Below are 53,645 nucleotides of genomic sequence, written 5' to 3' on the forward strand. Positions count from 1 at the left end.
CAACCAACAGGACTGATCACTTTTTATTTGTTGTAAGCTCAGATCAAGCAAGGTGCTGAGGAAAGTCCTTGGTACCTGCCTAGACCATAGAACTTACAGTCTATTCAGGAAAAGAAGACTCGTGCATGCATGTGGAGACTTAGACTGTTCATGGTGATAACTCATCTTACAGGTGGAGAAACTGAGGTTTCAGGACAGTTGGACAATTTGCCCCAGTAAATGGGGGAGCCAGGATTGGAATTGGGCCTCCTCTTTCCCAATTAAAAGCCATCTGCAGCATAATGCATAGGCTCCAGGTATGAAAGGATGTGGGCCTGAGAGTAAGGGCTGGTGAAATTTAGAGGAAAAAAGAACAATCCATTCATTCAGCAAACATTTGGTCTTGGGACAAAAAAGATTAAAACCTGGTCTGTCTCTCAAAAACCTGGTCTGGCAGAGGATTCAACCCTGCACAGAAAGGAAGAGGTGACAAGGCTGCTAAGGGAGCATAGAGGAGGGGTCCTGCCTGTCAGGGGGCTCAAAGAAGGCTCCTCAGAGGAGGGGTCAGAGCCGAGGCCTTGCCCAGCAGTGGCCAGCAAGACTAGCTTGTGTCGCTCCCCAGCTGCTTGGAGGTCATCAGTGGCTCCCAGCACCCTCAAGATGGAGCTCAACTCCTTCATTAGGTATGCAAGTCCTTTCTGCATCGCCCCTTGACCCCTTCTCTGCCTGCTTCTCGTCTCGGGTTGGGTGGTGGTACTTTTTGGGAAGCCTGGCATGCCCTCAAGTCTTGAGGTGCTCCTCCTCTGCACTGCCACACCTCCTTGCTCACCGTGTGACAGTTGGCACTCTGTATTGGCACCGCCTATGTAGTCTTCCTTCTCCAGTACAGGGAAAGGAACTTGAGTGCCGACCGAGATCCCTGGTGCCCAGCATGAGGCCTGACAATAGACGTTGTTTGGTGATTGTTAAATTAATAGAGCTCTCTGGTGCTTACCTGAGATCCTCTCCCTGCACTCAGTCACTCAAAGCCTGTCTAGCCTGTCCCATGAGAAGCCTTCTCAAACGAACAATTCAGCCTCTTCAACACACCCAAGCATCTACCCGATACTTACGATCTTCCATTTATTCATTTTAAAAACTGTGCTTGCTGATGCTTGCCCTGTGCCCAGCCTGCATGTTCTGGGCACACAGAGCACCCTCAGGAGGCTGGGAATCTGTTTGGGGAGGCAGATGTGTGCAGGGACAGTGAAGGTGGTGTGACGAGTGTTGTTGGACAAAGGTTTGCCAGGTTGCTGAGTGTGTCCAGGGAAGACTAAGCCTGTGAGGCGGGCAGGGGAAGGCTCCACCAACAGGATATTTACGACTCTATAAGCTTAAACAAAAGGGATGGGCGGTAGCGGGGAGGGCGGGGCGGTGGCGAGGGTAGCTTCTTGGCAAAGGAAATTGCAAAAAGGAAAGCACAATGAGGAGGCTGGATCCCACGGAGAGAGGGGCACCTGGAGGCAGAGCCGGCAGGGAGGTCACCGTTGTGATAGCTGGTGTGATCTTGCATTGCCACTGTGACTGGGCAGTAATATTTATTTAGTAAGGGGGTGTAGGAGGGTGTCTTGCTCAGATGTGGGTTGCGAGTGGAGGGTGGGCTCAAGGGGAGAGGCTGAAGAAAAGGAAATCAGCCATGAGTCTGGTAAGGAGAATGAGGTGAGCGAGCCGGAACGGCAGACTAGACTCTGGGGCTGCTCCTGAAAGGAGCGGGGAGGGTTGCGTGTGACTCGGGGCTTTCTAGGGAAAGGCAAGGGCGATGGTGTGAGTTCTGTGCCCAGGAACCCAGCAGCATTGGTGCGAGAACGCTCCGAGTGACACTTCCCCGCGGGCAGGCAGTGAACCACGGGCACAGCCACTTGTGTGAGAAACGACCTGCCTCCCCGCAGCCACCTGACTCCACCCGCTCCCCTAGAGGCCAACAGCCCAACAGAGAACCGGCCTCGGTCCAAGCTGAAGACATGTGTGCTCCTCCTCGTCCCTCCCCCTCCGCTATTCCTCGCGCCCTGCGGGATGGCAGCAACGGCGAAGATGCCCAGGTGAAGTGAAAAGATGGACGAGACCAAGCCGAGGCTGGGCGCCAACACCTCGGGACAGCTCTTTCCCCACTCCCCCCGCCCCCCCGCCCTGATCACTGACAGCACGTGGAGGAGGCACATGCTCCTGCGGATGCTTACCTGGGGACCAGACATTCTTAGATGGGGTGGGGGCCCACGCTACTCCCCCACTTCCTGTGCGGTGGAGGGGCCAGCCAAGGCGAGCGGGAGTTGCCGACCTAAGCCTCTCACCCCTGGCTCTTAGCTCACAATCCCCAGGAGGCAGGGGAGGGGCAACAGGGCTTTAGTTGGCAGGAAGAGGGGCCTCATTTTGCAGGGGAGCCCGAGGTCTTGAAGCGGTGGCACGGGTTGGGGGGTGGCGGAATGGAGGCACCTGGGAGTTGTGGACTAGTGTAACACGACGAATGCGCAAAGGCTCAGCAGGTGAAGAGACCAGCGTATGCACGGTGCATGGGAGGTAGGCGGGGAGTTGGGGGCAGGTAAAGCTGTAAAGGGCCCCTGGAATATAAGGCCCCTCCTCGTGGGCAGGGCTTCGGCTCTGCTCGGATCACTGCTGTATCTTCTGAGTCCGTATGAATGCTAGGCACACAGTACCCTCCCGCCCCCAGCCTCAGTATTTGCTGGATCAATGAAAAGCTGAGTAATTTACATACACTCCGTCCTGAAAACTAGTACATTTTAAGTAGGGAAATGACAAGGTCAAGTTGGTTTAGAAAGATTATCCTGGCAGCCATTGTGGAGGAAGGCTCTCTTAAACACCCCATGAGCTGGGGGGTGTGGTGCTGGAGCAAAGACATCTTATTGGACAGCAGCAGACAGGACCAAGAAGTAGCCTGACCAGGAGCTCCTGAGAGGGAATGCCAAGACAGCAGAAGGGTGAGAGGGCGGAGGAAAGAGCCCCTCTGAGGTATCCAGGTTCCGTAACTGGACGAGTATGTGCCACAGACACCGGTTAGTATTCCGGAGGATCCCAAGCACCACTTCTAATACCTGACCCACATTCTCTGACCTACCCTGCTGCTAAGTCACTGCAGCAAGAGCTTCCAGGGCCGCACAGGAAAATATGCAAGAGAAGGGGTGGAGTCAGGTCAGGTGACCCTTTGCCTCACCTGGCAGCCTGGAGAGGGAAGAGAATAGGATCTAGCCTGTCCTGAGTGGCTGCTGGCCACGGGGCACTGTGCTCAATGCTTTACAGACATTACAGTCATCTTACTGGATTTTCTCAAATGCCCCTAATGTTAGTATTAGCATTCCCATTCTCCAGAAGAGGAAATGGGCATTAGTCAATTTTACCATTACTAATTAGTCGTTCTAAGAACTGAACAGTTTGACACTAAAGTCATACCTAAGGCATTTGAGAAACTAAACTGGAGATCCAGGATGGAGGCAAGTAAAGCTGTGCGACAAGTCTAAGCCCAAGTGTCAGGTCAGCTTCTTTATGTCATTTGTATTTCTCTTCATTTTCCCAGGCAACATGAATCACTGAAGCGGCAAAATAAAAACTGTCACATAATGATTATAATACTGGCCTTAACTTTCAACCAGATTTACATTCCAGCTCTAGCATTAACAGAGGTGTACATCTAAACACGTTACTTTGGTTTCCTGAACCTATTTCCTAATCTGTAAAATGGGATTGCTGTGACAATAAGCTTATAATTTATATTAAATAAAAAATACAAATAATAAATATATTAAATAATGCTCCGCACAGGACAGAAGCTCAACCATCATCATTATTCTAAGGACATGATCATGCATCTGTTACCCTGGACAACCCCAAGGCTTCCTTCAGAAGGGGGAGAGGAAGTAGGGAGATCTAATAAGAACCCTCCTTTCGAACTGGCAGAAGTTTCTAGCTTCCTCTCATTCTGGATCTCACAAAAGTGGAGAACAGGAATAGGGGAACATGTGCTTCTGGCTAGTCCAAATTGAGGCGGCAAGAGTCTGGACTTTATTCTAAGTATAGAGAGAAACCTGGGGGTCGTTTTTATAGGATTATAACCTGATATACTTTTAAAAGATATGATGACAAGTCTCTGTAGAAATAGACTGAAGGAGGCTGAGAACAGAGGCACGAAGGCACATGAGGTTACTGCACCCATCCAGGCCAGAGATGCTGGTGGCATGGACTAAGAGGGTAGGGGTGGAGGCGCTGAGCAGCAGTCAGAGTGGGATATATTTTGAAGACAGAGCTGAGACTTGCTGATTGGTGCGGGAAAAACAGGATGGCTTAGATTTGGGGTCTCAACAGCAGTGTGACGCAGGTGCTGATGCAAACAGGACCGGTGCAAAACAGCCTTGGGGTATAACTCAAGACTTCCATTTTGGACACATTAGGTTTGTAATGACATCAAGTGAGACTGTTGGATAAATTAAGTCTGCATGAAACTCAGGGAGAGATCAGGAGACACACATGTGAGTCAGCAGGATGTGGGTGGCATTTAAAGCCAAGGGAAATGATTAGATCACCTAGCAGAGAAAGAAGAGAGGACCAAGGACTCAGCCTCACAGAGTCCAAACTATTAGTGTCATGAGACAAAAAAGATGCAGGCGGTAAAGCGGAAGATGGTAATATTCCAAATCAAAATGAAGAACAAAGCTTTTAAGAAGGGAGTAGTCCATGAATCGAATGCTGCTTGGACTACAGAGGTCGTTACTCCAAGCACTCGGTCTCCTTCCTCCCAAGCTCCAGGTTTAGGGAAGATGCACCTCATCTTGTGTGTGTGTGTGTGGGGGGGGGTTCTGCACATGGGCTTTCATGCTAGAAGTGTGGGCTCAATTATTCTTAAGTTGTGTGACCTTAGGTAAGTTACTCAATTTCCTCAGACTTTGATATACACCATCTGCATGTTCATCACTAAATACTCACGTGAACTACTTCCACAGTATCCCCTACACACGTTACTCTGTCTCTTTTGTATTTATTTCTTCACACTTCCATGAGGAGATCTTCTAGGATTGTCCTAATCAGCCAGAACAGCTTATGGATATGAACTAAACAGGAATGTCTGAACCTGACCTCTAGCACTTTGTACCTATATAATCACAGGTCAGGTGCTTAAATCTCCGAGATGATCCAGCTCTGTAAAACAGGAATACTATATAATACCTTATAGATGGTGATTATATAAAATTAAATCAGACAATGGCTATGCCTGGCAGAAAAAGAGCTCACTAAACACTATTTATCATCTCTCAATCTATACCACCAGTGATCTCAGTGCTTGTGGACTGATGACTCAGAAGCCAAGGACACAATCAGGCCTCCTTTCCCTCCTTCTAGAGCCCTCATAGGAGAATGGGAGGTACAGTCAGTTGTTACTCATACTCAATGAACCTAGGCAGGGCCAACCAGACTGCTAATTATTTTGGAAAATTATCAGGGATGTCTTACTTTTGTGTTATTTTGTTAGTGCATTCCTACCATCCACACACTCAAGCTAGAGATTCAAGCATTACCTAAGATTCTTTCCTTCCATTCTTTCTGCCACATGGTACCAGTTAACAAGATGATGATCTACTGTACTTTTTAAATGCCACACTTCATCAAGCCTAAGATGGCATCCATTATTAAGACACACGATTATTTCATGTAGCTATAAGAAAGAAAAAAAAATGCTGCCACTTAAACAATGACCTACCACTGACTTCTAGAAGCATCCAGGTCTCAAGAGATTAAATGTGGAGGAAGAAAAGTATATCTTAAGATCAATAAAATACAACACCTCTAATTCAGACCTCCAATATCTCTTGCCTGGACTGGGATGCTCATAGAGGTTTTGCCTCCACTTATCCTCTGTTGTCAAAATGAGGTTTCTAAAAGGTCAATTTTATCAACTCCCTACCCCAATCCTTCAGTTAGCTCTTTTCTCACACTCCCTGGCCAATACTCTTCACTTTAAACTAGCTTCAATTCCCCAAATGTTATATTAATTCTTGGCAATGTCCCTCACGTGCAATTTTTTTTGTCCAGAATTATCATCCTATTCATCTACCTATCTCCTAGCTGTTAGAAGACTGTTCTGGTCAGGAGATATCTCAATCCACTCTTTGTGACCGGCAGGATTATTTTGGTTGATGTGGCTTGTTAAGTGGATATTCCTTTGTTCATTCACAAATAAATTTTATCCAAAAACGAACCCTCCCCCTACCCCGAAAGACACCCTTCCCATAGAGAGGACAGTTGGTACCCTCCAGATAAGCTCTAACTCATGTTTTTCAGTTCCCAAGCAGGTGTCAGCTCCTCCAAGTCTTCTTAAGTTCTCTAAGCTGAGTTAGGTAGCTCTCCTCGGTGTGCCATGATATTCCATGTGTACTTCCATCATAGCCTTTTTATACTATGCTGTAATGGCTGACTTACTTTCTCCCCAACTAGATTGTGAGCTTCCTGGAAACAGGGGCCTGTCTTACTCAGCTGTGTCATTCTCTAGAATCTGGAAGCTAGAAGGCACTTAATACTTAGTAACTAAGTATTATTTACTTATGGATGGGTGGATGGATGGGTAAATGAAAAATGTATATAATCACTGGGTATTAGTCACTCTAGGAGATGCTACCTCCAAAATAACTTCACAATGCTCCTTTCTCTGAACTTGGTAACTGGCTTAACCAGGAAATCACAATGGCACCACCTAGTGGTCAACGTAGGGACTACAGCGAAGTAAGCCAGACCTTATCAATTGTGTAGAAGTAACAGTCCATAGGGCGGCAGAGTCAGACAGGACTGTAGCAACTTAGTGCACACGCACACACACACACGCACACACCGGAATTACACACTATCGCTAGCCAAGCCAGGCTGTTTATCATCCTCCAGTACCCAGCAGTCTGCTTCCCAAATGAATCTGAAGCTAGAGTTACACAAACTATTAAATAGCCTCAACCCCAATCTTAAACACTTCTAGTTACAAAAGACTGTTAACAGTGTTTCTGGAAAATGACTCGCCAGCCTGTTTTGCAGGAAGAAGAAAACTTTCCTTCTTTAACGCTCTAACTCATGAGCGAACAGATGGAGATGAAGGAGAAGGAAAGTACACTGGCTGGTCCTCTGAAACTGACTGGTTGGGTACATGTGACCCAGAGAGGATCCCAGGAGAGACTGATATGATTCTACCATCCCACATAAAAGTAATAACAACAGCATTTCCATTCACACAGGCTCGCCTTCAAAGAAGTTCATGATTCACCCACACGCCTTCGTCTCTCTTGCTACCTCCCACCAGGGCAGAGGTTGGGGCAACAAGGAGGTGACAGGTCCATGTCCTGATGGCCTTTGTCAGAGTCCACTCTCAGTGGACCTGAACCCCTGGAAATTGGGTTCAGTGCTTGGAGGCAGAGCCACTGGCTGGTTTAGCAACTTGTTCACGACACTGATTTTAGCATCCTGCTTCTCAATGTCCTCATACGGAGTCCAGGACAGGTCGTGCTGTAGCTTGTAGGCACCAAGGAAGTCATGTGGACGACTCGTCCCCCATTCCTAGAGAAGGCAAAGGAGTCAGTTCTGATCAGGGCAGGAGGTAAGGAAGTTGAGTCCATTTTCTAATTATACCACAATTTTCTTTTTTTGGCTTTTCACTTCAGACCAGTCAGAATCATCCTTGGAAAGCACTGCATTACACATCAGGTACCTCCCTGAACAGAGATAATGATTGTGAAATAATTTAAGCGCATATATTTTTCAGAAGCATCTCTGCTCATGCCACCTCTAGTTTTCTAGAAAATCACTTACCAACCCCTACACCTACATTTTCTCACACATAACACATACACACACACTACACCAAGAATTTCTTAAAGACAAGAGTAGGTTTTTGTAGCAACAATTAAATGTTCTTACCTCTGGAGAAATAATGGAAAAATATTGCTGACCACTCTCCCGTTTATAAAGGTAGTAAATGTTGCCAGGTTTTTTCACCATGTTACAGGCTACATGGTGCAAGTCAGCATCTCTGCGAGCGTCCTCCAAAACCTAAAATCCACAGAGACGTAACCAATTGGGTTTAAGAGGAAACAGCACTCATACTCAATGATCATCCCACTCGAACGCTGGAACCTGTTCAATGCTTAGGGTCTTGCTCCCTCACATCAATGAATCATGACTGAGATCCAGATGACACTGAAGAGAAAAACTAGACTACATTATGCAACTATGTAATAAAAATGCCTTTGGAAAACTTATATTTCAAAATGTAGAGTACTACTGGCTTTGGGTGGTTTTTAAATTTCTTCCCAATTTTTCAGTGGTAAGTACATTTCTTTTATAACTGAAAACAAAAATTTTCCCCTTAAGATGCTTTACCTCACTGAGCTTTCTCCCAGTGAAAAACCTTATACTTAACCTCTTGGGCTTATTCTATTTTGCTCAACACTTCTATATTTCTAGGAGGTACCGAAACAAGTAAGTTACAGTGATTATAAGCAAGTTCAGTCAATCCTGTGAACTAAATGAAGAAAATTAAAGCTTACCAAAAAGCTACTACTTACTTTCCTGGCTTGTTCTTGCAAATGTTCGATTTGCTCAGCTATGACTGTCAGTTTGTTGGTGGCATTTGCTCTGATGAATTCATTAGCCTAAGGGTGAGAAAAACGCAACTGTGGGTCAGAAAAGGGTGAGACTTCACGATGCTCTTATTTAGATCCCAATGTGAAATTATGTCAACATGTTGGCTTATGCCTTTCATACCCTTCCCATTTTCACCATTCTCCCATGAACACCACTCATCCCAAGGCCTAGCTCAGAAGGCACTGCCTAGGAGAAGTCAATGCTGCCATGACCCCATGAATCCATACCACGGAAATAAGTGCTCTTTTTCTATCACCCAAAGCATCTATCTTGTTCACTCTAGATTCTGGTCACACTAAAATTTTCAGTCTTCCAACATGCCCCAATCTCTTGCTTCCAAGTAATTTTGCATATGGCCTCTCCTCCATCCAATACATTTCCCCTCTTGCCTGCCTACCCCCACTTATTCCTCAGGTCTCCATCTGTTTTCTCACATTTAAACATTTCTGAAATCAGGGATGGATCTTACAATGAAAATCCGAAGACACTTGGGGTATGTCTCTTATGGCCTGCGATATAGAAACCTGACTATATACAGAAGGTATCTTTTTTCTTTAACTTTATTTCAATTGGAGGCTAAATACTTTACAATATTGTAGTGGTTTTTGCCATACATTGACATGAATCAGTCATGGGCATACATGTGTTCCCCATCCTGAACCCCCCTCCCACCTCCCTCCCCGTCCCATCCCTCACGGTCACCCCAGCGCACCAGCCCTGAGCACCTTGTCTCATGCATCAAACCTGGACTGGCGATCTGTTTCACATATGATAATATACATGTTTCAATGCTATTAGAAGGTATCTGTTAAACTGACCATTATTCAGTTGAATATTTATATCACACTTAATTATATTTAACTTATATTTGCATTCCTGTTACTTAAAATGTATTTTTAAAAGATTGTAAGGTCAGTGGGTAAAGAATCTGCCTGAAAGGCAGGAGACCCGGATTCGATTTCTGGGTCAGAAAGATACCCTGGAGAAGGAAATGGCAATCCACTCCAGTATTCTCGCCTGGAGAATCCCATGGACACAGGAGCCTGGCAGGCTACAGTCCATGGGGTCGCAAGGGTTGGACACGACTTAGCGACTAAACCACCACCACTATGATATAGACCTGGAACAATTATAATATACACAGAAGATTGTCATGTCCTAGGAAATTCAACTGAAGGCACTGGAAATTGCTTAAAAAAAAAAAAAAACTTTCAAAGCTAGGAGACACATATGTAACCAATTCATGTACTGGGAAGGATTATCATCCACACATCAGAAATCTGTCAAAAAACTTCCAGATTTCTTTTCACAAAAAGCTGATTAACTTTTTTTTTTTTTTGGCTCTGTCCAACCAGAGACTGAATCAAGGCCCCAGCAATGAAAGCACCGAGTCCTAACCACTGGACCACCAGAAGAGTTTCAAAAAAAACAACAACACTGATTAACTTTTAGTGGTATACAGCTGTTAAGGAAAAGAAAGCAAGAGGTTAAACTTGAACTAAGAAATATTAAGAGAATTTGCTGGTTAGTTGAGGAAGCTTATGATAAAGGTCAGGTATAAGTCGTGTTCTGAGTGAAGAGAAAACAACTGAGTAGGCTGAGTCAAGCCTTTATCTGTTTCACAGACACACACTGAGCAACTACCATGGGTCAGACACCACGCTAGGCACTGCGCTGGACACACTGGCAAACATGAGAAAGAGGTCACGGCCTTCATTAAGATTAGAGTCTAATGCAACTATCCTTGAGGACAGAAACAAGTCACATATGAAACTGTAAATTTTCTAGTAGCTGTGTTAAAAGTAAAAATAAATAAGTAAAATTAATTGTAATAATATAGTGAATTATCTGGAAGTCCAGTAGTTAGGACTTGGCACTTTCACTGTGGTGACCTGGGTTCAATCCCTGGTTGGGGAACTAAGATTCCATAAGCCACATGGCACAGCCAAAAAAACCCCAAAAAACAAAAAACTACTAATATAGTTTATTTAACCCAATATATCAAAAAATTGAGCACTGAGGAATTGATGCTTTTGAACTGTGGTGTTGGAGAAGACTCTTGAGAGTCCGTTGGACTGCAAGGGGATCAAACCAGTCAATCCTAAAGGAAATCAGTCCTGAATATTCATTGAAAGGACTGATGCTGAAGCTGAAACTCCAATACTTTGGCCACCTGATGCAAAGAACTGACTCACTGGAACAAAGACCCTGATGCTGGGAAAGATTGAAGGCAGGAAGAGAAGGGGATGACAGGATGAGATGGTTGGATGGCATCACCGACTAGATGGACATGAGTTTGAACAAGCTCCAGGAGTTGGTGATGGACAGGGAAGCCTGGCATGCTTCAGTTCATCGGTCGTAAAGAGTCTGACATGACTGAGTGAACTGAACTGAACTGATCAGAAAATTTATCATTTCAACATGTAATCAAATAAAAATTGTTGAGATATTTTACATTTCATATTAAGTGTATATTTTATATTCACAGCACCTATCAATTTGGATGCTATATTTTCATTGGAAAAAATCTGTATTGAGACTTCATAAAATTTATAGTTGGAAGAGCCAATTTACATACTCAAATTGTTCCAAATATACTTAAAAGTTTCCAGTCATTAACTCAATTACCAGGTTTTAAAATTTAAATTAAGATCACATTAAAACTTTTTTTTTAAGATCACATTAAAATTTAACATAGTTTCTCAACTGCACTATTAGATAAGAAAGTCTCACTGAGGTTGTGACATTTGACTTGGGTCTGAAGGAAAGGACTAGCCATGCAAAAAAATCAGAGAAGCAGCTTCCAGGCATTTCTGAGGCCAGTGCAGCTTGAGCAGTTAGTGAGGGGAAATGTAAAAAAGAGTGCAGGCATCAAATCACGTAAGGCTTTATGACCCCTGATACAAGAACTTGCACTTTATTCCAGGGACAGTGAGGTACCTCATGGCCAAGCAGAGAGTAGGTGGTTCCTGAGCTAGGATAGTTCTGGTTAGGAGTGGCCTTGAAATAAATCTTTTTTCTTAAGGTGGCAACAAATCTGTTCTTTGTACACAAAAGAACCTAATTAAAACAGAAATAAGAGAAAGACTACCTCTAACAACTAAGCACAAACTCTGGCCCTAATCACTGAGGCTCTTTGCATAATATCTCATTTAATTCTCATAATACCTTATGAAGTTGGAGATGATAACTTCACTTTCTCATTTTAGGATTAGACTCAGACAGGTGAAGTAGCCTGTCCAAGGTTTCAAGGCTTCCCTGATGGCTCAGCGGTATAGAATCCGCCCGCCAATGCAGGAGATGGCGGAGAGGCTCCCTGGGTTGCGAAGATGTCCTGGAGAAGGAAATGGCCAAATATGACACTATTCTTGCCAGGATAATCTCATGGAGAGGAGCCTGGCAGGCTACAATCCAAAAGGTCACAAAAACAACTGAGCACGCACACACATCCACAAATCTCAACACAGATCAGTCTGATTCTAAATTTCGTGCCTTAATACCAGGCTTCTTGCACTTTCCAATACACATGAATACCTAAATTGCATGTAAGAAGTCAGTCCTGCTACAAAGTACATTTCAGTTCACAAACTGAAATACTCTTGATTCTGTTTCTTTCAGAGTGCTTTTTCTTCAGTTTCTCAAAGAAAATGGAAAAACGAAGGCAGCACAATGATGCATACTCTGTATTTCACTAGATTACAGACTGACTGAGGGACAAAACCTGTCTTCCTTCTTTCTTTTCCACGTCACTGTAATAAACATGTCACTCAGTAACCCACCAAAAATGTCTGCCTATGATGTGACTCTGGGAGCCTTCCTGCCAATAAGTGATTTGATTCAACAGACACATAGTGAAAGTAAAAGTCACTCAGTCCTGCCCAACTCTTTGTGACCCCAGGGACTATACAGTCCACGGAATTCTCCAGGCTGGAATACTGCAGTGGGTAGCCTTTCCCTTCTCCAGGGGATCTTCCCAACCCAGGAATCGAACCAGAGTCTCCTGCATTGCAGGCAGATTCTTTACCAACTGAGCTATCAGGGAAGCCCACATAATGTTTCCATAATTCACAAAAGTCATATTTTACTTTTCACCTCTCTAGGAAAGAGAAAGCACACAGTATATCAAAGGAGATTTCCTAAGCATTTGAAAACAAAACTGAGGTACCGAGACATACATGTAACAGAATTTGAGCACATTATTAAATTTTTTTGAGCAAAATGAAGGCCTTTGAATATAACCAAGGCCAAATGTGATCATATACACCAGGATGAGGGGATATCATAAATTTTAAAGTAGCAATGCCCTCTAACAACTCAAAGAGGGTTCTACAACTGGAAGTCTTGGGAAGAAAGATTAAAGGAAACCTGGATTTTCAAGAATTTCAGACCTAACAGTTCTCTTAGTTCACACCCTGCATTTTACAGATAAAGAAGCTGAGGTCCAGAGAAAAGTAATTTACCTCAAGTCACAGTGCAAGTTAATATTAAAACTAGGATTAAAAATTCAGTGACCCTGGGAGAACTGTTTCGAGGAAGCAAGGGGAGGAGCCAGGTTATACATAAGTTTTGTAACAAAGGGCAGGTAGTCTGAACATCAAAAGACTATTACTAATTAAAGAAAACCAAGTAATCCAAATTAAAGAATTAAGCGCTTTTCTATATATGTGAAGATACAAGAGTCTGGACTCACTGAAATCATTCCTTTGACATGCACCTCAGCTATCTGAGGCAGCATGCTGTTTTCATCCTGAGCTTCCTCAGTGCTCACTATAAGCAGTGGCTGATAGATGACTGCTAGATCGGAGATATTCTCGCCTTCCTGAGTTCCCTCAGGGCTCACTACCTGTGAAGGCAGCAACTGCTAAGGGCTGTGACATCCTCATTTACTCATACAGCACGAAATATTCCATTTCTCAGAGATTATGGGCACTCAAGCTGCAGCTGAAGGGGTGTTTGGTCTCAGAAGATCAGCTGGAGTCAGGCCACCAACTGGCCACGAACATGTATTCCCCGCGTGTAAAATGGAGTCAAGAAAAAAACACTACTCCACACTAAGTGGCTGGGAGGACCAAATATGCAAGAAGATAGTCATTCACTATCCCAGCCCCGCCTCCTCACCTTCTGCACCTGCTCTGCGAGCGCCACGAGGTCTAAAGGGTCCCCGGCCCGGTGGGTGTGGTAGGGGCTCACCAGGGCCAGGCCGCCGGGATTCGGGGTGAGCTCCACCAGGGCTCCTGCGACACATACCCAGGAACATAGGCCGTGAGCGCCCGCCCTCGGCCTCCCGTGGAGCCCGGCAGACTAGCTGCTCCGGAAGGGCTTCTTTTCCCCATCTGACTCCCGCCTACCTCCCCGACCTGCCGCCGACAGAACTCCTTGGTTTTCTGTGACTCCCTGGGTTCCCCCGGGCGATGCTGCATCTTCCATGACAGGACTTCGCTCTCCTCACTACCCAGGCGGCGCGAGACTGCAGAGCATGCGCAAAAAAGCCCGTGGGCGGAGCTTCCGCGTCTTCTGCCCACTAGGCGTTCTGAACTGCCAGGAGTCCGGAGGCGGGGCTCCTGCTGACACTCAGGGTTCCGCTGAGGGGCGGAGTCAAGGCTGGGGGAAGGCAGAAGAGGTGGGTGCCTCCTGGGAGACTCCGCAGGGTCTGGGAGGCGGGGCTTCGTCTCGGGAGGGGCTTCCCTCGAGGGCGGGGCTTCCCGGCGGTGGGCCTCCAACCTCCCTGGCCGGTGACCCGTGGTCCCGTTAGGTCTGAGCGGTCATGGCGGCACGCGCGTTAAAGCTGCTGACCACATTGCTAGCCGTCGCCGCCACTGCCTCCCGGGCTGAGGCCGAGTCCGAGGCGGGATGGGACCTGACGGCGCCTGATCTGCTGTTCGCGGAGGGGACGGCGGCCTATGCTCGCGGGGACTGGGCCGGTGTGGTTCTGAGCATGGAGCGGGCGCTGCGCTCGCGGGCCGCCCTGCGCGCCCTCCGCCTGCGCTGCCGCACCCGGTGTGCCGCCGACCTCCCATGGGAAGTGGACCCAGACTCGCCCCCCAGCCTGGCGCAGGCTTCAGGTGCCTCCGCCCTGCACGACCTGCGGTTCTTCGGGGGCTTGCTGCGCCGCGCGGCTTGCCTGCGCCGCTGCCTCGGGCCGTCGACCGCCCACTCGCTCAGCGAGGAACTGGAGTTGGAGTTCCGCAAGCGGAGCCCCTATAACTACCTGCAGGTCGCCTACTTCAAGGTGCAGACCTGCCCGAGCCCCGGGCGGCTGGGGGTCCTTCTGGGCGTGGTTGGTTCGGGGAATTTGGGGGGCGCGGGACGTGTCCGCGGAGAGGGAAAGTGGCCTCTTGGAGGAGAAACTTTTCCCGGATCCAGGGAGAGTAGGGACCCTGCCAGGAGACCAGCCTCTCCGGGTTCGCATAGGCAGATGGTGACCCCAAAAGTCCAGCCTGGGGTTAAGGCACATGCCAAGCAAAACTTGGTCTTGTGTTACTCAGGAAGCTGCTTATAGGGAACTACAGCGGCAGCTGTAAATCCTGATTTCATTGTAAGTTACCCAGTGAGAAGCTAAGACCTTTCTGCAATATCTTCCGGTTTGCTTTTCAGTGATGCTCTTCCTGCCGCCTGAGTGCAGCAGCCTTCTTTCAGGACGTGAGGTTGCCACGTCGCCAGTAGGGGCTGTCTGGCCCCTCCCTGTGAGGGACCCTCTGGCTAGTGTGTCAGGTTTCCAAAGAAAATGAGCATTTTTAGGAATTCCAGAGTGCCTTAACTCCAAGTGTACACCCAGATTTGGAGCGTTGCTGATTTATGATGATAATAATAGCCAAAACAGACTTCCAGGCATTATTAAGTACTTTGTGTTTGTTAGTTCATTTACCCAGATCCTGGCAATATCCTGTAAAGTAGATGCTATTAATAGCCCCATTTTGTTTGGGGGAAATGGAAGGAGGAGCTGTGCAGGCTTATCTATTATATCGATAGTTTAACAGACCTTCAGTTCAACTTAGAGACTTAACAAAGTCTTGGGGACCTCAGAGTTCCACCCTCTGCACAAGCATTCTGCTTACACAGTTCTGCTCCATTCCTCCTAGTTTCCCAGAGGAATACCAGATTTGACACCAAAATAATTGGGCTGTGTCTTTGGTTATGTCACTTAACAACACTTAAAAATTGTTTGACAAACATTTACTAAACACTTACCACATTCCAGTTTTTGAACAGGTAATGTGCTTGACTTTGTATGTTTTTGTTTTACCTCTCTTTGCAGTTTAAGATTCATTTTAGTAGTAAGGGCTCCTGAAAGAGTATCTATATCCTGCTGTGGAAACACAACAGAGGAAGAATCTAACTGTGTGTCAGAGAAGTTTGACTTGAAAGAAGAGGTGACATTCGAAGCTGATCCCAACTATTGCCGGAGGAGAGGAAGGATAGCCATTTCCGACAGAGTAGGGCCAGAGTGGGAAGAGACCCATGGACCCATCATCAGAACTGGGTTGTAGGATGTTGATTCTGGAAACCATGTGGGATAAGCCTTGGGAGAAGGAGAAAGTGGTGGCAGAGTGAACCATTAGGAGATGACTGCAGTTGTCCACACGAGAGGGAGAAGTCAGGTACCTTGCGCTCAGAGGGTAAAAAAGAGCTGGAGGTGGAGTGAAGAGTATAGAGATGGAGGAAAGTGGAGAAAGGCAAGAGTAGTGCTGAAAGATACAAGAGAGTCAGTCCATAAAAGGGACAGACTTGAGAGAATTTCTGGAGAAGGAAATGGCAACCCACTCCAGTACTCTTGCCTGGATAATCCCATGGATGGAGAATCCTGGTGCAGGCTACAGTCCATGAGGTCACAAAGAGTTGGACATGACTGAGCGACTTCACTTTCACTTTGAGAGAATTTCTGATTTTACAGTTAGGGATACTGAGGGACAGAGATGGGGATTGTTGACCTTGGGTCACCTAGCTATTTGGGGGTCACAGCCAGGGCTGACTCCTTGTCTAGTGTGCATTTACTAGTGCTAAAGTCAGAAAAGAAAAAATGTTTTCTTGGCATATTAGTCATGTGCTGGGAAGAACTGACACAGTGGAAAAGACCCTGATGCTGGGAAAGGTTGAAGGCAGGAGGAGAAGGGGACAACAGAGGATGAAATGGTTGGATGGCATCACCGATTCAATGGACATGAATTTGAGCAAGCTCCAGGAGTTGGTCATGGACAGGGAAGCCTGGCATGCTACAGTCCATGAGGTCGCAAAGAGCTGGACACGACTGAGCGACTGAACTGAACTGAGGATTTACATTCATTGAACTGACATTTATTAAGCATTTAATATGTGCCCAGTGCCATGTGTTAAAAGCTGCATATATATCCTTTCATTTAACTTTCCCTGCAATCCTGTGAGATTAGGGGATGTATTTATATATTTATTTATTCATTTTTGGCTGTGCTGGGTCTTCATTGCTGTTCGGGGGCTTTTCTCTAGTTACGATGAGTCGGGGGCTCCTCCCCTAGTTGTGGTGCTCAGGCTTCTCACTGTGGTGACTGCTCTTGTTGCAGAGCACAGGCTCTAGGGCACACAGGCTTCAGTAGTTGTGGTGCACAAGTTTAATTACCTGCAGCATGTGGAATCTTCCCAGACCAGGGATTGAACCCCTGTCCCCTGCATCACCAGGTGGATTCTTAACCACTGGACCGCTAGCAGAGTCCTGGGAATGAGTTTAGAGAATAAACTTTAACTCCTCTAAAGCCCCAGCAAGAAAATAATTAAACCTACCATTGTTACCAGTCTGATACCACAACCCATATTGTTAATCATTATATCATCAGTGATTTCTTCTGGGTTCTATATATGAAGCTGTGTAATTTTGGTGTGCTGGAGTCCATTGCTGTCAGCATTACTGTGGCCTGTAGCACATTTCTTTCCCTCTCATATTTCTGTAAAGTCACCAGTTTTAACCTCATGAGCCCTGGGCTTTGAAAAGTCAGAAGATGTCATATCTGGATTTTGTATAGGACCTTAAGACTTTTCGCCACCCACCTTTTCCTTGAATGAGTCAAAAACATATATGCAAAAAAAAAAAAAAAGCATTTTTTTTTTCTAGGCAAATTCTTAGGCATGGTCTAATTGTTAACTGCGCTTTCCCCCCTACCCCTAAATCCTTGAGTTCTTGGACTTTTTCAGCTCAGTCCCTACATCTAAATCTCGAGACTGTATTATCTCAGGCAGTCCGTCTTCCATAGCATTCCCCCTACAATAACACCTTTGTTTTAGAATAGAATGTTTATACTTTTGAAGCATGACCTCCTGTAATTTGAGGAATCCCTAATCCTGATTTGAGAAATAGCTGAAAATCTGTTCAGGGCCCCGTGCTTCTAATCTCTGGTATGTAGTTTCTTGCAATAGGTGTGTTTTCTGGGCTTGGGAGGGGCTCGGACACACTGAGTGGAAGGCTCAGGAAGGCAGGGATTTCCTCTTTACTGTGAACTGCATATTTGGACACCAGACTTCAGAGTTTGCATGTGACAACTATGTTTTTATTCTTCATCCTTAGATAAACAAGTTGGAGAAAGCCGTAGCAGCAGCCCATACCTTCTTCGTGGGCAACCCTGAGCACATGGAGATGCGACAGAACCTGGACTATTACCAGACCATGTCTGGGGTGAAGGAGGCTGACTTCAAGGATCTTGAGGCCAAACCCCATATGGTGAAAAAAAAAACAAAAAATGTTATCCTCTTCTCTCACTCTTTTTTTTTTTTTTTAATTTTAATTGAAGGCTAATTACTTTACAGTATTGTGTTGGTTTTGCCATACATTCACATGAATCAGCCATGGGTGTACATGTGTTCCCCATCCTGACCCTCCCTCCCACCTCCCTCCCCATCTCACTCTTTATTATAGTGACAGTCACTAGGGTTGTTTTCAGATTACAAAAGTAATGTATGTTCATTATACAACATTAGAAAAATGCAAATACATAAAAAAACAGGAATTAATTATCTCTAACAGTGCTACATTCAGAAAACCAGTGGTTGATATTTTGGTCTATTTTTTAAGTCTTCAGTACCTAATTTTTATGGGCTTCCCTGATGGCTCAGTGGTAAAGAATCCAACTACCAGTGTAGGAGACAAAGGGTTCGATCACTGGGTCAGGAAAATTCCTGGAGAAGGAAATGGCGATCCACTCCAGTATTCTTGCCTGGGAAATCTCATGGGCAGAGAAGCCTGGTGGGCTACAGGCCATGGGGTAGCAAAAGAGTTGGACAAAACTTAGTGACTAAACAACAGCAACAAATCTAATTTTTAAACCTAATTTGGTGTCATATTATGATGTACTTTTAATCATCCTTTTGAATTAACATTTTTTCATGTACTTTTTCTCATGTCTTCAAATTTTCTTTGAAAACACAATTTTTAATAGCTGAATGGTAATCCATCTTATTCATCAATTGTATTCATTTACTTATCGAATATTTTTGGTTCTGTAGATTTTTGCTTTTCACAACAGTGGGTGGTACCATATTCCTCAGTGTTCTTATTCTGTTTGTTTAGCAGCTGGTGGCTCAGACGGTAGAGAATCCTCATATAATGTAGAACCCAATCCTGGGTTTGATCCCTGGGTTGGGAAGATCCCCTAAAGAAGGGAATGGCTACTCACTCCAGTATTCTGGCCTAAAGAATTCCATGGACCAAGGAGCCTGGCAGGCTACTGTCCAGTGGCATAGTATTTTTATAAAGGGCTTATGTTCTAGTACATTAATAGAAATAGGCATATTAGAGACAGTATCAAAATAGCTTTGAAAGTAAAATGTGTACTTTATACAACTCTACACAGTTTAGGTTTTGTGTTTGTTTGTTTTTAGTGATTCTGTGACAAATGAAAATGGTTACTGTCTACAAGAAGGGAGCTGTGTCCCACAGAGAGCAGCAGCAGAGACTGTAATCAGCAGTCCTTACTGCCAGAAAGATTGCTTTCATCACCTCAAACCACATTCTAACCTCTAAGAGTTCAATTTTTTAAATTAAATTTTATTTTGAAAACTTTCAGCCCTACCAAGAAAAAGTGCAGGAAACGACAATGAGGGACTTCCCTGGTGGTCCAGTGACTGACTCTGAGCTCCCAATGCAGGGGCCCCAGGTCTGCTCCCTGGTCGGGGAACTAGATCCCACACGCTGCAGCTAAGTTTGCCTGCTGCAACTTAAAGATTCCACGTGCAGCAAATAAGACCCCCGCACAGCCAAATAATTTTTTTTTAAGAAAATGACAGTGAATTCCCATATAGCTTTCATCTAGATTAAGTTAAATGCTTTTAAATTTCAAAAGAAACAAGGAAAGACCGTTTCTAGGAGGCCTTCATTATACAGCAGCCACCCTTTCCGTCGGTAGCCTGCGTGGGCCAGGGGGACGCTCGCCGAGGTGGCCGCGGGATAGAAGGGAGAGCCGTCTGCCGCCTACCCGGCATCTGAGTACCCCTTCCTCCCAGTAGCACGAATTTCGGCTGGGAGTGCGCCTCTACTCCGAGGAGCAGCCGCTGGAAGCCGTGCCCCATCTGGAGGCGGCACTGCGCGAGTACTTCGTGGCGGACGAGGAGTGCCGCGCGCTCTGTGAAGGGCCCTATGACTACGACGGCTACAACTACCTGGAGTACAACGCCGACCTCTTCCAGGCCATCACAGGTGCGGGCCGGAACCTCGCTCCTGATCCGGCCTGCTGGGCTCTCGGGGCGGCAACGTGGTTCTGTGGACAGGGCCTCTTAGGCCTCATTCCTGAATCTCCTAGAGCTGGGGATCTGACTGAAAACTGCTTCCTCTTGATTTGTTCATCTTAAGCAGAACTGGAATCCTGGAAGCTGACCTTATGGTTCTCCCTCTCTTCGATTCCTTTCAGATCATTACCTCCAGGTCCTCAGCTGTAAGCAGAACTGTGTCACTGAGCTTGCTTCCCACCCAAGTCGAGAGAAGCCCTTTGAAGACTTCCTGCCATCTCATTATAATTATCTGCAGTTTGCCTACTATAACAGTAAGGTCTACTTCCCTCTTTCTCAGCTGCTTTTAACTAAGCCTAAAGCAAGGAAGGCAGGGATTGTGGCCACTGTGCTTCTTTGGCCTGTTTGGCTTCTCTCTGTGGCTCTGGGAGGCACTGTGCCAGGTGGTCCCTGGGTGCCTTGTTACAGGCCACCTCCTGGGAAGTCTCCTGAGCAGCCTGAGAAGCTGGGAGAGGGAAACTCTAGGACCTCACTGGTCCCCTCTATAACATTTATAATCTGATTTTGCACTTGAGTTATAGTAAGGGCTTCCCTGTGGTTCAGATGGTAAAGAATCTGCCTGCAATGCAGGAGACCCAGGTTCAATCCCTGGGTTGGGAATATTCCCTGGAGAAGGGATGGCTACCCACTCCAGTATTCTTGCCTGGGGAATTCCATGGACAGAGGAGCCTGGTGGGTTACAGTCCATGGGGTTGAAAATAGTTGAACATAACTGAGTGACTAACGCTTTCACTTTTTTCACTTTAAGTTATAGTAAAGGCAAGGATGTATTTCCATTTAAACCAACTCACAGGACATTTCCCAGCCCTTCTCCTTCATAACAGCACTGATGCGCTTGAGTAGAGAGAGGGGCATGTCAGTATCCAGAAAAACAAGTCAGCGGGTATTTACTGAGTTCCTACTATGTGCTAAAGTAAGCCTTAGAGCATGTTTAAGAATATATGCTTCTATAGTTGAGGAAACAAACACTTATCAACAAAAGAGGCAATCTGCTATTATAATCTTCCCTTCTCTTCTGAAAGTCCATAGGGGAAAAAAAAATAGGAAGATGGGAATATTCCTGATATTGGTCTAATGAGTGGGACTATTAAGGCCAATGTTTGAATTACCTGAGGACACTGAGCACCTTAAAATCAGTTACATATTCTATGTGGATTCCATCCTGGCCGTGTGATCACCTTGAGCTGTGCTGAGACTGAACTCTAGGTGGTTTGTGGTACCCAAAATGAGATGCTTTCTTTTCAGCCATTTTTTCCCCTTTGCAGTTGGGAATTACACACAGGCCATTGAATGTGCCAAGACCTATCTCCTCTTCTTCCCCAATGATGAGGTGATGAGCCAGAATCTGGCCTACTATACAGCCATGCTTGGAGAAGAGCAAGCCACATCCATTGGCCCCCGTGAGGTGAGAGACTTGCATTACTTAGGGCAGCTGCCAGCTGAACCCAGACCAGAGAGCAGAGTGGGATAGAGAAGGGGGAGCCAGCTGCTGCTTGGGCAGGGTGAGGCAGGGTTCCCAGGCAGGCGTGAATGCAGGGGAAGTGTAAGGACTAAGCCGGAGCCTTCATTAGCACAATCTGGGCCCAGAAGTCTGTTCTCTGAGTTGGCAAAGAAAAGCAGAACTGCAAAGCAGCCACGTTCTTTGCCTTTTTTAGCATCCCTGCTTTAAGACTTGATACTGTTTGGCCAAGATTAATCATTTTCTACTTCATGCTAACTTTTTTTCACTCACTACTTTTCTGCCTCCATTTTCCTTCCTATCCCCTCTTCTTTCTGCCATTGTCTGATCTGTCCCTGTTTCAGCATTAATCCCATATCCTTCCAAAACTAGGAAGGAAAATCTATGTGATGCAAAGACTAAAATGAAAAGTACTGAAGTGAAAGCACCCCCCCATCCCTGCACTGTTGGGAGGACTGTACATTGTGCTGTTCATTTAACAATGGCTATTTCAGGAATTACAGGTGACTCTTTTTTATTTTGCTCATTTGTATTTTCTAAATTCCCTGCAGTGAATGAGTATTATTTTTGTATTAAAAACATGAAAAGAGAGGACTTTCCTAGATGTCTAGTGGTTAAGACTCCACGCTTCCACTGAAGCAGATGCAGGTTTGATCCCTGGTCAGGGAACTAAGATCACATGCCTTAGAACATGACCAAAAAAATTAATAATAAAATAGCCTAAAACACACACACACACACACGAAGAGTTCTCTGTTTTAACTTAATGAAGTTTGGCACTGTGAACCTTCTTATTTGTGCATATACCATGCACAGGCCCTAGATCCTCTCCTTCTTAAGCCCAGAACAATGATGTGGATTTGAAGTCACTAATATGGGCTCAAGTCCTGACTCCTCCACTTACTGGCCATGTGATTTTGGCACATCGTGTGGGATCTTAGTCATACTGCTTTGCCCTTCTGAGTCTGATCTCTTCTGCTATAAAATAGGACTGTGGTTCTTGCTCTGGCTTCAACACAGGATGAGTGTGAAGGTCAAATGAGATAATGAGCTGGGACTTCCCTGACGATCCAGTGGTTAAGACTCAGCACTTTCAGTGCTGTGGGCCAGGGTTCAATCCCTGGTCAGGGAACCAAGATCCCACAAGCCTCGGGGTGCAGTCAAAAAAAGAGAGAGAGTAAGCCAACAGGCACTGTACAACATGTTGTGTGGACAGGTAGCATCACAGGGGTCTGGACGATGGTACATGAGTAGCAGTTGGAGGGTTTTCTCACCTCTAACTAAAGTTACCTCCTGAAACTAGGGGGCTTATCACTGTGGCCCTCAATCACTTGTATCCTGCTGGCCTCACCCAAACCCCAGCCTGTAAAATTGGCTATAACTTTGGACTAACCTTTCACTTTGTCAACAACAACAACAAAGATAAATAGCTACGATTGTTCTAGAAGCCCCTCAGTTGTTAATGCATCACATCTCTTGGACAAATGAAAGGGATGAGAAAACAGGTCCGCCCCTGGGCTGTTTAACCAATGATTCAGCAGCCAGGGATTCACCCCGCAGCTGTACTGCACATTTTTGCAAAGGTAATGTGCACAGCTGTGCATCAGAACACTGCTGCTGAAAGCAAAATAACTAGAAACAAGCTCAGTGCCATCAATTTGGAGACTGGTTGAATCAATTTTGGTACATTCATTCAGTGGCATACAAGATAACTCGTAAATTGCATGAGTAGATTACTATGCACCAATATGATATTGTCTCCATGATAATAATTTTAGGTAAAGAAAAAATTTTAACGTAACTGTTCATGGAGATTATTTCCCCACCCCCAACCCCCAGACATGGGCCTATAGGTCAGGGGTTGGAGGAAAGACCTGAACATTTCTGTCTGTCAGCTCTCTGTGGGTTTAGCTGTGTATGTTTTACCTTCGTGTCTTTCTGAGTGCCATCTGAAACCACCTTGGAAAGGTATACAATATGACATTTGCAGGATACTGCAGTAAATAGAATAAAAGAGGTGCCAGCAAGCTAGAGTGGACGCATGGGAGAAAAGGGAGTGCCTGGAGAGTCAGGGAGGGCTTTGCAAGAGGCAGTGGTGGTGACATTTGGTTTTTAAAGCCTACAGTAGGTGAATGAGTCAGAGAAGGGCCGTTTAGATGGAGAGCAGCATGTACAACACCTACAGGACTATCCCACGCAAATGGAGGAGGGTGCCAGGGAGTTGCAGGCAGTGGGGCCCGGAGGATCAGATTCTGAAGGTTTTTGAGTGCCTCTCCAGGACCTTGGACTCTATGCGGCAGGGAGTGGTGAGTCCTGGAAGGGTCTGAAGCAGCCTGATGAGCTATGATGGTGGAGGGTTCCGAATGGGAGGTGCTGGGGGCCATGTGGCACTGAGAGAGCTGCCAAGGCCTGAGCGAGGCAGGGCTGCCAACCAGGTGGAGGAGGGAGGTGGAACTGGCAGCCTGGATTGGGGGTGGTTTTCACTCCTCCCTTCTCTCCATGTCTAATTAAGTACCCTGTTCCAGTCTGGGACCCACTCCAGTATTCTTGCCTGGAAAATTCCATGGGCAGAGGAGCCTGGCAGGCTAAAACCTATGGGTTGCAAAGAGTACGACATGACTTACAGACTGAGCGATAGAGCACACACCCAAAATTCCCAGGCTGGGAGACCTGTGTGTGTTGCTGGCCACAGGGCTCCAGAGTGTACAGGTGGCAGGGTGGAAGGGATGCACAGCCTCCCTTCCTGCCCGCACTCCAGCCCAGGGTGGCTAACTTTTCCTCTGTTCACTGGGAGAAGCAGGTCCATGAGGTGGTAGTAACAGACTTCCCCTTCTGGTTGCTGTGGCACTTTCCTGTTGAAAATAAGCACCCTCTAAATGTGTGTGGCACTTTATAGTTTACAAAAATCTTTCATAGCTTTTCTTTCATTTGATTCTCATAACAGTCCAGTGAGGTGGCATCACCAACCTACCCTGAAGTTAAAAACCAAGGTTCTTCCTTCCTAGATCTGGCGTCCTGAGAGTCTCCAGTAAAAGGAGTCCTCCTCTTGCCATCCCCTGCCGTGTGGAGACTGTTTACCCTTATCATTGTCCTCTTTGGCTGCTAGATGGTGACCACCTGGCTTTGAGATGGCACTTCTCCTGGCCTCTGTGCTCAGTTAAGATCCCCCTCACCCTTACCCTTGATGGCCATATTAGTGAGTCTTGGGCAGAAAGAGAAAATGAGTGGTCAGTCTACCATTTCTAACTAGAACCACCCTTCTGGTAAGAAGGTAACTCACGTCTGTTGAGCCCCATCCCAGGCCAAGAATTGAGCCAGATCTTTACACCCATCATCTCGTTGAGCTGGGTGTTAACACACATCATCTCATTCTGTCATCACAGGTGCCCTGTGAGGTAGGCACTGTTCTTTCTTTTTTAGAGATGAGGACATTTAGACTCCAAGAAATGAGTTAACCTGCATGGTGGCCTGTCACTGCCTATGGTGATGAGAATCTCTGCTCCCCTGCTTTTTCCCAGTGCCAGCATAGTTCTGATACAAAGCTGCCACTTGGGAAATCATTGTTTAAAGAGTAAGTGGTAGAAGTGGGGCTTGAGCCTCATAGGGCTGCTGCAGAGGGTTAAAGGAGTTAACACATATCTAGCTTTGTGTCCAGCACTTGGTGAGGGAGGCCAATCATTTCAGCTCCTCAGGAGGGACTTCCCTGGTGATTCAGTGGTTAAGACTCCACATAATGCAGGGGGCCCAGGTTCCATCCCTGCTCAGGAAACTAGATCCCACATGCCATGACTAAGAGTTCACATGCTGCAACTAAAGATCTTCCATAAAAAAAAACAAAAAAAACTCGCATGCACAGCGAAGATCCTGAGTGTCACAACTAAGACCCAACACTAAGATCCACATATATAAATATTTTAAAAAATAATTTTATCCCTTAAAATTTTTTAAAAATGAACTCCCTTGAAAATTTCCATCTTCCTCTTATAGGTAGGCCTCATTGACACCTTTAAAGTTTTCCTTATTGCCCTCATCTTTTGTTTCAACTGACACCGTCTTCTTTTTCTTTTCCTTCCTTCTGCTGCTGCTAGGAGACTAGCAGGGCACCTAGGGAAAGGTGGGATCCAGAAGGCACTTAGTTTGCCTACCCCGGGGAAGCCCACCAGTGGGAAGGGCCGGGTGCTGGACCCCAGTGCTCTTTCTGCAGCTGCCTGGCTCCGGGGAGGGATACCCTCTGCTCCAAGTCTGAGGGGAGGCACGTGACGCAGGATAAAGCACACGGACTTTAGGGTTAGAGAGACCCAGCCTTGGACATGGGTCCCTGCTCTGCTGTTTCCTATGTGTCATGCCACAAGAGGACACAGTATTGTCCCTGTGTACCTCAGTGTCCCTGTCTGTAAAATGGGGATAGTCGGATCACCCTCAAGGTGGCAGTAAAGATTGAAAGAATAATACAGGAGTCACCTAACACCCAGTTTTTAGGTTGTTTGTTTGTTTTTCCCTGAGTACCAAACTCCTGTAAAAGTACCAGACTCCTTCTTTGAAGACTAATTGTTCCTGAGAATCCTCAGGTTTTCTGTCTCAGAGAGTAATGGCAGAGGAAGGAAGGGGGCGTTTCCTCTTCAAGGGAAGCCTGGCTACGCCACCCTCAGACACGCTGCTTGTGACAGGCAAGAGGAACCCTCGAGCACAAAAGTGAGGCTTTTGCCCCAAACTGGGGGACGGACACGTGAATGGTGGTGGGAGAGGAAGCCTCGGATCACACTGGGAGCAGAAGTGTAGATGTGGGGTGGAGGGCAGGGGTGTGGGGGGCTGAGAGCTAGCGGCAGGGCTGAGTTCCAGAGCGTTCCTCCTGCTGTGTGTCCTCAGAGTGCCCAGGAGTACCGCCAGCGGAGCCTGCTGGAGAAGGAACTGCTCTTCTTCGCCTATGATGTTTTTGGAATTCCCTTTGTTGATCCGGTGAGCCAGGGTGCGGGGGTGAGGGGTGGGCAAGGGATGGGGTGAGCTGTACCCCAGGTGACTCCGGGGAGAAGACCGGTGGACAAGAGACAAGGGGGAATTCTGGCTGGCTAGCTATAGGTGACTTGGTCCCCAGAACATCTCCCTTTGTCTCCTGGAAGGGGTCTGGGGAGGAGGTGGGCTTCCTGTAGGCCCTGGTCCGCGCATCAAGACCTAAAGGGTCCACCAGGCCCTCTGGCACTGTTGATTTCCTCCTGCTCTGCTTTTAGGATTCATGGACTCCAGTGGAGGTGATTCCTAAGAGACTGCAAGAGAAACAGAAGTGAGGCCCTTGAAGAAACTGCATGAGTGGATCGGTGTGATGAAGCACTTGAGGCTTCCCGAGCCCAGGCAGATGTGAACTCCTGGCAAGGGGTGGGCAGGTCCAGTCTGGGGAGCCGGGGTGGAAACCTGGGTTGGCCCCAGGATGCAGCGCTCAGAGTGGCTGTGCTCACAGGTCAGAACGGGAAACAGCCGCCCGCATCTCCCAGGAGATCGGGAACCTTATGAAGGAGATCGAGACCCTAGTGGAGGAGAAGACCAAGGAGTCACTGGACGTGAGCAGGCTGACCCGGGAAGGTGAGAGGATGGGCTCGGGGCCACCTTGGCCACCGTGGGGGCAGCAGGGCCAGGGTCCCCATGTCCGCTGGGCAGCTCCCATGAGAGGGCAGCCTCAGGAGCTGAGCCGGCACAGGTCACAGTCAGGGTCACCCTTCCTTACTCACCCACGGGACTTCTGCCTGCAAAGAACTGAGAATTGGCCTTTGGTTAAGAAATAAGACGCCTGTGTCACGGGGACAGTAGTTTAGTTCACTTCGGTAAGTATTTAGAGGAGAAAACTCGTCTCTTTGCCCCCAAACCGTTTCCTCCCAGCTGCCGTCATCCGTTCTGTCACCAGGCCTCAGAAGCTTCAGGTGTCCCCTCCAGTCCACTGGCGAGGCCTACCGAGTGGGACTCCGCTCTCTTTCTATCTCCCCAACCCTTTTCATGTCCCGTTGCCTCAGGCCAATGACAGGCTCCCAGGGCCCCCATCTGCACCCTTCTTTCCTCTCCAGTCTGTCCTTGCCCCTTCCCATCGGGGGGCAAGACCAGTCTCTGAACACCGGGACTCTGACACCATCCTCCTTGTCTCCCCTTTAACCGTAGGCTCCACTCTTGCCTTGTTTACACCTTTTCCTCATCCTTGAGCCTCTCTCTGCCCACAAGTCCTTGTTGAGGTCTGTCTATCCTCCTACACACTTCCTACCATCCCTGCCCATGCGGCATCTCAGATACACCCCCACAGAGTCTTTCTTAAACTCCAGGCCAGTCAGGAGCCCCTGCCTATTATTTATTTGTTTGCGCCGGGTCTTAGTTGCGGCATGCAGGATCTTTAGTTGCAACAAATGGGATCTAGTTCCCTGACCAGGGACCGAACCCAGGCCCCCCTGCATTAGGAGCACAGAGTCTCAGTCACTGGACCACCAGGGAATTCCCTCCCCTCCCTCTTTCTGTTGAATTTTCAAGGCACTCTGTGCTTTCACAAGGCCTGCTTTGTGCTGCTTATTGTGTGATTATTGAAACAGGTTCTGTCTTCAGGTGTTAATCCCTCACCTCTTCTAGCACAGTGCCTGGCACATGCTGGGCTGGAGTAAATAGAATTGATTTGGTCTCTGGTATGTCCCCAGCACAAAGAGATACCAGGGGGAACTGAAGAGAGAAACACCGGCCTTTATGGTTGCTTCAATGAACAGTGGTTAATTTAAAAAGATTAGCACATTAAAGAATTTGTCCATCATTCGTTTGTTTTCAGAGAGCTTTCACTCTACTCTGTTATTTCTCTTGATTCTCATAACTGCCTGAGAGGTGAGTTTGGGCAGATTGTAAGATCCTCATTTTTAAATAGATGATATGATGATGGCTAAACTTTTTCTTTTTTAATTGGAGGATAATCACTTTACAGTGTGGTGTTGGTGATAGGCAAACTTTTAAGCATATACTCCATACCAAGTATTGTGCTAAACTTTTAAAGTTGTCTTATTATTCTTTATATTAAGCTTATGATATACCAGGAGAAATTGAAGAGAGAAGGACTGGCCTTTAAGATATTATTTTGCAGATGAGATAAGGCTCAGGGAGGTTAAGTAACTTGCCAAGGTCAGACAGCTGGTAAGTGGAGGATCCAGGAGTCAAACCCAGTTCTTTCTGGTCTTGAGCTCACGTTATAGGAATGTGTATGATGTTTCCCCAACAATGTGTGAAGGCCCAGGAGCCAGCAGCTGTGGAACAGTGCTTGGACCTCCTGTCCTAAGTTCCGTCCTCTGGTTCAGCCCACCTTTGGAAGTGACCAAATGGAAGGTTTCTCTGGTAAACAGGAATCAACTGGAATTTCTATTCCTTACAGGAAGGTAGTATCTGATGGAGAGTGTCTGAACCGCTGCTGGATTTAGCCAGTCTTGTCATTGCTTTGCAGGTGGCCCCCTGCTGTATGACGGCATCAGACTCACCATGAACTCCAAAGTCCTGAATGGTTCCCAGCGGGTGGTGATAGATGGCGTCATCTCCGATGCGGAGTGCCTGGAGCTGCAGAGACTGACCAATGTGAGGGAGCCCAGTGACCACACTGCCTCCCTAAGGGCCCAGCATCCCCCGACTGGGTGCCTCTTAGGTCTGGACAGTTGCCTGCCCCTTGCTCTGGGCAGTCGACCGCCTCTTCCCGGGCTCTCAGCTGCCTGGCTAACTCTATCTGTTCTGGGGGCCTCCTAGGCAGCAGCAACTTCAGGAGATGGCTACCGGGGTCAGACCTCCCCACACACCCCCAGCGAGAAGTTCTACGGTGTCACCGTCTTCAAGGCCCTCAAGGTAGGGTCAGTTCTCTGTTCTAAGTGTGGAGAGGAGGGAGGGGGTGCCCAGGCTTTGAGGGGGAGCTGGAGATGGTGGCGGGAAGGGGAAAAGTATCCGCCTGTCAGCATTCCGGCTGCCCCGGAGGCAGGATAAACCACACTGGGTGAGGCTGACCTTTGGACCATGGCTCTTAGTGTAATAAAATTGAGGCAAGCAAGTAAGACTGATACCCCAAGTTTGAGAGTACTTTCTGAAGAACAGCTATACTTAAAAAAAAATATTTGTTTTTATTTATTTGGTGGCACTGGGCCTTAGTTGCAGCCTGCGAGATCTTTAGCTGTGGCACCTGAGCTCTTAGTTGCAGCCTGTGGGCTCTAGTTCCCTGACCAGAGATCAAACCTGGGCCCCCTGCATTGGGAGCACAGAGTTTTAGCCACTGGACCACCAGGCAAGTCCCATAATGGCTCTACTGAGCAGGATGCATGAGTTATTTATAAAGAGAAGTGTGAAGGGGAGGGGAGCGGGCGATGGCAGAGGGTCACGTGTGGGAAGCAGAGGGACTGCGCCTTCAGGAGCTCGAGGAGTGGGGCCAGGTGCCTCCCTGGTCTCTGTCGGCCTCCAGAGAGGGGCGCCCAGGGCCTCTGACCCAGGCTGACCCCTGCTTTCCTCGGCAGCTGGGGCAGGAAGGGAAGGTTCCTCTGCAGAGCGCCCACCTGTACTACAACGTGACTGAGAAGGTGCGCCGCGTCATGGAGTCGTACTTCCGCCTGGACACCCCGCTCTACTTCTCCTACTCCCACCTGGTGTGCCGCACCGCCATCGAAGGTGGGCCTCCCTCACCCTGCAGCCCCACCCGGCAGACCCCTGGCACTGGTCGGGCGCCGGGGACGGGGAGAAGAGCAGGCACGGGCCCCTTCATCCTGCCGGGGAACCAGCGTAAAGGAGCGCAGTCCGCGCTGCGGAGGAAGTTAGAGTCAGTCTCCCTGGGCAGTCAGGAGGGCTTCCCAGAGGCGGTGACGGCGGTTACACAGGATGAATGGGGGTTGTGGAGTACATGGGGCGATGGAGGATGTTTAAGCCAGAGGGAACCAGAGCCAGGTACAAAGGAGTGGCAGCACTGGTCCGCCAGCAGTTGGGGGAACTAAGAAAGTTGCCATTTCTGGAGAGGAAGGTCAGGAAGGTAGGGAGACGGGGCAGCCAGGTGAGGCTGGCAGGGCCTCAGAGGCCGAATCACAGAGTGCTTCTAGTTGGAGATAACTTAGAGGCTAAACAACAACCTTCAAGAGCCTTTTTCATCCTCTAAGTCAGTGGTTCTCAGCATCAGGGTTGGGCATACAAGTGTCTTTAGATGAACCATGAGCTGTGTTTTAAGTTCCTGTCACTAATTTTTAAATGCCACATTTGTGAGAGAACCCCTTACTTCATAAGTTAGGGCAGACTGGAGGCCACTCATCGTTCACTCTGCGTTACATTCCCTTTTGCGTCCCTGCGGAGGGGTGAGGTACGGCTGGTGTCCAGGACTCACATACGACCCACGGCCGGGTCTGTCCTGCCAGAGCCTTCAGTGGCCCCGGTGCTGACGTTCCACTGATGGTGGCAGAGGTTAGGGCTTTACTGTCCCTCAGAATGTCTGGAATCCTACTGTAATCTGGGCACACGGGAGGAATATGCCAGGCTTGCAATATGCATGGTCTCCAGGTGGGGGCGCTCTGGGGGCCTGGCCAGCAGGAGGCCAGTGGTCAGGCAGGGGAGGGCTGGATGAGGCCTTGTCTTTATTCCACCAGCGGTGAGGATTTAAGGTTGGTCTTGCTGCTGTGTCAAAAGACTCAAAGGTGTGGATCAAACCAGAGGAAGGGAGGCTGGTTGGCAGTGACCCCAACGCACCCCCAGGCCAGCAGGAGAGCTGCACGGCCGTCCCCTGAGAGCCGCAGTGCTAATGTGTGTCTCCTTGGCCGCAGAGGCACAGGCTGAGAGGAAGGACGGTAGCCACCCCGTCCACGTGGACAACTGTATCCTGAACGCCGAGGCCCTCGTGTGCATCAAGGAGCCCCCTGCCTACACCTTCCGGGACTTCAGGTGCCAGTGGTCCTCAGGTCCCCAGGGCCCTGTGCCTTGCTCCCTCCTCCAACACATGCATGCTTGGGACCAGCTCTTGCCAGAGTCCAGGACCCTCTGGGTTGGGAATCAAACAATATGGGAATGGTTACAGTGTAGTGGGAGAACAGAATGGAGAGAGGAGGACGTGGTTCAGAGACGGGCATGCTGGGTGCTCAGGGCTGAGGGTCAGGAGGCAGGAAGGTCAGGAGTCCTGTTCGTGAGGCTTCAGAGAAGGTTCTGGTTTCTTCCTATGAAAGGCCCCCCTCCAGCTGCTGGCTGGGAGCACTTGGAGGTGAAGGCACTGGAGCTGCGGGTTTTCTCAGGGGCGGGAGGAGGAAGTTGGTGTCGAGATGCTCTCTGCCTTTCCCAGTGCCATTCTTTATCTGAACGGAGACTTCGATGGAGGAAACTTCTATTTCACTGAACTAGATGCCAAGACCGTGACGGTGAGTGCGCCCATCCGTGGGAGACAGAAACCCTCAAGGTGCAGTGGGCAGAATGGCCGCTGGCCTTCCTGGTAGCCAGCACTCCCCTCCCCACACCAGGAGGCCTCCGACCCGTCACCTCTTCTCTTTAGCGCTGGGCTTTGGGCAGCCAGGCAGAGGAGCCACCCCCCAGCCCGACCTGAGTGACCCCATGTGCCTTCTGAAGGCAGGTTCCAGTCTCTGACCTGCGCACCCGCCTCGCTGTCCCCTTTAGGCAGAGGTGCAGCCCCAGTGCGGAAGGGCCGTGGGATTCTCTTCCGGCACGGAAAACCCGCATGGAGTAAAGGCTGTCACCAGGGGGCAGCGCTGTGCCATCGCCCTCTGGTTCACTTTGGATGCTCGACACAGTGAGAGGGTGAGAGCAGCTGGGGCCACCATGGCCTGTTCCTGGCGGGGCCCCTGTTCTGCTTCCTCCTTCCCCAGTCCCACTGCCGACGCTTAGACGGGAAAGAAACGCTGGGCTTGGGGGTCCAGAGACTCTTGGCTCTGGCACTGTGTCACCGTGGTCCCTGGCCCTTCCTTCCTTGTCAGTCGGGCTCCAGGTAGGGACCTGGGGGGGGACAGGACGGGGGTGACCCTAGTTCTCGGTCCCTCACTGAGTACCGTCTCTGCTACCTCTGCCCACGGCCTGCTAGGAAGACGATGAGCTCAGAGGCCGCAGAGGAAGCACCTTCTTGTTCTCCAGGAAGTGGCACCTGGGTGATGGTGAGTGCCTGGTCCAGAGGCCCTCTCTGAACAGCCAAGGGTTTGTCCTTGCAGGACCGAGTGCAGGCGGATGACCTGGTAAAGATGCTCTTTAGCCCAGAAGAGATGGACCTCCCCCCCGAGCAGCCCCAAGAAGCCCAGGAGGGGACCCCGAAGCCCCTACAGGAGCCCGTCTCCAGCAGTGAGTCGGGGCACAAGGATGAGCTCTGACAGCTCCTGTGGATGGTGATCAGACCCACATGAGGGACTCCGTCCTGCACCCTGGACTGGCCAGCCCCGGGTGAGGAGCAGTGGGAACCTAGGCCTGCCGCCCAACTGAGGGGGCTCTGCTCACGGCCATCCGCATGGTGCTACTGCTCTTGGAGTGGACATGGCGGGATGACCCTCTCCCCTCTGGGCCTGACTGAGGGCTCAGGACGCAGGCCACGAGCCACTCGGGGGGCCCGCACAGGCAGCCACGCGACAGCAATCCAGTATTTAAGTGCCTGTGTAGACGACCAAAGAATAAATGATTCGTGGTTTTTTTACCTGGTGGTTTGTTCAGAGTGGAAATATGCCCATTGGCCCCAGAGGTCTCACTTGATGAAAATTGTTCTGGGCAGGACACAGTGGCAGGCCCGGTGTGAGGAGGCCTGGTGCCACACCTGGCATGGCCGCTTTCTGTGCAGCCTCAGGCCAGACACTTAACCTCGGGGACCTCGGGGTTGTCATATGTACGAGGGAGACCATAATCCCTGGTCTGCCCACCTCCTGGGCAGTTGTGTGGCCCAGAGGCGGTATCGGATGTGACAGCATTTTGTAAACTGGAATGCTCTGGGTGGATGGCAAGGATTATCTTTAATCCTTCTCTGGCAGCCAACATCGGTCAGCAGTGCGCTGGCGTGGTGCCCCCGTGTCGGCCACATGCATCCTGCTCTGCTGTCTGGCCTCTGGGTCCTCAGACCTCAGGGTCTCCATGTGCAGGACAACACACACCTCTAGGAGGCAGAGTGAGAGACCTATAGCTTCAGCTTCTCTGGCCTCAAGCTCATCTCCCATCCTGGGCTTGAGAGGCAGGAGGGTCGTGAGTTGGGAACCTGCGGTCTGAGAGCGCATTTATTCATTTAACCCGTGTTTATTTATTGAGCACCAGCTAAGTGTCTGGTGCTGGGAATATGGAACCAAACAAAACAAGTCCCTGCCCTTGTAGAGCTTATAGTTTAGTAAGGGAGACAGGTAACAAACACATAAATGTGTGTGTGTGTGTGTGTGTGATCCTTTGAGGTAGATAAGAGAGCAGGTTAGGCCCTAAGTGGGGAGCAGCAACAAGGAGGCCAGCCTGGTGGCACAGAGCGGGCAAGGAGGGCAGCCAGAGAGGTCAGCGTCCTGGGGGCCCCGGGGGCCATAGGGAGCACCTGGGCTTTGACTCAGTGGGACAGGAGCCCTTGGAGGATTTTGAGCAGGGATTGGGGGCATCTGACTTATAAAGGCCTTGGTGAAGAATGTACATGGAAAATGGGCTACAGGAGCAAGTATGGAGACAAGGACAGCATAGCAAAGGCTGCTGCATGGACCCTGTGGAGAGATGGAGGCGGTGTGGATCGGGCGTTGGCAGTGGAGAAGGTCAGGTTCTGGATCTCTTCAAAGTAGAACCAAAAGGGACTTCCCTGGTGGTCCAGTGGCTAAGACCCCACATTCCCGACTTTGTAGGGGCCAGAGTTTGATCCCTGAACAGGGAACTAAGATCCACGTGCCACAGCTAAAACCTGGCACAGCCAAGTAGATAAATATTGTTAAAAAATTTTTTAAGTAGAGCTAACAAGAGTCACTGATGGGTTGGCTGGCACAAAAAGAAGGAATAGCAAGGATTTAGCCTGAGCAGTTGGGGAAGTGGAGCCACCCTTTTCCCCATGTTGGGCAGACTGCAAACGAGAGGGCTATGGGCATGGAAATGAGGAATCTGGTTTTGTGTCTTTTGCTCAGGTTTGAAGAGCCTATTAAGCAGAAGATTCCTGAATCTGGAGTTCAGGGAGAGGTGGAGGTAGGAGTTGACATTTTGGAGGTTGCCATCAGCACATGGTGGGTGTTCAGAGCCAGGAAGCTGAGGTCAGTGTAGACAGGAGTCAGAAGACTGGGCCAGGCTACAGGTGGCTGGAGGGCAGTGGGGCCCAACAGAGGATGTGAGGACCAGCCATGAGCAGGGAGCCAAGATGTCTGGTCCTAGAAGCTGATGAGAGTGTTTCAGGAAGGAGGGGGTGAGCAGTGGTGTCTAAAGCTGCTGAGAGGTTGAATAAGCTAAGAACCGGGAACCTGCTTTTAAATTTGGGGATGGACGTGGAGATCAGTGAGAACTTTAGCAAGAGATGTTTCAGTCGTCTTTGAAGTGAGAAGGGGAGGAGAATGAGTGGTGCTGGTGGGCGCAGACCACTCTTCTCAGGAATTTAGCTCTACTCAGGGGCAGAATGAGCTGGAGGGAGATATGAAGGAACAGTTGTTTTTCTGCTCATGGGAACCATCCTGTAGGGACAGTCACTATTCCTTTAGTCATTGGTGGTCTGTGTCCTGTTTGGATGACCCACTTGCCTAATGGAGAAAGGACCACGTTAATGGAAGGAACACCAACTTCACCCACATGCTGAGCTGGACAAGACTTTCACTTCCCACCACTTCCAGCTGTGTGATCTGTTGAGTGTGTTTCCTCACACACTCAAGGGCTATGACATGAGATTATAGCCCTTACCTCCTGGGATGGCTGAGAGTATCATTGAGGGAATATTCATAGAGAGCCTGGCATGACGCTTGGCACACAGGAGATACTCAACATCACAGAAAACGAATCAGCCTGATTGTGGTCTTCCAGGAGTTTTCACCTCAAGGCAGATGAACTTCACAATTTCAAAGTATGCAAAACCATTGAGACAACAGACTGTCTCAGTGTAGCTCATGAAAGGCCAGATGTTTTCAGCGGCAGCAGAACTGGAATAAGTACATATGGTTATGGTGGGTGAGTCCTCCAAGCAGCAGGAGGTGATGGCAGGGTCCAAGCCAAGACTGCTTGGCCTGTGTGTGTGACTCATGCACACAAGCGGGTCAGCACTGGGGAAGGCTGCTTGAAATGAAGAGAGAGCAGCCACAGGAGCATGAGAGGGGACGGAGGCAACTCAGCAAACTCGGGGAAGATGTGGACGTGGAAGACGTCTGTCTCAGCACTCAGGGCAACTGGCAGAGCTCTCAGCAGGGGTGCCAAAGAGAGCCAGTGCTCAGGACTGTTTGGGGAGGAGAAGAGGGCACTGCCAGACACCCTCACCCTGGTTTAGTTGTTGTTCAGTCGCTAAGTCGTGTCTGACTCTTTGCAACCCCATGGATGGCAGCACGCCAGGCTCCCCTGTCCTTCACTATTTCCTGGAGCTCACTCAAACTCATGTTCATTGAGTCAGTGATGCCATCCAACCATCTCATCCTCTGTCACCCCCTTCTCCTCCTGCCTTCGGTCTTTCCCAGAATCAGGGTCTTTTCAGTGAGTCAATTCTTCGCATCAGGTGGCCAAAGGATTGGAGCTTCAATATCAGTTCTTCCAATGAATATTCAGGGTTGATTTCCTTTAGGATTGACTGGTTTGATCTCCTTGCAGTCCAAGGGACTCTCAGGAGTCTTCCCCAGAACCTCAGTTTAAAAACATCAGTTCTTCAGTGCTCAGCCTTCTTCATGGTCTAACTCTCACATCCATACACGACTACTGGAAAAGCTATAGCTTTGACTAGATGGACCTTTGTCGGCAAAGTGTTGTCTCTGCTTTTTAATACACTGCCTAGGTTTGTCATAGCTTCTCTTTCAAGGAGAAAGCATCTTTTTAATTTCGTGGCTGCAGTTACTGTCCACAGTGATTTTGGAGCCCAAGAAAATAAAGTCTGTCACTGTTTCCACTTTTCCCCCATCTATTTGCCCTGAGTTAGTCGTGGGACACAGAAATGAGGCTGGTGGTAGGGCCAGCAGATCTCTTAGTCCTTGGGAGGGAGGCAAAGGAACGATGAGCCAAGTGCTGTGAAAGGAAATACGCAAAGAACATGACGGATCCAGACCAGAGCACCTGACCCTGCTGGAGCGGGCGAGACACTGGGGTGGCCACCCTGCTGGGTCACATTGGGGTGGCCTCGCTGTTAGCTGCACTGCTTTCTAGCTGTGCGCCTAGGGCAAGTCCTCTCCATTTTGAGCCTGGTATTCCACGGGAAAGTCAGACTCCAAGCTGGGGGGAGTTTGGCCAGCACCACCACCTGAGCCGCCAGCGTTTCAGATGGTGGCTGCAGAGAATGTGCTGGATGGCAACCAACTGAGTCAGACCCTCTTAACTGGCAGGGGGAAAGGGCGGGGGGAGGTGCTCCTCTGTTCCACTGGGAGGGAGGCAGAAATGTCATCTCCACACCCATCAGTCAGTGGTCAGCACAGATCTACCTACTAAGCACCCGCCCCGCTAGACACTGCCAGGCAGGAAGGGGCAGTGGGTCTTCAGCCACGCAGGGTGAGAAGGCAGCCAAGCTGCACCCAGGGTGAGAGGGCACAAGGGGCAGATCGCCCAGGGGGAACAGAGCATTCATTAGCCACAATTCTTCAGGCGTATTATGTTTTCTAAAAGCACTTCTCACCCATTTTGATCCTTCTAAACTCCGTCATGACCCAAACAGATGAATGCTATTGTCTCTATTCTTCAGTTGGGGAACCAGGACCAGAGAAGCTAAGGGACTTGCCTAGTATCACACAGCTTTTCAGTGGCAGAGATAAAGCCAGTACCCCTAAGTTTCTTGTAAGTGGAAGCACTTTTTAAACAGTGAAGTGTGATACCCCAGGGAAGTTTTTAGTTAGCTCTTAAATGGGGGCTGGGGTGGGTTCCTGAGCCTTGTTGCTCTCCCCACATGCCTGGGAGTTGCTGGACTGCAGGAGGCCATGGGGGTGGCAGAAGCCCTGGGTGGAGAAGCTGCGCCTGGTTAGGGAACTCAAATCCAGAAGCAGGATCTGGATTTTGAAGGGATTTGGGACATGGGTGAGAGAAGGCCTTTGGGGTAGGAGAGAATGTTTTGGTAGAACAGACTCAAGACCACAAGTAACAGAAGGGATAAGGGTTTCCAAGGGAGATGTGAGCATCATTCTGGGTCATAAAGTGGGTCTGGTCCAGTGTGGGGAGGGCTCGGGGTGGGAGACCCAGCCAAGAGGAGCGAGCGGGTCCTGGGGGCAGCTGGGTGACTCTAAGTGTCTCGCTTCCTGTCTCTGATTCTCAGCTTTTCATTTGTCAGTGGAGGGCCTTGTAGTCCCTGGTCTCCCAGACTGTGTGGCCTTGAGGATCCTAAGGCTCAGAGACCTGACTCAGGTGCTACTCGGGACCAGAATGACTCCTGGATCCTCCTTTCAGAGGAAGCCCTGCATAAGGCTGGGAGAGGGCTTCCCTGGTGGCTCAGCCATGAAGAATCCACCTGCCTTGCAGCAGACACAGTAGACACAGGTTCCATCCCTGGGTCTGGAAGATTCCCCAGAGGAGGAAATGTCAACCCACTCCAGTATTCTTGCCTGGAAAATCCCATGGACAGAGAACCTTGGAGGACTACAATCCATAGGGTCACAAAAAGCTGGACATGGCTTAGCAACAACAGGCTGGGAGAAGCCCAGCCCAGCCGGGAGAGGGTAGTAACTGCTGAGTGGCAGCCCCATGTAGGTAGCCCACACTCTCTCAAACACTGGGAAGCTCTCTGGGTGATTCTATGAAGCTAATTAGATTCCATGAATCTAATTCCATGATTTAGAGGTGAGGACACAGGCTCCACAGCCAGCCAGCTCAGGCCTGTTCCTCCTGGTGCTGCAAGAAAGGTGGAGTGTGGACTAGACAGATCTGATAGGAAAGCACCCTGACCCCAGCTTCTTAGCTTGGGGTAGGTCACCTCCTTCAGTCTAGGTTCCTTATCTGTGAAGGGGCGCCCACCGTGAGGGGCTGTCTACGATTAGAGGGATAAGGCCTAGAAACCCTTGCCCGGAGTCTCCACCCTGGGCACCAGATCCACGTGGCTTGGGACTTTCCAGCTTGGAGGACGCGGTGAAGGGGTGGAGGGAGCAGTATCGGGAACCACAGGCCCAGCAGCGCCCACCGCCTCCTTGAGGGCAGGCCCCTCCCCCAGCTGGCAGCCGCGGGTCCGCGGGCCATACCAGGGCCCACGCCCCGGCGGCCTCACAGGGCAGCATTGTCTCCAGCGCCTGGCACCCTCTCGTTTGCATAGCCACGTGAAGAATGCGAGGGAGCGGGCGGGGCTGCCCCTGCGGAGGGGTTCTGGGTGGAGGGTGCCTGGAGCCCAGGGTCGGCGGCAGGACCCTGCCTTCCCCCAGCGTAGCAAGGGGAAAGGCGAGGCTAGTGGGACGCTTGGGTAGGAGGGGATGCGGGGGGGACAGGATTGTGACATTCCCCGGCAGGAGGGGATGCGGGGGCGGGGGGGGGGGGGCAGGATTGTGACATTCCCCGGCACCCACGCCTGGCGAGCCGAACTGAACGTGAGGGGATTGCTAATGAGGTCGACGAGAGTTAAACATTCCCTTGCTCCAGAGGCCTGAGCTGGGACTGGAGAGAGGAGGGGAGGGGGGCCTCTCGGAGGGGGCAACCTGAACCCCAGGAATGTGCAGAGGCCACTGCTCCCCACCAGGCTGTTCTGGAGCTGGGGGCCAGGGCCTGGTGCCTCAGGCCCCAGCAGGAGTGTTAAGCCAGCCAGCAAAGAGATTAGCAGCCTGAGCAGTCTGCCCTCCTTCAGGCTGATGCCAAAAGTTGGTGATATCTCCCACCTCCCTGCCAGGCTCCTGGCTGGCCGGCGGCCAGCTCTGTCCCAGCCTTCATGGGTCTGTCATCTGCCCCCCACCTCAGATCTCAAACAGACCCCTGTTTGAGTGAGTCTGGCTCCCCCCTGTTTTGATACACATGGTCCCAGGGACCCAGGACCTCTCTCCCCAGCACCCCCTCCCCAGCCCAGTCTCTCCATAGCTGACCTCAGAACCCGCTCCAAAAAGTTCTCCTTGATGTCTAACCCTAGTCTTACCTCTTGCAAATTGGAATTCCATTCTCTTTCCGTCCTACAGGCAGGGGACAGAAAACCCCAAGGGTCAGATCAACTGTGCGATGGCAACATCCATCATCTCAGGGCTGATGCTTGGGGTAGGAATGAGAAATTTAGGGCACTTGTATCAGCTTCTAAAGGGGTTCCCCTGGAGGAAAGGCCCTGAGAGCCAGCCCGGGTCACTCCTCCCAGCCCCTCCTTTCGCTATCCCTGGGGAGGGGAACCCACCTTGGCCACGCCCCACCCCACCCCCCATCCCCAGGGGGCTGAGCAGGAGGAGCTTTGCTGGGGACCTTGCCCTGGCTTAGGCGGCTACTGTGGGCGGGCCCCTGGCCTTTCCAGCCCGGGCCTCCCCCTGCATTCTAGAGCCTGGATCCGCTGCCTTTGGTGCTGCCACTGCAGGGCTGCCGCCTCTCCTCTTCAGCCTCTGACCACTTGCTGCACCCCACCCCCACCCCGCTGCTCCTGTCACCTGGCCATGACCTCGGCCCCCCCAGGGATCCTGGCCCAGCCCTGAGCCCTGGAACCCCCAGGCCCCTCCCTTGGCCATGGCCAACTCCGGCCTTCAGCTCCTGGGCTACTTCCTGGCTATGGGTGGCTGGGTGGGCATCATCGCCAGCACAGCCCTGCCGCAGTGGAAGCAGTCCTCCTATGCGGGCGACGCTATCATCACCGCCGTGGGCCTCTACGAAGGGCTCTGGATGTCCTGCGCCTCCCAGAGCACCGGTCAGGTGCAGTGCAAGCTTTATGACTCGCTGCTCGCCCTGGAAGGTAGGCCTCATGCCCGCTGGGATGGGAGGCGCGAAGTGGGGGTGGGAGGCCCAGAGCAGGCTTTCCCACAGTCTGCCATCTGCCCTGGGCTGCACTCGCCAGCCCCTGCCCCTGTGCACTCGTGAAGAACCAGGTCAGACTGTCCCCTGTCCAGGAACAGGGGCTCTAGGTTCTGGCAACTGTGGGTCCACATGCCAGCTCTGCCACTGTAACCTTGAAGGAGTCACTGACCCTCTCTGTCCTCATCTGGAAAGGGGAGGACTAGGACTCTGGCAGGACTCTGGGGGGGTCAGAGGAGATGACTGCCAGCACTCAGAGGGGCTCAGTCAAGACCCTTCCCTCTGTTTCTCCCCACACTCTGTGCAGACACACTGTGTGCACATATCTGCTTGTCAGTCCTGCCACGTAGACAAGTATGTGGGCACTTGGGTGCACCTACACACACACACACACACACACACACACACACACACACACACACACACCCCGATTCAATGGACATGAACTTGAGCAAACTCCAGGAGATGGTGAGGGACAGGAAGGCCTGGCATGCTGCAGTCTGTGGGGTCTCAGAGTCAGGCATGCCTAACACACACGAACACATGCAGGTACATGCACGTCGACACACAGGCACTTGAGTAGGCAGGTAGTCCTCCTCCTCCTGAGGTGTGGGGCTGAGTCTGACAAGTTGGCTCGTAAACAGACACCATTTTAGCTCTACCCTGGCTGGGAGCCCACCCACCGCCCTCTGCCCAGGGCCCCACAGGCCTGAGCCAGGCTACTGTCACATGGCCCCCCGCCACTGCAGACCAGACAGGTCATCTGGCCTCCATCAGGGACTCAGATCCCCTGAGCTGCCCCTGGGCCCGGGGCTGACCCCAGCAGCAGGCATCCAGCTACCATGGGTGACTCAAGGGGCAGAGGGAAAGGTGACCAGAGTCAGATCCCTCAGCTCCTCCTTCTGCCGGATCTGAAAGGCCCCAAGAGAAGCTGCCTCCCAACCCCACTGCCTTCGAGGGCTGTGCCAGGCCCCCAAGGGAGTCGCCTGGCCAGAAAGCAGCAGATGGGAGAACTCATGCCCCTCCCGCCCCCCCATCACCACACAGTATCCAAAGGACCCCGCGAGTGAGAGTGAGTGGTGGAGTTCACTGGTGTGGCTCAGCTCCGCACCCTGCTCTCACACCCTCCCCATCCCCTCACAGCTGCCGCAAGTGGCACCTCCAGCTTCAGCTCCAGGCTCCCCCATCTTGGGCCCCTCCCACCCGCCTACTTCTCCCACCCCCGGCTCAGTCCCTCCCGCTCCCCCCAGGTCACATCCAGTCAGCACGAGCCCTGATGGTGGTGGCTGTGCTCCTGGGCTTCGTGGGCATGGTCCTCAGCGTCGTCGGCATGAAGTGCACCCGGGTCGGAGACAGCAACCCCATCGCCAAGGGCCGTGTCGCCATCGCCGGGGGTGCCCTCTTCCTCCTGGCGGGTAAGTGCCCAGCTCCTCCCCCACCATCTTGACCGTAGCAAGTAGCCCCAAGCTGGGTGGTCATCTGGGGGCTGGAGCAGAGCTGAGACCTCCCTCCCCTGTCCTTAGGCCTCTGCACGTTGACGGCCGTCTCATGGTATGCCACCCTGGTGACCCAAGAGTTCTTCAACCCCAGCACACCTGTCAACGCCAGGTGAGTGCCAGGGCATGGCTTGAGCCAGGGGACAGGCTGGGCCTCTCGCTCCACCTTCTCTGAGGCCACTGGCCTTCATCCAGCAGGGCGCCTGGAGGGAAAACAAGGGACAGGCCCCAGGAGCTGCCACTGAGAAGTTCTTTGGCATGGGGAGCAGACAGCATGTGGCTGGGCCCTCCAACGGGGTGGGAGGCCTATGGAAGCCACTCCAAGGGGTAATGCCCTGGCTCTTGATTTAAATCCCAGCTCCACACAGGCTGTCTGTCTGACTGGCAAGTTCCTTAATCTTTCCGTGCCTGATTTCCTGCCCTGGAACATGCAGCTAGGACCAGGGACACAGCTCAGTGTGGTTGGGAGGGTTCTGTGAGACAGTGCAGGTACAGTACCTAGCACAGTGCCTGGGCTGTTATTTCTCTAGGAGGCACAATGACTTTGAGCCAAAGAGTTGAGGTTGGAAAAGTCTTAAGGGCAGATGGCAGAGGCCCTTGCAGCCATAGGAAGCTTTCTCTTCCCCCTCTTGGGGTGGAAGGCAGGACAATCCCTCTGGCTGTGGTGTGAGAATGATGGGGAATGGGCAAGGCCAGTAAGGTTCTGTTGTAGAGGTCTGGAGCAGAGGTCTTAGGGCTGAAGGGGCAGAGATATTTAGAGGCTAAGATGGTCAGGACTTGTAAGGTCAAAGTGTGGGGCCAAATAAGGGGCTCTGTGAAGGGACTGGCCCCTCCCCTTACCTCTCAGCTCTGCCAGGAGCAGAGAATGGGACAGTCTCAACCCCAGATATCCCAACAGACCTTAAGACCTGGGGTGGAGGATGAGGAGAGATGGTTGGGTCGTTGCAGTCTGGAAGGCTCCCTGGAGGAGGCAGCAATATGGAAAAGGGAGGAAAAGGAGACTTCAGGAGTGAGGTTCATTCCCCGAGGCTGGCAGCTGTAACCACGAAAACCTGCCAAGCAAGAGGTAGTGCAGCTCAGAGATGCCAGGCGGACACTCAGCCTGTCCATTCAGCACTCCTCGAGGTTGCCCGAATTGCAGGCCCTGTGCTGGGCCCTGGGGACATGGACAAATCTGGCGCTGTCTGCCCTCAAGGTCCTCCCCAGGGAGCCAGACAAGCAAGAAACTGATCAGCCACCATGTGAGAGTCAGTGCCAGTGGTGAGCAAAGAGGGGTCAGGGAAAGCTGCCGGAGGAGGTGGCATCTGCCCTGGGTCCTGGAGGCAGAGGGGATGCAGGTAGCGGGACACTCCAGCAGGGGGCGCCTCAGAACCAAAGGTGGGGAGACCTGGGCGCTACAGAGGGGACGTGTCCCACCTAGCCTAGGGGTGGAGAGGCTGGAGTGCCAGATGGAGCAGGCGGAGGAGTCTGGCCTTCTCCAGAGGGCAGTGGGAGCTCAGTGTGAGTTCCGTGGGCCAGACCATGACCAAGAGGGGTGGCTGGACTGCCCTGTTCCTCCCCTCCCTGACGGCCTGGCGGGCACCCCCCGCCCCCCTATACACACCCCCTCGCACTGGCCAGAGGAGGAAAGAGGCCTGAGGTTGCACGGAGCAGAACAGCCTGGACCTGGGTCGCTCTGGGTCAGTGGTGTTGATGTGCTGGGACAGGGGCTGAAGAAAGGATGTGTGTTCATCCCAACTTCCCCAAATGTGGGTTCACCCCAGCTTCCCCAGAGAGCCCGAGGAGGCTTGTGAGGCCCCAGCCTCTGCTCTCCACACGTCCCCTCTGCCAGGTGGAGGCTGGGAGCCCCCGGGGAAGGTCGGGGCAGGGTGGGGGTCGGCACAATCACACCTGATGGTGTCCTCCACCCCTCGCAGGTATGAGTTCGGCCCTGCCCTGTTTGTGGGCTGGGCGGCCGCTGGCCTGGCCCTGCTGGGCGGCTCTTTCCTCTGCTGCACGTGTCCGGAGCCCGAACGAGCCAACAACAGCCCACAGCCCTACCGGCCAGGCCCCTCCACGGCTGCCCGAGAGTACGTCTGAGCCTGCCCAGCACCTGTCGGCCCGTGCAGCACCCTGGGTGGGGCTCAGGGGATCCCCCAGGTCGGTTAGGGCTCTGAGCAGCTTGTCCCCAACCTAGGCACCCAGTCTGGGTTCTGAGACTCAGACCCAGACATTCAGAGAGAGGCGGGAGGCAGGCCTCAGCCCTCCTGTGCCGCTGGGGCCAGGGCCGGGGCCAGGGCCAAGCAGGGACCTGTCCACACCCCAGCCAGCTGCAGTTCCTTTCATGGCCGCTTATTTACTCATCCACCGGTTGAGGGAGTGACTACTCTGTGCTGGGCCTGGAGGACGCAGCAATAAAGACGCCCTGGGGGTGGCCAGAGCCCATTGTCCCCCTGGCCCATGGGGCTTCTCACAACCCCAGGAAGGAAGTAGCGCCAGGATGACACTTGTCCCCGATTACACACACAAGGAAGTAGGTTCAGAGAGACCAGGAGGCGTGGCCCTGCTGCCTCTGAATTCAGGTCTTCCAGTATGCCTGGAGCTGCGTGGACACTCGCACAGATGGCTGAGCCAGGCCATGTCACCCCTGCCCCAGAAATGGGCTCCCGCCGCAGGGCTGCTGTGAATTGCACTTGCCAGTCCCTGGGTCTGGGCCTGAACCCCACAGCCCCTGCCCCAGCCCCACTGCCCTCTGCTCACCCCACTAACTAGCTCTCCTCTCTTTTGACTTTCAGACCAGTTGTTAAATTGTCCGCCTCCACCAAGGGCCCCCTGGGTGTGTAATGTCCAGGTCCCCAGCCTGGCTCTGCCCCGCCTTGCCACACCTAGACTATGTGCTTGATATTTTTTTGGAAAGAAAAGTGAACATTCAGCTCCGAGTGTGGTGTCATTTGATCCGTCTCTGGTATGGCAGAGCTGGACCCCGGGCTCCTTGGGCACAAAGACGGGGAGACAGGTCCAGTAAGGGTTACACAGCACATGCAAGCTGGTCAGGATCCTCCCTGACCGTCCTTGGGTTGGCACCAGCACCTCCTTGGTCAGAGACGCAGCCCTGCTGCTCTGGCTGTCCTGGAGCCCTCCTGGGAAAGGGGGTGATCCCAGGGAGGCCCTCTCACTTGGTGCTGGGGGTCAGAGCCGGGTGAGAGCACCCCCGGGGAGGAGTTGGCTGCCTGGGGAAGTGCCTGAGGGGAGGACGTTAGGGCCTTGCAGGAGGGGCGGAAGCTCTGCCCCCAGCCCAGTGCTGCCACCTCCCCCATCGCCCCCGTCCTCTCCCTCTCCAGGCTGTTGAGACCCCACCGTTCCTGCCCTGGAACCAGAGTAGGGAGGGGCAGCCTGAGGCAGCTTGAGACAGTGGCTGGAGCGTGGCCTCACACAGGGCTGTGGGCAGAGCTGGGAGGACGTTGGATCTTGAAGTACAGTTATCACTTCCTTAGTACAGAAGCAAGCATGTGCGCGGGCTTAGTCGCTCAATTGTGTCCCACTCTTTGCTACCCTTTGGACTGTAGACTGCCAGGCTCCTCTGTCATAGGATTTTTCAGACAAGAATACTGGAGTGGGTTGCCATTTCCTTTTCCAATAGAAGCAAGAGACGTCCTCAAAGGAATGTGGGGAAAATGAGCCCCTGCCCTCATGCTCAGGTGTTGCCCACCCCAGACGTCCTCCCGGGACCCTGGGTCTCTCTCCGGCCTCTGCCCTCTGTCTCTCCCAACCAGAAGGAGCTGACTACAGCTCTCGAGAAGAACTGTCCCTTGCCTTCCCCTGCCCTCCTCAGCCAGTTCTCTTCTGGCTTCCTCCACCACCCGTCCAGTGACATCTACCCAGTCAAGATCCCAAGGACGCAGCTCAACCGTCTCCCCGCAACATGCCTCTGAGAGAAGTAAGACGAGATGACTGTCCGGCTCCAGGAGAAAGGAGCGGAGAAGCAGACAGCAGAGCTGCTGGGGGGTCGTCCACGGGCGGCCTGGCCTGGCAGCAGCTGCCATACGTGGGGGAGCCTGAGGGGCTAGAAGGGATGGGTGGCTGCGCCTAAATGGGTTCACCAGAGCCCTGCCTCTCGAATGAGGTGAGAGGTGAACGGGAGCTACGGCAGTCTCTCTGGGTGCCTGACACTGTAACGTAGGGGTTCTTGGCTCTGCTCGCACATTCAAGTCACCTGGGGAGCTGATGTCCAGCCCTCCCCACCGCCTCCAGGCATCCCAACCTAATGGACTTGAGGTGGCCTTGTGGTGGACCCAGGCACCAAGGTCAGCACACTGAGGGTACTTCTGTGAGGCCTCAGAGCTTCTGTGAAGCTCGGGGCTGTAACAGCCCCATTTCTTGCCCCTCCGAGGCAGTCTCGAAAGGCAGAAATGAAGCCCCTCTCCCTCTGCCTTTCCTGAGACCAGGCTGTTCCGTGAGAACACCACACCCTCCCGGTAAATAAATAAACCCCTTTCCACTGAAACGGTTTTGAGTGACTTCAGTCACACACAGCCATGTGTTGTCTCTTGTGGTTCAGGGACCACCAGAGGCTTGGGACTTGGTAGGAAAATGCTGGGATAGAGTGTGCTGGCTGCTTCAGGGATGGGCCGTGAGGGAGACAAGCACCAGCCCAGCGGGCGGCTCTACAGCCGGGCAGGAGCAAAATTCACTGTGATCCTTTGTGAAGGGAAGTCTTTTGTGCCCATAGCTGAAGACTGGACAGGTGGAGAGTCAGACGACCGTTCACCACCCAGTGGGTCCTGGCAGTGGGAGGATGCCTGGGAAGAGTTCAGAGTGTATAGAAGAGTTTTGGAAGCCCCCCAGGCCTCTTCTCTTTCAAACGTTTACATCAGTCACCTTGTCTGCCAACCTGTGACAGGGTCAACTGTCCAGGCCTCCTGTTTCCTATCCCAGCCGCAAGGTTAGAGGACTGAGAGGAGACCCAAGTAGGTTGTGCTGTTTTTATTTTACTAGCAGAGTTCTTTCAAGGATGAAATTAAGTGTTAGTTGCTCAGTTGTGTCCGACTCTTTACAAGCCCATGGACTGAAGCCCTCCAGGCTCTTCTGTCCATGGGATTCTCCAGCCAAGAATTACTGGAGTGGGTTGCCATTCCCTTTTCCAGGGGATCTTCCTGACTTAGGGATCAAACCCAGGTCTCCTGCATTGCAGGCGGACTCTTGACCGTCTGAGCCATCAGAGAAGCTAAGGATGAAATTAGCAGGCCATAAAAGATGGTTTGGGGAGGGATATATCTGTGCTCTGAGCCTCGCAGGAAATCCTGAGTACCATGTTAACAGATGTTCAGCTAAGGGATATGGACCAGGTGCTGGAGTATCTGACCAGACACTCATCTATTGCCTGCATCTGAGAGTATAGATAGGAACTGAGTATTAGAGGATGTCAAGGAATTATGGTTAAATTTGTGTTATATATTATTCATTTTATGTGATAATGACACTGGTTATTATTTTTAAGCCTTTCGGTCAGACGTGCACACTGAAACAATGTAATGGTTGGATTTTCTTTAAAAATACTCTAGGAATAGAAAAGTCAGAGGCAAGGAAAATTTATAAAATAAGATTGGCAAATGCCAGTGGTACTTAGGGGTTCACTCTGTCCTTCTCTGTGCATTTGAAAATGAAAGAAAAAATCAAAAGGTTAAAAATACATCTTTAAGTTTTGTTGGTTTGTAATTTTATATACTTTCCATTGGAATAAAGGTTATGAAGACTCTTGTCACTCAAAGCAGAGTCTTCCAGCCACAAGCATCACATCACCCAAAACCTTGTGAGACGTGCAGAATTTCAGGCTCCACTCCAGACTAGGAGAAACAGATACAGCATTTTCAGATCTCTGGGTGATTCTGGAGCATTTTGGAAAGGCAGGTGTAGGCTAGTGAGAGCTGTGTGTCGCTTCTCCTTTTCTGGATGAGAATTTCAACTGAACTACCGTTGAAAAACTGGATATAATGAAAGTGATTCAAGATTTTGTCTAAAGTTGGGAAGATTGTGGGGAACACAACTAACCCTGATCCAGGCAAAACTGGACATGAAGAACGGACAGCACCCAAAGAAGTGCTTCCTGACCATCTCTCCTCTGAGAGCACGTAAAACTAAGACTTAGTTCAATTTATGAGAATACTGCAGGCAGTTTTATTCTGGATACTATACAGTCTTGTTAAAAACAACTAGAAATGTGGAGGAAACAATCACTTCGCGGAACAGCAGAAATTACCATTACGTTGTAAACCAGCTGTGAGTGAGTGAAAGTTGCCCAGTCATGTCCGACTCTTTGTGACCCGGTTGACTATACAGTCTATGGAATTCTCCAGGCCAGAATACAGGAGTGGGTATTATTAGTTCCTTCTCCAGGGTACTGTACTTCAACTGTACATCAACTGTACTTCAGTAAAATTTTTTTAAAAAGAAAAAAAAATTGTTAAGGAAAGGGTAAACAACTCTTGAGAGCATCAAAGGACTGACACAATGCTATGGAGTCACAGAGTCAAAACCCGAAGCACTGCCACTCCCTCTCTGTGTTGCTGGCCCATGTAGTTGCCACAAAGCTGAAGAGTCCTTGGTTGGCGGGTTTGCAGATTGGTTACATATAAGGGGATTGAACAAATAAGTAAATTTGTTGTTGTTTAGTCGCTCATTCATATCTGACTTGTGACCCCATGGCCTGTAGCCTACCAAGCTTCTGTGTCCATGGGATTTCCCAGGCAAGAGTACTGGAGTGGGTTGCCATTTCCTTCTCCAGGGGATCTTCCTGACCCAGGGACCGAACCCTCATCCCCTGCATTGCAGGAGGATTCTTCACCACTGAGTCACCTGGGAAGCCCAATTCAGTATATACACGGGAGGTAATCGGAGCCGGTCTTCTCAGTCAGAGAATGGATTTACAGAGTTGGAAAGGGGGAAGACTAGAATAAATCTTGAGGTGTTGGATTGGAGTTGGAGGTATGCGGATGAACATACAGCTTTTAATGTATGTAGATAAATGTAGAAATATACAGTTGTATACATACACAGAGCCTTCTGTAACCACAGACATGGAACTGGAAATATGGAGAGCCCACTGTACTACAGTATTTTATATAAAGGACTTGAGCATTCAGGGATTTTAGTATGGTTGTGGTTGGCAGGGGAGGGGTGTACAGGTGTGGTTCTGGAACCAATCCCACATGAGTACCAAGGGCTTCTACATCTCCTAGACAGGCCAAGAAGCAATGACCCCCAAGGGCAAGCTCATATCTTGATTTCTGAATACCATGCAGAACCCCAGGGAGATTCAAGGAAAGTACAAAATAAGCTTGGAGCATCTTCTTCCAGAAAGTAAAAATGTGCTCAAGGAATGATGGAGATGTGTCTAAAGGATTCAGAAGCCAGATTAAAGGGTTCCCTCTGATTTTATCTGAAACAATTTGATCATCAAAATACGTAGTGACTATAATGGATTTTAACTCTGTGAATAAAAATAAGAATCCACTAGTTCCTAGAGATATGAATAATTAAATAAGTGGGGAAAAAGGAAAAGCTTTACAGTAAAATGGCAATACGTATAATTTGTTAACTAAGAAATACAAAATACTTAATTTTGCAATGATAAGCACAGTGGACATATCTTAATTAAGGGATAAGAGTTAATACCACCAGTAATGAAACAAGACAAATGTAGGTGACTCCCAAGATAGAGATGGAAGCTTTGAACTCACCTGTGATGAAAACAGAATCTTTCACCTTCATTTCTGAAAGACGTTTTCGCTGAGTATAGAATTCTAGGTTGACTCCTTCATCCTTCTTCAGTATTTCGTAGCTAGCATGCTAGTGTTTGCTAGTGTTTTCTAGCCTACATAGTTTTAAATCAAAAGTCTGCTGTTGTTCATATTGTGGTTCCTTTGTTTCTCTCTGGCTGTTAGTCATATTTTCTCCATCTTTGGTTTTCTTAAATCTGACTATGATGTGCCTAGATGTATTTTTTCCTTTGTGTTCGTTTTGCTTCATGTTTTCTGAGCTTCCTGGATCTGTGATGTATTAACTTTCATTTCCTTTGGGAAATTCGCAGCCATTATTTTTTCTCAAATGTTTCTTCTGCTACATTTTTCCATCTTCAGCAGCTACTTCAGTCACATGCTGGATATCGTGTCACAGCTCTTCAATGGTCTGTCTTCCCCATGTGTTGGTTTGTATAACTTCTACGGATGTATCTTTAAGATCAGGATGTTTTCCTTCGCTGTGTCATCATTTGATGAACACATCTAAGCAATTCTTTACTTCTGCTGATACCTGTGCTTAGTTTGAGACTTGGAATCCAGAGTTTTTCTTAGTGTTACTGAGCCTTGGCATTCAACACTTCCTGCATGCTGGCACCAAAGGAAATCCCTCTCCATGCTCTTGTTCCTTCCCCAGAAACAGCTTGCCATTGCTCGCTTTATGACATAAGGCTCATGTTGGTGGCAGAGGTTTTCTCAGTTCTGCTCCAGCCTTAGTCATAGATGGGCCCTGTGCACCTGAGCATCTGACCCCTGCCTTGTGATGACAGGGGGTCTTGAGTGGGAGTTTCCTGCCCTCCCATCAGGAAGCAGATTTCTGTTTTGTATCAATTCAGGATCTTAGTAGTGAGTTTCCTATTTTTATCTAGTGTCAGGCAGCTTTTGCTTCCTCCCCAGCTCAGAGGTAGGCAACCTTGATTTAGGACTTACTTCTCACTTACTATTTTCTGGCATCCATTGTTTCTGTTGAGAAATATCAGCTTAAATGTCACTTCTCTGAAAGTAATCTTTTTTTCTCCCTGGCTCTTTGTAATATATTCTTTTGCCATTAAAAAAAAAATTGTGGTATCATTTTTGATGTGTTTAGATGTGGATTTCTTTTTATTTAACCTCTTTGGGATTCTTGACTCTTTTGGTGTCTGCCCCTCTCCCCACCCCAGTCATTTCTGACTGAGTCTTAGTCATTCTCTCTTCAATTATCTCCTTTTTTCTTTCTTCTGTGGCTACAATTACAGACTGGTTGATTTGTTACTATATTCTCTCTATATATATTTTCTCCTCTATTTTTTACATTGTTTATTCTCTGTATTTCATTAGAAATGATTTCCTTCAACTATCTCTCAGCTAATTTTTATTTTTTGACTGTACTGCATGGTTTGTGGGATTTTCATTCTCTGACCAGGACTGAACCCAGGCCCTCAACAGTGAAAGCGTGGAGTCCTAATCACTAGACCACCAGGGAATTCCCTTTTTATCTTCAGCTTTTAAGTAGCTTCTGAACCTGTCTACTGATTTCTTTGGTGTATTGTATTTTTATAGTCTCAGATTTCCATCTGGTTAATTTTTTAAAAATCTGCTATCAATTTATACAGTTTCTGGTTCCTTCCTTTATTAGTTTGCCTGGGTTGCTACAACAGAATAACATATGTCAGGTGGCTTAGACAACAGAAATTTATTTCCCCACATTCTTACAGGCTGAAAGTTCAAGCTGTAGGTGTAGGCAGAGTTGGTTTCTCTCTGAACACTCTGTCTTTAGATTGTAGAAGCCTGTCCTCTTCTGGTGCCTTTGTGGTCCTTCCTTGTGCCTATGTCTTAATCTCTTTTTATAAGGACACCAGCTATGTTGGATTAAGCTTCCTGTCCATGATCTCATTTAACCTTATCTCTTTAAAGACTCTATGTTCAAACAGAGTCAGACTGGAAAGTACTGGGGGTTAGGATTTAAATATATGAATTTGGGTTGGAGAGAGTCACAATTCAGCCCATAACACGTCCTAAAATTTTCAAGTGTCTTTTATCTAATGAAGCAGTAAACATTTATTTTTGGCCTCTGGGCTACCTGTGGGGCTTTTCCCACTGTCTGCTGCTTCTACCTTCTACTAGTCCTTGGTTCGTGATGACTTGTCTCCTGTAGACCTAATCATCTTTGAATGTATGCTTGATTTGGCATTTGTAAAACATTTATAGAAATAATTCAAAGCCTAGGATTATATTATTTTCCACAAATATTTTACTTGCTTTAGCTGGGTGCCTGGGGTGGGGGGCAGTGGAACCAGCAATTCAGGATCACCTTTATTGAAGTCTAGGGCTTGAGATCTCTGGGCCCCTATATGACTCCAAGTCAGGTGGCAGACTATGTGAGGGTTGGTTAATTTAGTACCATGGTAACAATTCAAAGTCCTCAACTCAAAGCATGGGGTAATACACAAGGGTTCACATGCTCAGTGGGCCCTCTAGCAGTTGCAACTGCCTCTTCCAGGCCAGCAAACTTAAGCTTCCAGATAAGCACCCAGGCTCTGCTGTCTCGCTTAGAGTTTCAAACACACCCAGGGGAAAGGAAGCCCTGAAAATCACTTACTTTTCTACACTTTCATCCTCTCCTGGACCTAGCCTAGTAGTTTGTATTTTAATCTCTTAAAGCTTAAAAAATTATGTATTTTGCCTAGTTTTTTTTTTTTTTTGGTGGAAATTTTGCTTTATTTCAGTTGCCAGCAACTAGGGTGGCTCAGAGGTTAAAGTGTCTGCCTGGCATACAGGAGACCTGGGTTCGATCCCTGGGTCGGGAAGATCCCCTGGAGAAGGAAATGACAAGCCACTCCAGTACTCTGGCCTGGAGAATCCCATGGAGGGAGGAGCCTGGTAGGCTACAGTCCATGGGGGTCACAGAGTCGGACACGACTGAGTGACTTCACTTCACAGGATGGGGGTGTGGAGGTCGACTAGAGAATATAGTCAGGCTCCTCTGTCCATGGGATTCTCCAGGCAATAAAACGAGTCAGTTGCCATTTCCTTCTACAGGGGAGCTTCCTGACCCAGAGGTTGAACCTATGTCTCTTAAGTCTCCTGCACTGGCAGGTGGGTTCTTCACCACTAGCATTACTTCTGTTTATATGCTGTTTTTTCCTCTTTAGTCCTCTATCTTCAAACATTTGTTCTAAAAGCTCTGTCTAGTAGATCTGCCACCAGGTCTTTCTTAGGGATAGTTTCTGTTGGTTTTCTTTCCTTTGATTGAGCCATATTTCCCTCATTTTTATTGTCATTAAAAACTTGACATTGAAACTAATAATGTAATAACCCTGGAAATCACAGTTCTCTCTTCTCCACGGTTTGCTGTATTTTTATGTTCTTTTACTCTAGGCTGTATCTGTACCAAGGATCAGCTTAAGGTGTAAAGTCAGGTATCTTCAGGTCATTTCTGAGCTGTCTCCCCCCACCACCCCCACCCTTTTGGCATGTGAAGTGACTAACTCCCCCCGACCCTCGTATATGGGTGCTTTTGGTTGTCCTTTACCAGCTTTTTATATTCCCTGAAAGTCCCTTCAT

The 53,645-nt window shown here is 49.8% G+C and overlaps 3 protein-coding genes across 6 annotated transcripts; 2 read left to right on the top strand and 1 right to left on the bottom strand.

The window, feature by feature from the left end:
- Positions 1–4,632: 4,632 nt before the first annotated feature.
- Positions 4,633–14,131, bottom strand: CUNH1orf50 (chromosome unknown C1orf50 homolog). Of its 3 annotated transcripts, none has more exons than XR_005719419.1 (5): positions 13,989–14,090; positions 13,759–13,874; positions 8,562–8,669; positions 7,915–8,046; positions 4,633–7,554 (listed from the first exon to the last, which is right to left on the bottom strand). XR_005719419.1 is itself a non-coding variant. In XM_040231479.1 (5 exons), the coding sequence occupies exons 1-5, from the start codon at positions 14,065–14,067 to the stop codon at positions 7,354–7,356; spliced, it is 606 nt and encodes a 201-aa protein (XP_040087413.1). In that variant the 5' UTR covers positions 14,068–14,131; the 3' UTR covers positions 4,633–7,353. The 3 variants fall into 3 exon arrangements, 2 of the variants coding, with proteins under 2 accessions (XP_040087413.1, XP_040087412.1); XM_040231479.1 differs by having other exon boundaries at positions 8,562–8,648; positions 13,998–14,131; XM_040231478.1 differs by having other exon boundaries at positions 8,562–8,648; positions 13,989–14,128.
- Positions 14,132–14,324: 193 nt separating this feature from the next.
- P3H1 (prolyl 3-hydroxylase 1) lies at positions 14,325–33,473 on the top strand. Of its 2 annotated transcripts, XM_040231484.1 has the most exons (15): positions 14,325–14,869; positions 18,170–18,322; positions 20,104–20,293; positions 20,505–20,636; positions 21,648–21,787; positions 26,708–26,797; positions 27,067–27,119; positions 27,294–27,415; positions 29,289–29,416; positions 29,582–29,677; positions 30,334–30,484; positions 31,618–31,735; positions 32,127–32,202; positions 32,456–32,596; positions 33,001–33,473. In XM_040231484.1, exons 1-15 carry the CDS (start codon positions 14,405–14,407, stop codon positions 33,154–33,156), a joined length of 2,211 nt encoding a protein of 736 aa, XP_040087418.1. In that variant the 5' UTR covers positions 14,325–14,404; the 3' UTR covers positions 33,157–33,473. The 2 variants fall into 2 exon arrangements, with proteins under 2 accessions (XP_040087418.1, XP_040087419.1); XM_040231485.1 differs by lacking the exon at positions 33,001–33,473 and having other exon boundaries at positions 14,344–14,869; positions 32,408–32,467.
- A 6,840-nt stretch (positions 33,474–40,313) lies between these two features.
- On the top strand, positions 40,314–45,243 carry CLDN19 (claudin 19). Its single transcript, XM_040231486.1, has 5 exons — positions 40,314–40,775; positions 42,085–42,249; positions 42,358–42,442; positions 44,247–44,399; positions 45,105–45,243. The coding sequence occupies exons 1-5, from the start codon at positions 40,553–40,555 to the stop codon at positions 45,151–45,153; spliced, it is 675 nt and encodes a 224-aa protein (XP_040087420.1). The 5' UTR covers positions 40,314–40,552; the 3' UTR covers positions 45,154–45,243.
- Positions 45,244–53,645: the final 8,402 nt, after the last annotated feature.

Source organism: Oryx dammah, unplaced genomic scaffold (genome assembly GCF_014754425.2).
Source record: "Oryx dammah isolate SB20612 unplaced genomic scaffold, SCBI_Odam_1.1 HiC_scaffold_28, whole genome shotgun sequence".
Taxonomy (NCBI): Eukaryota; Metazoa; Chordata; class Mammalia; order Artiodactyla; family Bovidae; genus Oryx; species Oryx dammah.

What these genes read in the sequence shown, in the direction of transcription:
- CUNH1orf50 (XM_040231478.1), bottom strand. Translation starts at nt 14,067, where the DNA reads ATGGAAGATGCAGCATCGCCCGGGGGAACCCAGGGAGTCACAGAAAAC. An exon ending in TGCAAGAACAAGCCAGGAAA is followed by an intron (nt 8,047 to 8,561) that starts GTAAGTAGTAGC and finishes TGTGGATTTTAG; the next exon opens with GTTTTGGAGGACGCTCGCAG. An exon ending in TTTCCATTATTTCTCCAGAG is followed by an intron (nt 7,555 to 7,914) that starts GTAAGAACATTT and finishes TGCCTTCTCTAG; the next exon opens with GAATGGGGGACGAGTCGTCC.
- P3H1 (XM_040231484.1), top strand. Translation starts at nt 14,405, where the DNA reads ATGGCGGCACGCGCGTTAAAGCTGCTGACCACATTGCTAGCCGTCGCC. An exon ending in TGCAGGTCGCCTACTTCAAG is followed by an intron (nt 14,870 to 18,169) that starts GTGCAGACCTGC and finishes CTTCATCCTTAG; the next exon opens with ATAAACAAGTTGGAGAAAGC. An exon ending in CCTCTTCCAGGCCATCACAG is followed by an intron (nt 20,294 to 20,504) that starts GTGCGGGCCGGA and finishes GATTCCTTTCAG; the next exon opens with ATCATTACCTCCAGGTCCTC.
- CLDN19 (XM_040231486.1), top strand. Translation starts at nt 40,553, where the DNA reads ATGGCCAACTCCGGCCTTCAGCTCCTGGGCTACTTCCTGGCTATGGGT. An exon ending in CTCGCTGCTCGCCCTGGAAG is followed by an intron (nt 40,776 to 42,084) that starts GTAGGCCTCATG and finishes CGCTCCCCCCAG; the next exon opens with GTCACATCCAGTCAGCACGA. An exon ending in AGCACACCTGTCAACGCCAG is followed by an intron (nt 42,443 to 44,246) that starts GTGAGTGCCAGG and finishes CACCCCTCGCAG; the next exon opens with GTATGAGTTCGGCCCTGCCC.